Genomic DNA, 72,089 nt, shown 5'->3' with positions numbered 1-72,089 from the left:
ATTGCATCGGTGATGCTATCTTGCCATCTCAGCCATATTCAAGTCCATATTCATTGCATCGGTGATGCTATCTAGCCATCTCATCCATATTCAAGTCCATATTCATTGCATCGGTGATGCTATCTTGCCATCTCATCCATATTCAAGTCCATATTCATTGCATCGGTGATGCTATCTAGCCGTCTCAGCCATATTCAAGTCCATATTCATTGCATCAGTGATGCTATCTAGCCATCTCATCCATATTCAAGTCCATATTCATTGGATCGGTGATGCTATCTTGCCATCTCATCCATATTCTAGTCCATACTCATTGCATCGGTGATGCTATCTAGCCATCTCATCCATATTCAAGTCCATATTCATTGCATCGGTGATGCTATCTTGCCATCTCATCCATATTCAAGTCCATATTCATTGCATCGGTGATGCTATCTAGCCGTCTCAGCCATATTCAAGTCCATATTCATTGCATCGGTGATGCTATCTAGCCATCTCATCCACATTCAAGTCCATATTCATTGCATCGGTGATGCTATCTTGCCATCTCAGCCAAATTCAAGTCCATATTCATTGCATCGGTGATGCTATCTAGCCATCTCATCGATATTCAAGTCCATATTCATTGCATCGGTGATGCTATCTTGCCATCTCATCCATATTCAAGTCCATATTCATTGCATCGGTGATGCTATCTAGCCGTCTCAGCCATATTCAAGTCCATATTCATTGCATCAGTGATGCTATCTAGCCATCTCAGCTATATTCAAGGCCATATTCATTGCATCGGTGATGCTATCTAGCCATCTCATCCATATTCAAGTCCATATTCATTGCATCGGTGATGCTATCTTGCCATCTCAGCCATATTCAAGTCCATATTCATTGCATCGGTGATGCCATCTAGCCATCTCAGCCATATTCAAGTCCATATTCATTGCATCGGTGATGCCATCTAGCCATCTCATCCATATTCAAGTCCAGATTCATTGCATCGGTGATGCTATCTAGCCGTCTCAGCCATATTCAAGTCCATATTCATTGCATCGGTGATGCTATCTTGCCATCTCATCCATATTCAAGTCCATATTCATTGCATCGGTGATGCTATCTAGCCGTCGCAGCCATATTCAAGTCCATATTCATTGCATCAGTGATGCTATCTAGCCATCTCATCCACATTCAAGTCCATATTCATTGCATCGGTGATGCTATCTAGCCGTCTCAGCCATATTCAAGTCCATATTCATTGCATCAGTGATGCTATCTAGCCATCTCAGCCATATTCAAGTCCATATTTATTGCATCGGTGATGCTATCTAGGAATCACATCCAGATTCCATATTCATTGCATCGGTGATGCTATCTAGCCATCTCAGCCATATTCAAGTCCATATTCATTGCATCGGTGATGCCATCTAGCCATCTCAGCCATATTCAAGTCCATATTCATTGCATCGGTGATGCCATCTAGCCATCTCAGCCATATTCAAGTCCATGTTCATTGCATCAGTGATGCTATCTAGCAATCTCAGCCATATTCAAGTCCATATTCATTGCAACGGTGATGCTATCTAGCCATCTCATCCACATTCAAGTCCATATTCATTGCATCGGTGATGCTATCTGGCCGTCTCAGCCATATTCAAGTCCATATTCATTGCATCAGTGATGCTATCTAGCCATCTCAGCCATATTCAAGTCCATATTCATTGCATCGGTGATGCTATCTAGCCGTCTCAGCCATATTCAAGTCCATATTCATTGCATCAGTGATGCTATCTTGCCATCTCATCCATATTCAAGTCCATATTCATTGCATCGGTGATGCTATCTAGCCGTCTCAGCCATATTCAAGTCCATATTCATTGCATCAGTGATGCTATCTAGCCATCTCAGCCATATTCAAGGCCATATTCATTGCATCGGTGATGCTATCTAGCCATCTCATCCACATTCAAGTCCATATTCATTGCATCGGTGATGCTATCTAGCCGTCTCAGCCATATTCAAGTCCATATTCATTGCATCAGTGATGCTATCTAGCCATCTCAGCCATATTCAAGTCCATATTTATTGCATCGGTGATGCTATCTAGCCATCTCATCCACATTCCATATTCATTGCATCGGTGATGCTATCTAGCCATCTCAGCCATATTCAAGTCCATATTCATTGCATCGGTGATGCCATCTAGCCATCTCAGCCATATTCAAGTCCATATTCATTGCATCGGTGATGCCATCTAGCCATCTCAGCCATATTCAAGTCCATGTTCATTGCATCAGTGATGCTATCTAGCAATCTCAGCCATATTCAAGTCCATATTCATTGCAACGGTGATGCTATCTAGCCATCTCATCCACATTCAAGTCCATATTCATTGCATCGGTGATGCTATCTGGCCGTCTCAGCCATATTCAAGTCCATATTCATTGCATCAGTGATGCTATCTAGCCATCTCAGCCATATTCAAGTCCATATTCATTGCATCGGTGATGCTATCTAGCCATCTCATCCATATTCAAGACCATATTCATTGCATCGGTGATGCTATCTTGCCATCTCATCCATATTCAAGTCCATATTCATTGCATCGGTGATGCTATCTAGCTATCTCAGCCATATTCAAGTCCATATTCATTGCATCAGTGATGCTATCTTGCCATACCATCAATATTCTAGTCCATATTCATTGAATCGGTGATGCTATCTAGCCATCTCATCCATATTCAAGTCCATATTCATTGCATCGGTGATGCTATCTTGCCATCTCAGCCATATTCAAGTCCATATTCATTGCATCGGTGATGCTATCTAGCCATCTCATCCATATTCAAGTCCATATTCATTGCATCGGTGATGCTATCTTGCCATCTCATCCATATTCAAGTCCATATTCATTGCATCGGTGATGCTATCTAGCCGTCTCAGCCATATTCAAGTCCATATTCATTGCATCAGTGATGCTATCTAGCCATCTCAGCCATATTCAAGGCCATATTCATTGCATCGGTGATGCTATCTAGCCATCTCAGCCATATTCAAGTCCATATTCATTGCATCGGTGATGCCATCTAGCCATCTCAGCCATATTCAAGTCCATATTCATTGCATCGGTGATGCTATCTAGCCATCTCAGCCATATTCAAGGCCATATTCATTGCATCGGTGATGCTATCTAGCCATCTCATCCATATTCAAGTCCATATTCATTGAAACGGTGATGCCATCTAGCCATCTAAGCCATATTCAAGTCCATATTCATTGCATCGGTGATGCTATCTTGCCATCTCAGCCATATTCAAGTCCATATTCATTGCATCGGTGATGCTATCTAGCCGTCTCAGCCATATTCAAGTCCATATTCATTGCATCAATGATGCTATCTAGCTATCTCAGCCATATTCAAGTCCATATTCATTGCATCAGTGATGCTATCTTGCCATCCCATCCATATTCTAGTCCATATTCATTGCATCGGTGATGCTATCTAGCCATCTCATCCATATTCAAGTCCATATTCATTGCATCGGTGATGCTATCTTGCCATCTCAGCCATATTCAAGTCCATATTCATTGCATCGGTGATGCTATCTAGCCATCTCATCCATATTCAAGTCCATATTCATTGCATCGGTGATGCTATCTTGCCATCTCATCCATATTCAAGTCCATATTCATTGCATCGGTGATGCTATCTAGCCGTCTCAGCCATATTCAAGTCAATATTCATTGCATCAGTGATGCTATCTAGCCATCTCAGCCATATTCAAGTCCATATTCATTGCATCGGTGATGCTATCTTGCCATCTCATCCATATTCTAGTACATACTCATTGCATCGCTGATGCTATCTAGCCATCTCATTCATATTCAAGTCCATATTCATTGCATCGGTGATGCTATCTTGCCATCTCATCCATATTCAATTCCATATTCATTGCATCGGTGATGCTATCTAGCCGTCTCAGCCATATTCAAGTCCATATTCATTGCATCAGTGATGCTATCTAGCCATCTCAGCCATATTCAAGGCCATATTCATTGCATCGGTGATGCTATCTAGCCATCTCAGCCATATTCAAGTCCATATTCACTGCATCGGTGATGCCATCTAGCCATCTCAGCCATATTCAAGTCCATATTCATTGCATCGGTGATGCTATCTAGCCATCTCAGCCATATTCAAGGCCATATTCATTGCATCGGTGATGCTATCTAGCCATCTCATCCATATTCAAGTCCATATTCATTGCAACGGTGATGCCATCTAGCCATCTCAGCCATATTCAAGTCCATATTCATTGCATCGGTGATGCCATCTAGCCATCTCAGCCATATTCAAGTCCATATACATTGCATCGGTGATGCTATCTAGCCGTCTCAGCCATATTCAAGTCCATATTCATTGCATCAATGATGCTATCTAGCTATCTCAGCCATATTCAAGTCCATATTCATTGCATCAGTGATGCTATCTTGCCATCCCATCCATATTCTAGTCCATATTCATTGCATCGGTGATGCTATCTAGCCATCTCATCCATATTCAAGTCCATATTCATTGCATCGGTGATGCTATCTTGCCATCTCAGCCATATTCAAGTCCATATTCATTGCATCGGTGATGCTATCTAGCCATCTCATCCATATTCAAGTCCATATTCATTGCATCGGTGATGCTATCTTGCCATCTCATCCATATTCAAGTCCATATTCATTGCATCGGTGATGCTATCTAGCCGTCTCAGCCATATTCAAGTCCATATTCATTGCATCAGTGATGCTATCTAGCCATCTCATCCATATTCAAGTCCATATTCATTGGATCGGTGATGCTATCTTGCCATCTCATCCATATTCTAGTCCATACTCATTGCATCGGTGATGCTATCTAGCCATCTCATCCATATTCAAGTCCATATTCATTGCATCGGTGATGCTATCTTGCCATCTCATCCATATTCAAGTCCATATTCATTGCATCGGTGATGCTATCTAGCCGTCTCAGCCATATTCAAGTCCATATTCATTGCATCGGTGATGCTATCTAGCCATCTCATCCACATTCAAGTCCATATTCATTGCATCGGTGATGCTATCTTGCCATCTCAGCCAAATTCAAGTCCATATTCATTGCATCGGTGATGCTATCTAGCCATCTCATCGATATTCAAGTCCATATTCATTGCATCGGTGATGCTATCTTGCCATCTCATCCATATTCAAGTCCATATTCATTGCATCGGTGATGCTATCTAGCCGTCTCAGCCATATTCAAGTCCATATTCATTGCATCAGTGATGCTATCTAGCCATCTCAGCTATATTCAAGGCCATATTCATTGCATCGGTGATGCTATCTAGCCATCTCATCCATATTCAAGTCCATATTCATTGCATCGGTGATGCTATCTTGCCATCTCAGCCATATTCAAGTCCATATTCATTGCATCGGTGATGCCATCTAGCCATCTCAGCCAAATTCAAGTCCATATTCATTGCATCGGTGATGCCATCTAGCCATCTCATCCATATTCAAGTCCAGATTCATTGCATCGGTGATGCTATCTAGCCGTCTCAGCCATATTCAAGTCCATATTCATTGCATCGGTGATGCTATCTTGCCATCTCATCCATATTCAAGTCCATATTCATTGCATCGGTGATGCTATCTAGCCGTCTCAGCCATATTCAAGTCCATATTCATTGCATCAGTGATGCTATCTAGCCATCTCAGCCATATTCAAGGCCATATTCATTGCATCGGTGATGCTATCTAGCCATCTCATCCACATTCAAGTCCATATTCATTGCATCGGTGATGCTATCTAGCCGTCTCAGCCATATTCAAGTCCATATTCATTGCATCAGTGATGCTATCTAGCCATCTCAGCCATATTCAAGTCCATATTTATTGCATCGGTGATGCTATCTAGGAATCACATCCAGATTCCATATTCATTGCATCGGTGATGCTATCTAGCCATCTCAGCCATATTCAAGTCCATATTCATTGCATCGGTGATGCCATCTAGCCATCTCAGCCATATTCAAGTCCATATTCATTGCATCGGTGATGCCATCTAGCCATCTCAGCCATATTCAAGTCCATGTTCATTGCATCAGTGATGCTATCTAGCAATCTCAGCCATATTCAAGTCCATATTCATTGCAACGGTGATGCTATCTAGCCATCTCATCCACATTCAAGTCCATATTCATTGCATCGGTGATGCTATCTGGCCGTCTCAGCCATATTCAAGTCCATATTCATTGCATCAGTGATGCTATCTAGCCATCTCAGCCATATTCAAGTCCATATTCATTGCATCGGTGATGCTATCTAGCCATCTCATCGATATTCAAGTCCATATTCATTGCATCGGTGATGCTATCTTGCCATCTCATCCATATTCAAGTCCATATTCATTGCCTCGGTGATGCTATCTAGCCGTCTCAGCCATATTCAAGTCCATATTCATTGCATCAGTGATGCTATCTAGCCATCTCAGCCATATTCAAGTCCATATTCATTGCATCGGTGATGCCATCTAGCCATCTCAGCCATATTCAAGTCCATGTTCATTGCATCGGTGATGCTATCTAGCCATCTCAGCCATATTCAAGTCCATATTCATTGCATCAGTGATGCTGTCTAGCCATCTCAGCCATATTCAAGTCCATATTCATTGCATCGGTGATGCTATCTAGCCATCTCATCCATATTCAAGACCATATTCATTGCATCGGTGATGCTATCTTGCCATCTCATCCATATTCAAGTCCATATTCATTGCATCGGTGATGCTATCTAGCTATCTCAGCCATATTCAAGTCCATATTCATTGCATCAGTGATGCTATCTTGCCATACCATCAATATTCTAGTCCATATTCATTGAATCGGTGATGCTATCTAGCCATCTCATCCATATTCAAGTCCATATTCATTGCATCGGTGATGCTATCTTGCCATCTCAGCCATATTCAAGTCCATATTCATTGCATCGGTGATGCTATCTAGCCATCTCATCCATATTCAAGTCCATATTCATTGCATCGGTGATGCTATCTTGCCATCTCATCCATATTCAAGTCCATATTCATTGCATCGGTGATGCTATCTAGCCGTCTCAGCCATATTCAAGTCCATATTCATTGCATCAGTGATGCTATCTACCCATCTCAGCCATATTCAAGGCCATATTCATTGCATCGGTGATGCTATCTAGCCATCTCAGCCATATTCAAGTCCATATTCATTGCATCGGTGATGCCATCTAGCCATCTCAGCCATATTCAAGTCCATATTCATTGCATCGGTGATGCTATCTAGCCATCTCAGCCATATTCAAGGCCATATTCATTGCATCGGTGATGCTATCTAGCCATCTCATCCATATTCAAGTCCATATTCATTGAAACGGTGATGCCATCTAGCCATCTCAGCCATATTCAAGTCCATATTCATTGCATCGGTGATGCTATCTTGCCATGTCAGCCATATTCAAGTCCATATTCATTGCATCGGTGATGCTATCTAGCCGTCTCAGCCCTATTCAAGTCCATATTCATTGCATCAATGATGCTATCTAGCTATCTCAGCCATATTCAAGTCCATATTCATTGCATCAGTGATGCTATCTTGCCATCCCATCCATATTCTAGTCCATATTCATTGCATCGGTGATGCTATCTAGCCATCTCATCCATATTCAAGTCCATATTCATTGCATCGGTGATGCTATCTTGCCATCTCAGCCATATTCAAGTCCATATTCATTGCATCGGTGATGCTATCTAGCCATCTCATCCATATTCAAGTCCATATTCATTGCATCGGTGATGCTATCTTGCCATCTCATCCATATTCAAGTCCATATTCATTGCATCAGTGATGCTACCTAGCCATCTCAGCCATATTCAAGTCCATATTCATTGCATCGGTGATGCTATCTAGCCGTCTCAGCCCTATTCAAGTCCATATTCATTGCATCAATGATGCTATCTAGCTATCTCAGCCATATTCAAGTCCATATTCATTGCATCAGTGATGCTATCTTGCCATCCCATCCATATTCTAGTCCATATTCATTGCATCGGTGATGCTATCTAGCCATCTCATCCATATTCAAGTCCATATTCATTGCATCGGTGATGCTATCTAGCCATCTCATCGATATTCAAGTCCATATTCATTGCATCGGTGATGCTATCTTGCCATCTCATCCATATTCAAGTCCATATTCATTGCATCGGTGATGCTATCTAGCCGTCTCATCCATATTCAAGTCCATATTCATTGCATCAGTGATGCTACCTAGCCATCTCAGCCATATTCAAGTCCATATTCATTGCATCGGTGATGCCATCTAGCCATCTCAGCCATATTCAAGTCCATATTCATTGCATCGGTGATGCCATCTAGCCATCTCATCCATATTCAAGTCCAGATTCATTGCATCGGTGATGCTATCTAGCCGTCTCAGCCATATTCAAGTCCATATTCATTGCATCGGTGATGCTATCTTGCCATCTCATCCATATTCAAGTCCATATTCATTGCATCGGTGATGCTACCTAGCCGTCTCAGCCATATTCAAGTCCATATTCATTGCATCAGTGATGCTATCTAGCCATCTCAGCCATATTCAAGGCCATATTCATTGCATCGGTGATGCTATCTAGCCATCTCATCCACATTCAAGTCCATATTCATTGCATCGGTGATGCTATCTAGCCGTCTCAGCCATATTCAAGTCCATATTCATTGCATCAGAGATGCTATCTAGCCATCTCAGCCATATTCAAGTCCATATTTATTGCATCGGTGATGCTATCTAGCCATCTCATCCACATTCCATATTCATTGCATCGGTGATGCTATCTAGCCATCTCAGCCATATTCAAGTCCATATTCATTGCATCGGTGATGCCATCTAGCCATCTCAGCCATATTCAAGTCCATATTCATTGCATCGGTGATGCCATCTAGCCATCTCAGCCATATTCAAGTCCATGTTCATTGCATCGGTGATGCTATCTAGCAATCTCAGCCATATTCAAGTCCATATTCATTGCAACGGTGATGCTATCTAGCCATCTCATCCACATTCAAGTCCATATTCATTGCATCGGTGATGCTATCTGGCCGTCTCAGCCATATTCAAGTCCATATTCATTGCATCAGTGATGCTATCTAGCCATCTCAGCCATATTCAAGTCCATATTCATTGCATCGGTGATGCTATCTAGCCATCTCATCGATATTCAAGTCCATATTCATTGCATCGGTGATGCTATCTTGCCATCTCATCCATATTCAAGTCCATATTCATTGCATCGGTGATGCTATCTAGCTATCTCAGCCATATTCAAGTCCATATTCATTGCATCAGTGATGCTATCTAGCCATCTCAGCCATATTCAAGTCCATATTCATTGCATCGGTGATGCCATCTAGCCATCTCAGCCATATTCAAGTCCATGTTCATTGCATCGGTGATGCTATCTAGCCATCTCAGGCATATTCAAGTCCATATTCATTGCATCAGTGATGCTGTCTAGCCATCTCAGCCATATTCAAGTCCATATTCATTGCATCGGTGATGCTATGTAGCCATCTCATCCATATTCAAGACCATATTCATTGCATCGGTGATGCTATCTTGCCATCTCATCCATATTCAAGTCCATATTCATTGCATCGGTGATGCTATCTAGCTATCTCAGCCATATTCAAGTCCATATTCATTGCATCAGTGATGCTATCTTGCCATACCATCAATATTCTAGTCCATATTCATTGAATCGGTGATGCTATCTAGCCATCTCATCCATATTCAAGTCCATATTCATTGCATCGGTGATGCTATCTTGCCATCTCAGCCATATTCAAGTCCATATTCATTGCATCGGTGATGCTATCTAGCCATCTCATCCATATTCAAGTCCATATTCATTGCATCGGTGATGCTATCTTGCCATCTCATCCATATTCAAGTCCATATTCATTGCATCGGTGATGCTATCTAGCCGTCTCAGCCATATTCAAGTCCATATTCATTGCATCAGTGATGCTATCTAGCCATCTCAGCCATATTCAAGGCCATATTCATTGCATCGGTGATGCTATCTAGCCATCTCAGCCATATTCAAGTCCATATTCATTGCATCGGTGATGCCATCTAGCCATCTCAGCCATATTCAAGTCCACATTCATTGCATCGGTGATGCTATCTAGCCATCTCAGCCATATTCAAGGCCATATTCATTGCATCGGTGATGCTATCTAGCCATCTCATCCATATTCAAGTCCATATTCATTGAAACGGTGATGCCATCTAGCCATCTCAGCCATATTCAAGTCCATATTCATTGCATCAGTGATGCTATCTTGCCATCTCAGCCATATTCAAGTCCATATTCATTGCATCAGTGATGCTATCTAGCCGTCTCAGCCATATTCAAGTCCATATTCATTGCATCAATGATGCTATCTAGCTATCTCAGCCATATTCAAGTCCATATTCATTGCATCAGTGATGCTATCTTGCCATCCCATCCATATTCTAGTCCATATTCATTGCATCGGTGATGCTATCTAGCCATCTCATCCATATTCAAGTCCATATTCATTGCATCGGTGATGCTATCTTGCCATCTCAGCCATATTCAAGTCCATATTCATTGCATCGGTGATGCTATCTAGCCATCTCATCCATATTCAAGTCCATATTCATTGCATCGGTGATGCTATCTTGCCATCTCATCCATATTCAAGTCCATATTCATTGCATCGGTGATGCTATCTAGCCGTCTCAGCCATATTCAAGTCCATATTCATTGCATCAGTGATGCTATCTAGCCATCTCAGCCATATTCAAGTCCATATTCATTGCATCGGTGATGCTATCTTGCCATCTCATCCATATTCTAGTACATACTCATTGCATCGGTGATGCTATCTTGCCATCCCATCCATATTAAAGTCCATATTCATTGCATCGGTGATGCTATCTAGCCGTCTCATCCATATTCAAGTCCATATTCATTGCATCAGTGATGCTACCTAGCCATCTCAGCCATATTCAAGGCCATATTCATTGCATCGGTGATGCTATCTAGCCATCTCAGCCATATTCAAGTCCATATTCATTGCATCGGTGATGCTATCTTGCCATCTCAGCCATATTCAAGTCCATATTCATTGCATCGGTGATGCCATCTAGCCATCTCAGCCATATTCAAGTCCATATTCATTGCATCGGTGATGCCATCTAGCCATCTCATCCATATTCAAGTCCAGATTCATTGCATCGGTGATGCTATCTAGCCATCTCAGCCATATTCAAGTCCATATTCATTGCATCGGTGATGCTATCTTGCCCTCTGATCCATATTCAAGTCCATATTCATTGCATCGGTGATGCTATCTAGCCGTCTCAGCCATATTCAAGTCCATATTCATTGCATCAGTGATGCTATCTAGCCATCTCATCCATATTCAAGTCCATATTCATTGCATCGGTGATGCTATCTTGCCATCTCAGCCATATTCAAGTCCATATTCATTGCATCGGTGATGCTATCTAGCCATCTCATCCATATTCAAGTCCATATTCATTGCATCGGTGATGCTATCTTGCCATCTCATCCATATTCAAGTCCATATTCATTGCATCGGTGATGCTATCTAGCCGTCTCAGCCATATTCAAGTCCATATTCATTGCATCAGTGATGCTATCTAGCCATCTCATCCATATTCAAGTCCATATTCATTGCATCGGTGATGCTATCTTGCCATCTCATCCATATTCTAGTACATACTCATTGCATCGGTGATGCTATCTTGCCATCCCATCCATATTAAAGTCCATATTCATTGCATCGGTGATGCTATCTAGCCGTCTCATCCATATTCAAGTCCATATTCATTGCATCAGTGATGCTACCTAGCCATCTCAGCCATATTCAAGGCCATATTCATTGCATCGGTGATGCTATCTAGCCATCTCAGCCATATTCAAGTCCATATTCATTGCATCAATGATGCTATCTAGCTATCTCAGCCATATTCAAGTCCATATTCATTGCATCAGTGATGCTATCTTGCCATCCCATCCATATTCTAGTCCATATTCATTGCATCGGTGATGCTATCTAGCCATCTCATCCATATTCAAGTCCATATTCATTGCATCGGTGATGCTATCTTGCCATCTCAGCCATATTCAAGTCCATATTCATTGCATCGGTGATGCTATCTAGCCATCTCATCCATATTCAAGTCCATATTCATTGCATCGGTGATGCTATCTTGCCATCTCATCCATATTCAAGTCCATATTCATTGCATCGGTGATGCTATCTAGCCGTCTCAGCCATATTCAAGTCCATATTCATTGCATCAGTGATGCTATCTAGCCATCTCAGCCATATTCAAGTCCATATTCATTGCATCGGTGATGCTATCTTGCCATCTCATCCATATTCTAGTACATACTCATTGCATCGGTGATGCTATCTTGCCATCCCATCCATATTAAAGTCCATATTCATTGCATCGGTGATGCTATCTAGCCGTCTCATCCATATTCAAGTCCATATTCATTGCATCAGTGATGCTACCTAGCCATCTCAGCCATATTCAAGGCCATATTCATTGCATCGGTGATGCTATCTAGCCATCTCAGCCATATTCAAGTCCATATTCATTGCATCGGTGATGCTATCTTGCCATCTCAGCCATATTCAAGTCCATATTCATTGCATCGGTGATGCCATCTAGCCATCTCAGCCATATTCAAGTCCATATTCATTGCATCGGTGATGCCATCTAGCCATCTCATCCATATTCAAGTCCAGATTCATTGCATCGGTGATGCTATCTAGCCATCTCAGCCATATTCAAGTCCATATTCATTGCATCGGTGATGCTATCTTGCCCTCTCATCCATATTCAAGTCCATATTCATTGCATCGGTGATGCTATCTAGCCGTCTCAGCCATATTCAAGTCCATATTCATTGCATCAGTGATGCTATCTAGCCATCTCATCCATATTCAAGTCCATATTCATTGCATCGGTGATGCTATCTTGCCATCTCAGCCATATTCAAGTCCATATTCATTGCATCGGTGATGCTATCTAGCCATCTCATCCATATTCAAGTCCATATTCATTGCATCGGTGATGCTATCTTGCCATCTCATCCATATTCAAGTCCATATTCATTGCATCGGTGATGCTATCTAGCCGTCTCAGCCATATTCAAGTCCATATTCATTGCATCAGTGATGCTATCTAGCCATCTCAGCCATATTCAAGTCCATATTCATTGCATCGGTGATGCTATCTTGCCATCTCATCCATATTCTAGTACATACTCATTGCATCGGTGATGCTATCTTGCCATCCCATCCATATTAAAGTCCATATTCATTGCATCGGTGATGCTATCTAGCCGTCTCATCCATATTCAAGTCCATATTCATTGCATCAGTGATGCTACCTAGCCATCTCAGCCATATTCAAGGCCATATTCATTGCATCGGTGATGCTATCTAGCCATCTCAGCCATATTCAAGTCCATATTCATTGCATCGGTGATGCTATCTTGCCATCTCAGCCATATTCAAGTCCATATTCATTGCATCGGTGATGCCATCTAGCCATCTCAGCCATATTCAAGTCCATATTCATTGCATCGGTGATGCCATCTAGCCATCTCATCCATATTCAAGTCCAGATTCATTGCATCGGTGATGCTATCTAGCCATCTCAGCCATATTCAAGTCCATATTCATTGCATCGGTGATGCTATCTTGCCCTCTCATCCATATTCAAGTCCATATTCATTGCATCGGTGATGCTATCTAGCCGTCTCAGCCATATTCAAGTCCATATTCATTGCATCAGTGATGCTATCTAGCCATCTCAGCCATATTCAAGGCCATATTCATTGCATCGGTGATGCTATCTAGCAATCTCAGCCATATTCAAGTCCATATTCATTGCATCGGTGATGCTATCTAGCCATCTCATCCACATTCAAGTCCATATTCATTGCATCGGTGATGCTATCTAGCAATCTCAGCCATATTCAAGTCCATATTCATTGCATCAGTGATGCTATCTAGCCATCTCAGCCATATTCAAGTCCATATTTATTGCATCGGTGATGCTATCTAGCCATCTCATCCACATTCCATATTCATTGCATCGGTGATGCTATCTAGCCATCTCAGCCATATTCAAGTCCATATTCATTGCATCGGTGATGCCATCTAGCCATCTCAGCCATATTCAAGTCCATATTCATTGCATCGGTGATGCCATCTAGCCATCTCAGCCATATTCAAGTCCATGTTCATTGCATCGTTGATGCCATCTAGCCATCTCATCAATATTCAAGTCCATATTCATTGCATCGGTGATGCTATCTTGCCATCTCAGCCATATTCAAGTCCATATTCATTGCATCACTGATGCTATCTGGCCATCTCAGCCATATTCAAGGCCATATGCATTGCATCGGTGATGCTATCTAGCAATCTCATCCACATTCCATATTCATTGCATCGGTGATGCTATCTAGCCATCTCATCCATATTCAAGTCCATATTCATTGCATCGGTGATGCCATCTAGCCATCTCAGCCATATTCAAGTCCATATTCATTGCATCGGTGATGCCATCTAGCCTTCTCAGCCATATTGAAGTCCATGTTCATTGCATCGTTGATGCCATCTAGCCATCTCATCCATATTCAAGTCCATATTCATTGCATCGGTGATGCTATCTGGCCATCTCAGCCATATTCAAGTCCATATTCATAGCATCGGTGATGCTATCTAGCCATCTCATCCACATTCAAGTCCATATTCATTGCATCGGTGATGCTATCTTGCCATCTCAGCCATATTCAAGTCCATATTCATTGCATCGGTGATGCTATCTTGCCATCTCATCCATATTCAAGTCCATATTCATTGCATCGGTGATGCTATCTAGCCGTCGCACCCATATTCAAGTCCATATTCATTGCATCAGTGATGCTATCTAGCCGTCTTATCCATATTCAAGTCCATATTCATTGCATCAGTGATGCTATCTAGCCGTCTCAGCCATATTCAAGTCCATATTCATGGCATCGGTGATGCTATCTAACCATCTCAGCCATATTCAAGTCCATATTCATTGCATCGGTGATGCTATCTAGCCGTCTCAGCCATATTCAAGTCCATATTCATTGCATCAGTGATGCTATCTAGCCATCTCAGCCATATTCAAGGCCATATTCATTGCATCGGTGATGCTATTTAGCCATCTCAGCCATATTCAAGTCCATATTCATTGCAACGGTGATGCCATCTAGCCATCTCAGCCATATTCAAGTCCATATTCATTGCATCGGTGATGCCATCTAGCCATCTCAGCCATATTCAAGTCCATATTCATTGCATCGGTGATGCTATCTAGCCGTCTCAGCCATATTCAAGTCCATATTCATTGCATCAATGATGCTATCTAGCTATCTCAGCCATATTCAAGTCCATATTCATTGCATCAGTGATGCTATCTTGCCATCCCATCCATATTCTAGTCCATATTCATTGCATCGGTGATGCTATCTAGCCATCTCATCCATATTCAAGTCCATATTCATTGCATCGGTGATGCTATCTAGCCGTCTCAGCCATATTCAAGTCCATATTCATTGCATCGGTGATGCTATCTAGCCATCTCATCCATATTCAAGTCCATATTCATTGCATCGGTGATGCTATCTTGCCATCTCATCCATATTCAAGTCCATATTCATTGCATCGGTGATGCTATCTAGCCGTCTCAGCCATATTCAAGTCAATATTCATTGCATCAGTGATGCTATCTAGCCATCTCAGCCATATTCAAGTCCATATTCATTGCATCGGTGATGCTATCTTGCCATCTCATCCATATTCTAGTACATACTCATTGCATCGCTGATGCTATCTAGCCATCTCATCCATATTCAAGTCCATATTCATTGCATCGGTGATGCTATCTTGCCATCTCATCCATATTCAAGTCCATATTCATTGCATCGGTGATGCTATCTAGCCGTCTCAGCCATATTCAAGTCCATATTCATTGCATCAGTGATGCTATCTAGCCATCTCAGCCATATTCAAGGCCATATTCATTGCATCGGTGATGCTATCTAGCCATCTCAGCCATATTCAAGTCCATATTCACTGCATCGGTGATGCCATCTAGCCATCTCAGCCATATTCAAGTCCATATTCATTGCATCGGTGATGCTATTTAGCCATCTCAGCCATATTCAAGGCCATATTCATTGCATCGGTGATGCTATCTAGCCATCTCATCCATATTCAAGTCCATATTCATTGCATCGGTGATGCTATCTTGCCATCTCATCCATATTCAATTCCATATTCATTGCATCGGTGATGCTATCTAGCCGTCTCAGCCATATTCAAGTCCATATTCATTGCATCAGTGATGCTATCTAGCCATCTCAGCCATATTCAAGGCCATATTCATTGCATCGGTGATGCTATCTAGCCATCTCAGCCATATTCAAGTCCATATTCACTGCATCGGTGATGCCATCTAGCCATCTCAGCCATATTCAAGTCCATATTCATTGCATCGGTGATGCTATCTAGCCATCTCAGCCATATTCAAGGCCATATTCATTGCATCGGTGATGCTATCTAGCCATCTCATCCATATTCAAGTCCATATTCATTGCAACGGTGATGCCATCTAGCCATCTCAGCCATATTCAAGTCCATATTCATTGCATCGGTGATGCCATCTAGCCATCTCAGCCATATTCAAGTCCATATTCATTGCATCGGTGATGCTATCTAGCCGTCTCAGCCATATTCAAGTCCATATTCATTGCATCAATGATGCTATCTAGCTATCTCAGCCATATTCAAGTCCATATTCATTGCATCAGTGATGCTATCTTGCCATCCCATCCATATTCTAGTCCATATTCATTGCATCGGTGATGCTATCTAGCCATCTCATCCATATTCAAGTCCATATTCATTGCATCGGTGATGCTATCTTGCCATCTCAGCCATATTCAAGTCCATATTCATTGCATCGGTGATGCTATCTAGCCATCTCATCCATATTCAAGTCCATATTCATTGCATCGGTGATGCTATCTTGCCATCTCATCCATATTCAAGTCCATATTCATTGCATCGGTGATGCTATCTAGCCGTCTCAGCCATATTCAAGTCCATATTCATTGCATCAGTGATGCTATCTAGCCATCTCATCCATATTCAAGTCCATATTCATTGGATCGGTGATGCTATCTTGCCATCTCATCCATATTCTAGTCCATACTCATTGCATCGGTGATGCTATCTAGCCATCTCATCCATATTCAAGTCCATATTCATTGCATCGGTGATGCTATCTTGCCATCTCATCCATATTCAAGTCCATATTCATTGCATCGGTGATGCTATCTAGCCGTCTCAGCCATATTCAAGTCCATATTCATTGCATCGGTGATGCTATCTAGCCATCTCATCCACATTCAAGTCCATATTCATTGCATCGGTGATGCTATCTTGCCATCTCAGCCAAATTCAAGTCCATATTCATTGCATCGGTGATGCTATCTAGCCATCTCATCGATATTCAAGTCCATATTCATTGCATCGGTGATGCTATCTTGCCATCTCATCCATATTCAAGTCCATATTCATTGCATCGGTGATGCTATCTAGCCGTCTCAGCCATATTCAAGTCCATATTCATTGCATCAGTGATGCTATCTAGCCATCTCAGCTATATTCAAGGCCATATTCATTGCATCGGTGATGCTATCTAGCCATCTCATCCATATTCAAGTCCATATTCATTGCATCGGTGATGCTATCTTGCCATCTCAGCCATATTCAAGTCCATATTCATTGCATCGGTGATGCCATCTAGCCATCTCAGCCATATTCAAGTCCATATTCATTGCATCGGTGATGCCATCTAGCCATCTCATCCATATTCAAGTCCAGATTCATTGCATCGGTGATGCTATCTAGCCGTCTCAGCCATATTCAAGTCCATATTCATTGCATCGGTGATGCTATCTTGCCATCTCATCCATATTCAAGTCCATATTCATTGCATCGGTGATGCTATCTAGCCGTCTCAGCCATATTCAAGTCCATATTCATTGCATCAGTGATGCTATCTAGCCATCTCAGCCATATTCAAGGCCATATTCATTGCATCGGTGATGCTATCTAGCCATCTCATCCACATTCAAGTCCATATTCATTGCATCGGTGATGCTATCTAGCCGTCTCAGCCATATTCAAGTCCATATTCATTGCATCAGTGATGCTATCTAGCCATCTCAGCCATATTCAAGTCCATATTTATTGCATCGGTGATGCTATCTAGGAATCACATCCAGATTCCATATTCATTGCATCGGTGATGCTATCTAGCCATCTCAGCCATATTCAAGTCCATATTCATTGCATCGGTGATGCCATCTAGCCATCTCAGCCATATTCAAGTCCATATTCATTGCATCGGTGATGCCATCTAGCCATCTCAGCCATATTCAAGTCCATGTTCATTGCATCAGTGATGCTATCTAGCAATCTCAGCCATATTCAAGTCCATATTCATTGCAACGGTGATGCTATCTAGCCATCTCATCCACATTCAAGTCCATATTCATTGCATCGGTGATGCTATCTGGCCGTCTCAGCCATATTCAAGTCCATATTCATTGCATCAGTGATGCTATCTAGCCATCTCAGCCATATTCAAGTCCATATTCATTGCATCGGTGATGCTATCTAGCCATCTCATCGATATTCAAGTCCATATTCATTGCATCGGTGATGCTATCTTGCCATCTCATCCATATTCAAGTCCATATTCATTGCCTCGGTGATGCTATCTAGCCGTCTCAGCCATATTCAAGTCCATATTCATTGCATCAGTGATGCTATCTAGCCATCTCAGCCATATTCAAGTCCATATTCATTGCATCGGTGATGCCATCTAGCCATCTCAGCCATATTCAAGTCCATGTTCATTGCATCGGTGATGCTATCTAGCCATCTCAGCCATATTCAAGTCCATATTCATTGCATCAGTGATGCTGTCTAGCCATCTCAGCCATATTCAAGTCCATATTCATTGCATCGGTGATGCTATCTAGCCATCTCATCCATATTCAAGACCATATTCATTGCATCGGTGATGCTATCTTGCCATCTCAGCCATATTCAAGTCCATATTCATTGCATCGGTGATGCTATCTAGCTATCTCAGCCATATTCAAGTCCATATTCATTGCATCAGTGATGCTATCTTGCCATACCATCAATATTCTAGTCCATATTCATTGAATCGGTGATGCTATCTAGCCATCTCATCCATATTCAAGTCCATATTCATTGCATCGGTGATGCTATCTTGCCATCTCAGCCATATTCAAGTCCATATTCATTGCATCGGTGATGCTATCTAGCCATCTCATCCATATTCAAGTCCATATTCATTGCATCGGTGATGCTATCTTGCCATCTCATCCATATTCAAGTCCATATTCATTGCATCGGTGATGCTATCTAGCCGTCTCAGCCATATTCAAGTCCATATTCATTGCATCAGTGATGCTATCTACCCATCTCAGCCATATTCAAGGCCATATTCATTGCATCGGTGATGCTATCTAGCCATCTCAGCCATATTCAAGTCCATATTCATTGCATCGGTGATGCCATCTAGCCATCTCAGCCATATTCAAGTCCATATTCATTGCATCGGTGATGCTATCTAGCCATCTCAGCCATATTCAAGGCCATATTCATTGCATCGGTGATGCTATCTAGCCATCTCATCCATATTCAAGTCCATATTCATTGAAACGGTGATGCCATCTAGCCATCTCAGCCATATTCAAGTCCATATTCATTGCATCGGTGATGCTATCTTGCCATGTCAGCCATATTCAAGTCCATATTCATTGCATCGGTGATGCTATCTAGCCGTCTCAGCCCTATTCAAGTCCATATTCATTGCATCAATGATGCTATCTAGCTATCTCAGCCATATTCAAGTCCATATTCATTGCATCAGTGATGCTATCTTGCCATCCCATCCATATTCTAGTCCATATTCATTGCATCGGTGATGCTATCTAGCCATCTCATCCATATTCAAGTCCATATTCATTGCATCGGTGATGCTATCTTGCCATCTCAGCCATATTCAAGTCCATATTCATTGCATCGGTGATGCTATCTAGCCATCTCATCCATATTCAAGTCCATATTCATTGCATCGGTGATGCTATCTTGCCATCTCATCCATATTCAAGTCCATATTCATTGCATCGGTGATGCTATCTAGCCGTCTCAGCCATATTCAAGTCAATATTCATTGCATCAGTGATGCTATCTAGCCATCTCAGCCATATTCAAGTCCATATTCATTGCATCGGTGATGCTATCTTGCCATCTCATCCATATTCTAGTACATACTCATTGCATCGCTGATGCTATGTAGCCATCTCATCCATATTCAAGTCCATATTCATTGCATCGGTGATGCTATCTTGCCATCTCATCCATATTCAAGTCCATATTCATTGCATCGGTGATGCTATCTAGCCGTCTCAGCCATATTCAAGTCAATATTCATTGCATCAGTGATGCTATCTAGCCATCTCAGCCATATTCAAGTCCATATTCATTGCATCGGTGATGCTATCTTGCCATCTCATCCATATTCTAGTACATACTCATTGCATCGCTGATGCTATCTAGCCATCTCATCCATATTCAAGTCCATATTCATTGCATCGGTGATGCTATCTTGCCATCTCATCCATATTCAATTCCATATTCATTGCATCGGTGATGCTATCTAGCCGTCTCAGCCATATTCAAGTCCATATTCATTGCATCAGTGATGCTATCTAGCCATCTCAGCCATATTCAAGGCCATATTCATTGCATCGGTGATGCTATCTAGCCATCTCAGCCATATTCAAGTCCATATTCACTGCATCGGTGATGCCATCTAGCCATCTCAGCCATATTCAAGTCCATATTCATTGCATCGGTGATGCTATCTAGCCATCTCAGCCATATTCAAGGCCATATTCATTGCATCGGTGATGCTATCTAGCCATCTCATCCATATTCAAGTCCATATTCATTGCAACGGTGATGCCATCTAGCCATCTCAGCCATATTCAAGTCCATATTCATTGCATCGGTGATGCCATCTAGCCATCTCAGCCATATTCAAGTCCATATTCATTGCATCGGTGATGCTATCTAGCCGTCTCAGCCATATTCAAGTCCATATTCATTGCATCAATGATGCTATCTAGCTATCTCAGCCATATTCAAGTCCATATTCATTGCATCAGTGATGCTATCTTGCCATCCCATCCATATTCTAGTCCATATTCATTGCATCGGTGATGCTATCTAGCCATCTCATCCATATTCAAGTCCATATTCATTGCATCGGTGATGCTATCTTGCCATCTCAGCCATATTCAAGTCCATATTCATTGCATCGGTGATGCTATCTAGCCATCTCATCCATATTCAAGTCCATATTCATTGCATCGGTGATGCTATCTTGCCATCTCATCCATATTCAAGTCCATATTCATTGCATCGGTGATGCTATCTAGCCGTCTCAGCCATATTCAAGTCCATATTCATTGCATCAGTGATGCTATCTAGCCATCTCATCCATATTCAAGTCCATATTCATTGGATCGGTGATGCTATCTTGCCATCTCATCCATATTCTAGTCCATACTCATTGCATCGGTGATGCTATCTAGCCATCTCATCCATATTCAAGTCCATATTCATTGCATCGGTGATGCTATCTTGCCATCTCATCCATATTCAAGTCCATATTCATTGCATCGGTGATGCTATCTAGCCGTCTCAGCCATATTCAAGTCCATATTCATTGCATCGGTGATGCTATCTAGCCATCTCATCCACATTCAAGTCCATATTCATTGCATCGGTGATGCTATCTTGCCATCTCAGCCAAATTCAAGTCCATATTCATTGCATCGGTGATGCTATCTAGCCATCTCATCGATATTCAAGTCCATATTCATTGCATCGGTGATGCTATCTTGCCATCTCATCCATATTCAAGTCCATATTCATTGCATCGGTGATGCTATCTAGCCGTCTCAGCCATATTCAAGTCCATATTCATTGCATCAGTGATGCTATCTAGCCATCTCAGCTATATTCAAGGCCATATTCATTGCATCGGTGATGCTATCTAGCCATCTCATCCATATTCAAGTCCATATTCATTGCATCGGTGATGCTATCTTGCCATCTCAGCCATATTCAAGTCCATATTCATTGCATCGGTGATGCCATCTAGCCATCTCAGCCATATTCAAGTCCATATTCATTGCATCGGTGATGCCATCTAGCCATCTCATCCATATTCAAGTCCAGATTCATTGCATCGGTGATGCTATCTAGCCGTCTCAGCCATATTCAAGTCCATATTCATTGCATCGGTGATGCTATCTTGCCATCTCATCCATATTCAAGTCCATATTCATTGCATCGGTGATGCTATCTAGCCGTCTCAGCCATATTCAAGTCCATATTCATTGCATCAGTGATGCTATCTAGCCATCTCAGCCATATTCAAGGCCATATTCATTGCATCGGTGATGCTATCTAGCCATCTCATCCACATTCAAGTCCATATTCATTGCATCGGTGATGCTATCTAGCCGTCTCAGCCATATTCAAGTCCATATTCATTGCATCAGTGATGCTATCTAGCCATCTCAGCCATATTCAAGTCCATATTTATTGCATCGGTGATGCTATCTAGGAATCACATCCAGATTCCATATTCATTGCATCGGTGATGCTATCTAGCCATCTCAGCCATATTCAAGTCCATATTCATTGCATCGGTGATGCCATCTAGCCATCTCAGCCATATTCAAGTCCATATTCATTGCATCGGTGATGCCATCTAGCCATCTCAGCCATATTCAAGTCCATGTTCATTGCATCAGTGATGCTATCTAGCAATCTCAGCCATATTCAAGTCCATATTCATTGCAACGGTGATGCTATCTAGCCATCTCATCCACATTCAAGTCCATATTCATTGCATCGGTGATGCTATCTGGCCGTCTCAGCCATATTCAAGTCCATATTCATTGCATCAGTGATGCTATCTAGCCATCTCAGCCATATTCAAGTCCATATTCATTGCATCGGTGATGCTATCTAGCCATCTCATCGATATTCAAGTCCATATTCATTGCATCGGTGATGCTATCTTGCCATCTCATCCATATTCAAGTCCATATTCATTGCCTCGGTGATGCTATCTAGCCGTCTCAGCCATATTCAAGTCCATATTCATTGCATCAGTGATGCTATCTAGCCATCTCAGCCATATTCAAGTCCATATTCATTGCATCGGTGATGCCATCTAGCCATCTCAGCCATATTCAAGTCCATGTTCATTGCATCGTTGATGCTATCTAGCCATCTCAGCCATATTCAAGTCCATATTCATTGCATCAGTGATGCTGTCTAGCCATCTCAGCCATATTCAAGTCCATATTCATTGCATCGGTGATGCTATCTAGCCATCTCATCCATATTCAAGACCATATTCATTGCATCGGTGATGCTATCTTGCCATCTCAGCCATATTCAAGTCCATATTCATTGCATCGGTGATGCTATCTAGCTATCTCAGCCATATTCAAGTCCATATTCATTGCATCAGTGATGCTATCTTGCCATACCATCAATATTCTAGTCCATATTCATTGAATCGGTGATGCTATCTAGCCATCTCATCCATATTCAAGTCCATATTCATTGCATCGGTGATGCTATCTTGCCATCTCAGCCATATTCAAGTCCATATTCATTGCATCGGTGATGCTATCTAGCCATCTCATCCATATTCAAGTCCATATTCATTGCATCGGTGATGCTATCTTGCCATCTCATCCATATTCAAGTCCATATTCATTGCATCGGTGATGCTATCTAGCCGTCTCAGCCATATTCAAGTCCATATTCATTGCATCAGTGATGCTATCTACCCATCTCAGCCATATTCAAGGCCATATTCATTGCATCGGTGATGCTATCTAGCCATCTCAGCCATATTCAAGTCCATATTCATTGCATCGGTGATGCCATCTAGCCATCTCAGCCATATTCAAGTCCATATTCATTGCATCGGTGATGCTATCTAGCCATCTCAGCCATATTCAAGGCCATATTCATTGCATCGGTGATGCTATCTAGCTATCTCAGCCATATTCAAGTCCATATTCATTGCATCAGTGATGCTATCTTGCCATACCATCAATATTCTAGTCCATATTCATTGAATCGGTGATGCTATCTAGCCATCTCATCCATATTCAAGTCCATATTCATTGCATCGGTGATGCTATCTTGCCATCTCAGCCATATTCAAGTCCATATTCATTGCATCGGTGATGCTATCTAGCCATCTCATCCATATTCAAGTCCAAATTCATTGCATCGGTGATGCTATCTTGCCATCTCATCCATATTCAAGTCCATATTCATTGCATCGGTGATGCTATCTAGCCGTCTCAGCCATATTCAAGTCCATATTCATTGCATCAGTGATGCTATCTACCCATCTCAGCCATATTCAAGGCCATATTCATTGCATCGGTGATGCTATCTAGCCATCTCAGCCATATTCAAGTCCATATTCAATGCATCGGTGATGCCATCTAGCCATCTCAGCCATATTCAAGTCCATATTCATTGCATCGGTGATGCTATCTAGCCATCTCAGCCATATTCAAGGCCATATTCATTGCATCGGTGATGCTATCTAGCCATCTCATCCATATTCAAGTCCATATTCATTGAAACGGTGATGCCATCTAGCCATCTCAGCCATATTCAAGTCCATATTCATTGCATCGGTGATGCTATCTTGCCATGTCAGCCATATTCAAGTCCATATTCATTGCATCGGTGATGCTATCTAGCCGTCTCAGCCCTATTCAAGTCCATATTCATTGCATCAATGATGCTATCTAGCTATCTCAGCCATATTCAAGTCCATATTCATTGCATCAGTGATGCTATCTTGCCATCCCATCCATATTCTAGTCCATATTCATTGCATCGGTGATGCTATCTAGCCATCTCATCCATATTCAAGTCCATATTCATTGCATCGGTGATGCTATCTTGCCATCTCAGCCATATTCAAGTCCATATTCATTGCATCGGTGATGCTATCTAGCCATCTCATCCATATTCAAGTCCATATTCATTGCATCGGTGATGCTATCTTGCCATCTCATCCATATTCAAGTCCATATTCATTGCATCAGTGATGCTACCTAGCCATCTCAGCCATATTCAAGTCCATATTCATTGCATCGGTGATGCTATCTAGCCGTCTCAGCCCTATTCAAGTCCATATTCATTGCATCAATGATGCTATCTAGCTATCTCAGCCATATTCAAGTCCATATTCATTGCATCAGTGATGCTATCTTGCCATCCCATCCATATTCTAGTCCATATTCATTGCATCGGTGATGCTATCTAGCCATCTCATCCATATTCAAGTCCATATTCATTGCATCGGTGATGCTATCTAGCCATCTCATCGATATTCAAGTCCATATTCATTGCATCGGTGATGCTATCTTGCCATCTCATCCATATTCAAGTCCATATTCATTGCATCGGTGATGCTATCTAGCCGTCTCATCCATATTCAAGTCCATATTCATTGCATCAGTGATGCTACCTAGCCATCTCAGCCATATTCAAGTCCATATTCATTGCATCGGTGATGCCATCTAGCCATCTCAGCCATATTCAAGTCCATATTCATTGCATCGGTGATGCCATCTAGCCATCTCATCCATATTCAAGTCCAGATTCATTGCATCGGTGATGCTATCTAGCCGTCTCAGCCATATTCAAGTCCATATTCATTGCATCGGTGATGCTATCTTGCCATGTCATCCATATTCAAGTCCATATTCATTGCATCGGTGATGCTACCTAGCCGTCTCAGCCATATTCAAGTCCATATTCATTGCATCAGTGATGCTATCTAGCCATCTCAGCCATATTCAAGGCCATATTCATTGCATCGGTGATGCTATCTAGCCATCTCATCCACATTCAAGTCCATATTCATTGCATCGGTGATGCTATCTAGCCGTCTCAGCCATATTCAAGTCCATATTCATTGCATCAGAGATGCTATCTAGCCATCTCAGCCATATTCAAGTCCATATTTATTGCATCGGTGATGCTATCTAGCCATCTCATCCACATTCCATATTCATTGCATCGGTGATGCTATCTAGCCATCTCAGCCATATTCAAGTCCATATTCATTGCATCGGTGATGCCATCTAGCCATCTCAGCCATATTCAAGTCCATATTCATTGCATCGGTGATGCCATCTAGCCATCTCAGCCATATTCAAGTCCATGTTCATTGCATCGGTGATGCTATCTAGCAATCTCAGCCATATTCAAGTCCATATTCATTGCAACGGTGATGCTATCTAGCCATCTCATCCACATTCAAGTCCATATTCATTGCATCGGTGATGCTATCTGGCCGTCTCAGCCATATTCAAGTCCATATTCATTGCATCAGTGATGCTATCTAGCCATCTCAGCCATATTCAAGTCCATATTCATTGCATCGGTGATGCTATCTAGCCATCTCATCGATATTCAAGTCCATATTCATTGCATCGGTGATGCTATCTTGCCATCTCATCCATATTCAAGTCCATATTCATTGCATCGGTGATGCTATCTAGCTATCTCAGCCATATTCAAGTCCATATTCATTGCATCAGTGATGCTATCTAGCCATCTCAGCCATATTCAAGTCCATATTCATTGCATCGGTGATGCCATCTAGCCATCTCAGCCATATTCAAGTCCATGTTCATTGCATCGGTGATGCTATCTAGCCATCTCAGGCATATTCAAGTCCATATTCATTGCATCAGTGATGCTGTCTAGCCATCTCAGCCATATTCAAGTCCATATTCATTGCATCGGTGATGCTATGTAGCCATCTCATCCATATTCAAGACCATATTCATTGCATCGGTGATGCTATCTTGCCATCTCAGCCATATTCAAGTCCATATTCATTGCATCGGTGATGCTATCTAGCTATCTCAGCCATATTCAAGTCCATATTCATTGCATCAGTGATGCTATCTTGCCATACCATCAATATTCTAGTCCATATTCATTGAATCGGTGATGCTATCTAGCCATCTCATCCATATTCAAGTCCATATTCATTGCATCGGTGATGCTATCTTGCCATCTCAGCCATATTCAAGTCCATATTCATTGCATCGGTGATGCTATCTAGCCATCTCATCCATATTCAAGTCCATATTCATTGCATCGGTGATGCTATCTTGCCATCTCATCCATATTCAAGTCCATATTCATTGCATCGGTGATGCTATCTAGCCGTCTCAGCCATATTCAAGTCCATATTCATTGCATCAGTGATGCTATCTAGCCATCTCAGCCATATTCAAGGCCATATTCATTGCATCGGTGATGCTATCTAGCCATCTCAGCCATATTCAAGTCCATATTCATTGCATCGGTGATGCCATCTAGCCATCTCAGCCATATTCAAGTCCATATTCATTGCATCGGTGATGCTATCTAGCCATCTCAGCCATATTCAAGGCCATATTCATTGCATCGGTGATGCTATCTAGCCATCTCATCCATATTCAAGTCCATATTCATTGAAACGGTGATGCCATCTAGCCATCTCAGCCATATTCAAGTCCATATTCATTGCATCAGTGATGCTATCTTGCCATCTCAGCCATATTCAAGTCCATATTCATTGCATCAGTGATGCTATCTAGCCGTCTCAGCCATATTCAAGTCCATATTCATTGCATCAATGATGCTATCTAGCTATCTCAGCCATATTCAAGTCCATATTCATTGCATCAGTGATGCTATCTTGCCATCCCATCCATATTCTAGTCCATATTCATTGCATCGGTGATGCTATCTAGCCATCTCATCCATATTCAAGTCCATATTCATTGCATCGGTGATGCTATCTTGCCATCTCAGCCATATTCACGTCCATATTCATTGCATCGGTGATGCTATCTAGCCATCTCATCCATATTCAAGTCCATATTCATTGCATCGGTGATGCTATCTTGCCATCTCATCCATATTCAAGTCCATATTCATTGCATCGGTGATGCTATCTAGCCGTCTCAGCCATATTCAAGTCCATATTCATTGCATCAGTGATGCTATCTAGCCATCTCAGCCATATTCAAGTCCATATTCATTGCATCGGTGATGCTATCTTGCCATCTCATCCATATTCTAGTACATACTCATTGCATCGGTGATGCTATCTTGCCATCCCATCCATATTAAAGTCCATATTCATTGCATTGGTGATGCTATCTAGCCGTCTCATCCATATTCAAGTCCATATTCATTGCATCAGTGATGCTACCTAGCCATCTCAGCCATATTCAAGGCCATATTCATTGCATCGGTGATGCTATCTAGCCATCTCAGCCATATTCAAGTCCATATTCATTGCATCGGTGATGCTATCTTGCCATCTCAGCCATATTCAAGTCCATATTCATTGCATCGGTGATGCCATCTAGCCATCTCAGCCATATTCAAGTCCATATTCATTGCATCGGTGATGCCATCTAGCCATCTCATCCATATTCAAGTCCAGATTCATTGCATCGGTGATGCTATCTAGCCATCTCAGCCATATTCAAGTCCATATTCATTGCATCGGTGATGCTATCTTGCCCTCTCATCCATATTCAAGTCCATATTCATTGCATCGGTGATGCTATCTAGCCGTCTCAGCCATATTCAAGTCCATATTCATTGCATCAGTGATGCTATCTAGCCATCTCATCCATATTCAAGTCCATATTCATTGCATCGGTGATGCTATCTTGCCATCTCAGCCATATTCAAGTCCATATTCATTGCATCGGTGATGCTATCTAGCCATCTCATCCATATTCAAGTCCATATTCATTGCATCGGTGATGCTATCTTGCCATCTCATCCATATTCAAGTCCATATTCATTGCATCGGTGATGCTATCTAGCCGTCTCAGCCATATTCATGTCCATATTCATTGCATCAGTGATGCTATCTAGCCATCTCAGCCATATTCAAGTCCATATTCATTGCATCGGTGATGCTATCTTGCCATCTCATCCATATTCTAGTACATACTCATTGCATCGGTGATGCTATCTTGCCATCCCATCCATATTAAAGTCCATATTCATTGCATCGGTGATGCTATCTAGCCGTCTCATCCATATTCAAGTCCATATTCATTGCATCAGTGATGCTACCTAGCCATCTCAGCCATATTCAAGGCCATATTCATTGCATCGGTGATGCTATCTAGCCATCTCAGCCATATTCAAGTCCATATTCATTGCATCGGTGATGCTATCTTGCCATCTCAGCCATATTCAAGTCCATATTCAGTGCATCGGTGATGCCATCTAGCCATCTCAGCCATATTCAAGTCCATATTCATTGCATCGGTGATGCCATCTAGCCATCTCATCCATATTCAAGTCCAGATTCATTGCATCGGTGATGCTATCTAGCCATCTCAGCCATATTCAAGTCCATATTCATTGCATCGGTGATGCTATCTTGCCCTCTCATCCATATTCAAGTCCATATTCATTGCATCGGTGATGCTATCTAGCCGTCTCAGCCATATTCAAGTCCATATTCATTGCATCAGTGATGCTATCTAGCCATCTCAGCCATATTCAAGGCCATATTCATTGCATCGGTGATGCTATCTAGCAATCTCAGCCATATTCAAGTCCATATTCATTGCATCGGTGATGCTATCTAGCCATCTCATCCACATTCAAGTCCATATTCATTGCATCGGTGATGCTATCTAGCAATCTCAGCCATATTCAAGTCCATATTCATTGCATCAGTGATGCTATCTAGCCATCTCAGCCATATTCAAGTCCATATTTATTGCATCGGTGATGCTATCTAGCCATCTCATCCACATTCCATATTCATTGCATCGGTGATGCTATCTAGCCATCTCAGCCATATTCAAGTCCATATTCATTGCATCGGTGATGCCATCTAGCCATCTCAGCCATATTCAAGTCCATATTCATTGCATCGGTGATGCCATCTAGCCATCTCAGCCATATTCAAGTCCATGTTCATTGCATCGTTGATGCCATCTAGCCATCTCATCCATATTCAAGTCCATATTCATTGCATCGGTGATGCTATCTTGCCATCTCAGCCATATTCAAGTCCATATTCATTGCATCACTGATGCTATCTGGCCATCTCAGCCATATTCAAGGCCATATGCATTGCATCGGTGATGCTATCTAGCAATCTCATCCACATTCCATATTCATTGCATCGGTGATGCTATCTAGCCATCTCATCCATATTCAAGTCCATATTCATTGCATCGGTGATGCCATCTAGCCATCTCAGCCATATTCAAGTCCATATTCATTGCATCGGTGATGCCATCTAGCCATCTCAGCCATATTGAAGTCCATGTTCATTGCATCGTTGATGCCATCTAGCCATCTCATCCATATTCAAGTCCATATTCATTGCATCGGTGATGCTATCTGGCCATCTCAGCCATATTCAAGTCCATATTCATAGCATCGGTGATGCTATCTAGCCATATCATCCACATTCAAGTCCATATTCATTGCATCGGTGATGCTATCTTGCCATCTCAGCCATATTCAAGTCCATATTCATTGCATCGGTGATGCTATCTTGCCATCTCATCCATATTCAAGTCCATATTCATTGCATCGGTGATGCTATCTAGCCGTCTCACCCATATTCAAGTCCATATTCATTGCATCAGTGATGCTATCTAGCCGTCTTATCCATATTCAAGTCCATATTCATTGCATCAGTGATGCTATCTAGCCGTCTCAGCCATATTCAAGTCCATATTCATGGCATCGGTGATGCTATCTAACCATCTCAGCCATATTCAAGTCCATATTCATTGCATCGGTGATGCTATCTAGCCGTCTCAGCCATATTCAAGTCCATATTCATTGCATCAGTGATGCTATCTAGCCATCTCAGCCATATTCAAGGCCATATTCATTGCATCGGTGATGCTATTTAGCCATCTCAGCCATATTCAAGTCCATATTCATTGCAACGGTGATGCCATCTAGCCATCTCAGCCATATTCAAGTCCATATTCATTGCATCGGTGATGCCATCTAGCCATCTCAGCCATATTCAAGTCCATATTCATTGCATCGGTGATGCTATCTAGCCGTCTCAGCCATATTCAAGTCCATATTCATTGCATCAATGATGCTATCTAGCTATCTCAGCCATATTCAAGTCCATATTCATTGCATCAGTGATGCTATCTTGCCATCCCATCCATATTCTAGTCCATATTCATTGCATCGGTGATGCTATCTAGCCATCTCATCCATATTCAAGTCCATATTCATTGCATCGGTGATGCTATCTAGCCGTCTCAGCCATATTCAAGTCCATATTCATTGCATCGGTGATGCTATCTAGCCATCTCATCCATATTCAAGTCCATATTCATTGCATCGGTGATGCTATCTTGCCATCTCATCCATATTCAAGTCCATATTCATTGCATCGGTGATGCTATCTAGCCATCTCAGCCATATTCAAGTCAATATTCATTGCATCAGTGATGCTATCTAGCCATCTCAGCCATATTCAAGTCCATATTCATTGCATCGGTGATGCTATCTTGCCATCTCATCCATATTCTAGTACATACTCATTGCATCGCTGATGCTATCTAGCCATCTCATCCATATTCAAGTCCATATTCATTGCATCGGTGATGCTATCTTGCCATCTCATCCATATTCAAGTCCATATTCATTGCATCGGTGATGCTATCTAGCCGTCTCAGCCATATTCAAGTCCATATTCATTGCATCAGTGATGCTATCTATCCATCTCAGCCATATTCAAGGCCATATTCATTGCATCGGTGATGCTATCTAGCCATCTCAGCCATATTCAAGTCCATATTCACTGCATCGGTGATGCCATCTAGCCATCTCAGCCATATTCAAGTCCATATTCATTGCATCGGTGATGCTATTTAGCCATCTCAGCCATATTCAAGGCCATATTCATTGCATCGGTGATGCTATCTAGCCATCTCATCCATATTCAAGTCCATATTCATTGCATCGGTGATGCTATCTTGCCATCTCATCCATATTCAATTCCATATTCATTGCATCGGTGATGCTATCTAGCCGTCTCAGCCATATTCAAGTCCATATTCATTGCATCAGTGATGCTATCTAGCCATCTCAGCCATATTCAAGGCCATATTCATTGCATCGGTGATGCTATCTAGCCATCTCAGCCATATTCAAGTCCATATTCACTGCATCGGTGATGCCATCTAGCCATCTCAGCCATATTCAAGTCCATATTCATTGCATCGGTGATGCTATCTAGCCATCTCAGCCATATTCAAGGCCATATTCATTGCATCGGTGATGCTATCTAGCCATCTCATCCATATTCAAGTCCATATTCATTGCAACGGTGATGCCATCTAGCCATCTCAGCCATATTCAAGTCCATATTCATTGCATCGGTGATGCTATCTAGCCATCTCAGCCATATTCAAGTCCATATTCATTGCATCAGTGATGCTATCTAGCCGTCTCAGCCATATTCAAGTCCATATTCATGGCATCGGTGATGCTATCTAACCATCTCAGCCATATTCAAGTCCATATTCATTGCATCGGTGATGCTATCTAGCCGTCTCAGCCATATTCAAGTCCATATTCATTGCATCAGTGATGCTATCTAGCCATCTCAGCCATATTCAAGGCCATATTCATTGCATCGGTGATGCTATTTAGCCATCTCAGCCATATTCAAGTCCATATTCATTGCAACGGTGATGCCATCTAGCCATCTCAGCCATATTCAAGTCCATATTCATTGCATCGGTGATGCCATCTAGCCATCTCAGCCATATTCAAGTCCATATTCATTGCATCGGTGATGCTATCTAGCCGTCTCAGCCATATTCAAGTCCATATTCATTGCATCAATGATGCTATCTAGCTATCTCAGCCATATTCAAGTCCATATTCATTGCATCAGTGATGCTATCTTGCCATCCCATCCATATTCTAGTCCATATTCATTGCATCGGTGATGCTATCTAGCCATCTCATCCATATTCAAGTCCATATTCATTGCATCGGTGATGCTATCTAGCCGTCTCAGCCATATTCAAGTCCATATTCATTGCATCGGTGATGCTATCTAGCCATCTCATCCATATTCAAGTCCATATTCATTGCATCGGTGATGCTATCTTGCCATCTCATCCATATTCAAGTCCATATTCATTGCATCGGTGATGCTATCTAGCCGTCTCAGCCATATTCAAGTCAATATTCATTGCATCAGTGATGCTATCTAGCCATCTCAGCCATATTCAAGTCCATATTCATTGCATCGGTGATGCTATCTTGCCATCTCATCCATATTCTAGTACATACTCATTGCATCGCTGATGCTATCTAGCCATCTCATCCATATTCAAGTCCATATTCATTGCATCGGTGATGCTATCTTGCCATCTCATCCATATTCAAGTCCATATTCATTGCATCGGTGATGCTATCTAGCCGTCTCAGCCATATTCAAGTCCATATTCATTGCATCAGTGATGCTATCTAGCCATCTCAGCCATATTCAAGGCCATATTCATTGCATCGGTGATGCTATCTAGCCATCTCAGCCATATTCAAGTCCATATTCACTGCATCGGTGATGCCATCTAGCCATCTCAGCCATATTCAAGTCCATATTCATTGCATCGGTGATGCTATTTAGCCATCTCAGCCATATTCAAGGCCATATTCATTGCATCGGTGATGCTATCTAGCCATCTCATCCATATTCAAGTCCATATTCATTGCATCGGTGATGCTATCTTGCCATCTCATCCATATTCAATTCCATATTCATTGCATCGGTGATGCTATCTAGCCGTCTCAGCCATATTCAAGTCCATATTCATTGCATCAGTGATGCTATCTAGCCATCTCAGCCATATTCAAGGCCATATTCATTGCATCGGTGATGCTATCTAGCCATCTCAGCCATATTCAAGTCCATATTCACTGCATCGGTGATGCCATCTAGCCATCTCAGCCATATTCAAGTCCATATTCATTGCATCGGTGATGCTATCTAGCCATCTCAGCCATATTCAAGGCCATATTCATTGCATCGGTGATGCTATCTAGCCATCTCATCCATATTCAAGTCCATATTCATTGCAACGGTGATGCCATCTAGCCATCTCAGCCATATTCAAGTCCATATTCATTGCATCGGTGATGCCATCTAGCCATCTCAGCCATATTCAAGTCCATATTCATTGCATCGGTGATGCTATCTAGCCGTCTCAGCCATATTCAAGTCCATATTCATTGCATCAATGATGCTATCTAGCTATCTCAGCCATATTCAAGTCCATATTCATTGCATCAGTGATGCTATCTTGCCATCCCATCCATATTCTAGTCCATATTCATTGCATCGGTGATGCTATCTAGCCATCTCATCCATATTCAAGTCCATATTCATTGCATCGGTGATGCTATCTTGCCATCTCAGCCATATTCAAGTCCATATTCATTGCATCGGTGATGCTATCTAGCCATCTCATCCATATTCAAGTCCATATTCATTGCATCGGTGATGCTATCTTGCCATCTCATCCATATTCAAGTCCATATTCATTGCATCGGTGATGCTATCTAGCCGTCTCAGCCATATTCAAGTCCATATTCATTGCATCAGTGATGCTATCTAGCCATCTCATCCATATTCAAGTCCATATTCATTGGATCGGTGATGCTATCTTGCCATCTCATCCATATTCTAGTCCATACTCATTGCATCGGTGATGCTATCTAGCCATCTCATCCATATTCAAGTCCATATTCATTGCATTGGTGATGCTATCTTGCCATCTCATCCATATTCAAGTCCATATTCATTGCATCGGTGATGCTATCTAGCCGTCTCAGCCATATTCAAGTCCATATTCATTGCATCGGTGATGCTATCTAGCCATCTCATCCACATTCAAGTCCATATTCATTGCATCGGTGATGCTATCTTGCCATCTCAGCCAAATTCAAGTCCATATTCATTGCATCGGTGATGCTATCTAGCCATCTCATCGATATTCAAGTCCATATTCATTGCATCGGTGATGCTATCTTGCCATCTCATCCATATTCAAGTCCATATTCATTGCATCGGTGATGCTATCTAGCCGTCTCAGCCATATTCAAGTCCATATTCATTGCATCAGTGATGCTATCTAGCCATCTCAGCTATATTCAAGGCCATATTCATTGCATCGGTGATGCTATCTAGCCATCTCATCCATATTCAAGTCCATATTCATTGCATCGGTGATGCTATCTTGCCATCTCAGCCATATTCAAGTCCATATTCATTGCATCGGTGATGCCATCTAGCCATCTCAGCCATATTCAAGTCCATATTCATTGCATCGGTGATGCCATCTAGCCATCTCATCCATATTCAAGTCCAGATTCATTGCATCGGTGATGCTATCTAGCCGTCTCAGCCATATTCAAGTCCATATTCATTGCATCGGTGATGCTATCTTGCCATCTCATCCATATTCAAGTCCATATTCATTGCATCGGTGATGCTATCTAGCCGTCTCAGCCATATTCAAGTCCATATTCATTGCATCAGTGATGCTATCTAGCCATCTCAGCCATATTCAAGGCCATATTCATTGCATCGGTGATGCTATCTAGCCATCTCATCCACATTCAAGTCCATATTCATTGCATCGGTGATGCTATCTAGCCGTCTCAGCCATATTCAAGTCCATATTCATTGCATCAGTGATGCTATCTAGCCATCTCAGCCATATTCAAGTCCATATTTATTGCATCGGTGATGCTATCTAGGAATCAAATCCAGATTCCATATTCATTGCATCGGTGATGCTATCTAGCCATCTCAGCCATATTCAAGTCCATATTCATTGCATCGGTGATGCCATCTAGCCATCTCAGCCATATTCAAGTCCATATTCATTGCATCGGTGATGCCATCTAGCCATCTCAGCCATATTCAAGTCCATGTTCATTGCATCAGTGATGCTATCTAGCAATCTCAGCCATATTCAAGTCCATATTCATTGCAACGGTGATGCTATCTAGCCATCTCATCCACATTCAAGTCGATATTCATTGCATCGGTGATGCTATCTGGCCGTCTCAGCCATATTCAAGTCCATATTCATTGCATCAGTGATGCTATCTAGCCATCTCAGCCATATTCAAGTCCATATTCATTGCATCGGTGATGCTATCTAGCCATCTCATCGATATTCAAGTCCATATTCATTGCATCGGTGATGCTATCTTGCCATCTCATCCATATTCAAGTCCATATTCATTGCCTCGGTGATGCTATCTAGCCGTCTCAGCCATATTCAAGTCCATATTCATTGCATCAGTGATGCTATCTAGCCATCTCAGCCATATTCAAGTCCATATTCATTGCATCGGTGATGCCATCTAGCCATCTCAGCCATATTCAAGTCCATGTTCATTGCATCGGTGATGCTATCTAGCCATCTCAGCCATATTCAAGTCCATATTCATTGCATCAGTGATGCTGTCTAGCCATCTCAGCCATATTCAAGTCCATATTCATTGCATCGGTGATGCTATCTAGCCATCTCATCCATATTCAAGACCATATTCATTGCATCGGTGATGCTATCTTGCCATCTCAGCCATATTCAAGTCCATATTCATTGCATCGGTGATGCTATCTAGCTATCTCAGCCATATTCAAGTCCATATTCATTGCATCAGTGATGCTATCTTGCCATACCATCAATATTCTAGTCCATATTCATTGAATCGGTGATGCTATCTAGCCATCTCATCCATATTCAAGTCCATATTCATTGCATCGGTGATGCTATCTTGCCATCTCAGCCATATTCAAGTCCATATTCATTGCATCGGTGATGCTATCTAGCCATCTCATCCATATTCAAGTCCATATTCATTGCATCGGTGATGCTATCTTGCCATCTCATCCATATTCAAGTCCATATTCATTGCATCGGTGATGCTATCTAGCCGTCTCAGCCATATTCAAGTCCATATTCATTGCATCAGTGATGCTATCTACCCATCTCAGCCATATTCAAGGCCATATTCATTGCATCGGTGATGCTATCTAGCCATCTCAGCCATATTCAAGTCCATATTCATTGCATCGGTGATGCCATCTAGCCATCTCAGCCATATTCAAGTCCATATTCATTGCATCGGTGATGCTATCTAGCCATCTCAGCCATATTCAAGGCCATATTCATTGCATCGGTGATGCTATCTAGCCATCTCATCCATATTCAAGTCCATATTCATTGAAACGGTGATGCCATCTAGCCATCTCAGCCATATTCAAGTCCATATTCATTGCATCGGTGATGCTATCTTGCCATGTCAGCCATATTCAAGTCCATATTCATTGCATCGGTGATGCTATCTAGCCGTCTCAGCCCTATTCAAGTCCATATTCATTGCATCAATGATGCTATCTAGCTATCTCAGCCATATTCAAGTCCATATTCATTGCATCAGTGATGCTATCTTGCCATCCCATCCATATTCTAGTCCATATTCATTGCATCGGTGATGCTATCTAGCCATCTCATCCATATTCAAGTCCATATTCATTGCATCGGTGATGCTATCTTGCCATCTCAGCCATATTCAAGTCCATATTCATTGCATCGGTGATGCTATCTAGCCATCTCATCCATATTCAAGTCCATATTCATTGCATCGGTGATGCTATCTTGCCATCTCATCCATATTCAAGTCCATATTCATTGCATCGGTGATGCTATCTAGCCGTCTCAGCCATATTCAAGTCAATATTCATTGCATCAGTGATGCTATCTAGCCATCTCAGCCATATTCAAGTCCATATTCATTGCATCGGTGATGCTATCTTGCCATCTCATCCATATTCTAGTACATACTCATTGCATCGCTGATGCTATGTAGCCATCTCATCCATATTCAAGTCCATATTCATTGCATCGGTGATGCTATCTTGCCATCTCATCCATATTCAAGTCCATATTCATTGCATCGGTGATGCTATCTAGCCGTCTCAGCCATATTCAAGTCCATATTCATTGCATCGGTGATGCTATCTAGCCATCTCATCCACATTCAAGTCCATATTCATTGCATCGGTGATGCTATCTTGCCATCTCAGCCATATTCAAGTCCATATTCATTGCATCGGTGATGCTATCTAGCCATCTCATCGATATTCAAGTCCATATTCATTGCATCGGTGATGCTATCTTGCCATCTCATCCATATTCAAGTCCATATTCATTGCATCGGTGATGCTATCTAGCCGTCTCATCCATATTCAAGTCCATATTCATTGCATCAGTGATGCTACCTAGCCATCTCAGCCATATTCAAGTCCATATTCATTGCATCGGTGATGCCATCTAGCCATCTCAGCCATATTCAAGTCCATATTCATTGCATCGGTGATGCCATCTAGCCATCTCATCCATATTCAAGTCCAGATTCATTGCATCGGTGATGCTATCTAGCCGTCTCAGCCATATTCAAGTCCATATTCATTGCATCGGTGATGCTATCTTGCCATCTCATCCATATTCAAGTCCATATTCATTGCATCGGTGATGCTACCTAGCCGTCTCAGCCATATTCAAGTCCATATTCATTGCATCAGTGATGCTATCTAGCCATCTCAGCCATATTCAAGGCCATATTCATTGCATCGGTGATGCTATCTAGCCATCTCATCCACATTCAAGTCCATATTCATTGCATCGGTGATGCTATCTAGCCGTCTCAGCCATATTCAAGTCCATATTCATTGCATCAGAGATGCTATCTAGCCATCTCAGCCATATTCAAGTCCATATTTATTGCATCGGTGATGCTATCTAGCCATCTCATCCACATTCCATATTCATTGCATCGGTGATGCTATCTAGCCATCTCAGCCATATTCAAGTCCATATTCATTGCATCGGTGATGCCATCTAGCCATCTCAGCCATATTCAAGTCCATATTCATTGCATCGGTGATGCCATCTAGCCATCTCAGCCATATTCAAGTCCATGTTCATTGCATCGGTGATGCTATCTAGCAATCTCAGCCATATTCAAGTCCATATTCATTGCAACGGTGATGCTATCTAGCCATCTCATCCACATTCAAGTCCATATTCATTGCATCGGTGATGCTATCTGGCCGTCTCAGCCATATTCAAGTCCATATTCATTGCATCAGTGATGCTATCTAGCCATCTCAGCCATATTCAAGTCCATATTCATTGCATCGGTGATGCTATCTAGCCATCTCATCGATATTCAAGTCCATATTCATTGCATCGGTGATGCTATCTTGCCATCTCATCCATATTCAAGTCCATATTCATTGCATCGGTGATGCTATCTAGCTATCTCAGCCATATTCAAGTCCATATTCATTGCATCAGTGATGCTATCTAGCCATCTCAGCCATATTCAAGTCCATATTCATTGCATCGGTGATGCCATCTAGCCATCTCAGCCATATTCAAGTCCATGTTCATTGCATCGGTGATGCTATCTAGCCATCTCAGGCATATTCAATTCCATATTCATTGCATCAGTGATGCTGTCTAGCCATCTCAGCCATATTCAAGTCCATATTCATTGCATCGGTGATGCTATGTAGCCATCTCATCCATATTCAAGACCATATTCATTGCATCGGTGATGCTATCTTGCCATCTCATCCATATTCAAGTCCATATTCATTGCATCGGTGATGCTATCTAGCTATCTCAGCCATATTCAAGTCCATATTCATTGCATCAGTGATGCTATCTTGCCATACCATCAATATTCTAGTCCATATTCATTGAATCGGTGATGCTATCTAGCCATCTCATCCATATTCAAGTCCATATTCATTGCATCGGTGATGCTATCTTGCCATCTCAGCCATATTCAAGTCCATATTCATTGCATCGGTGATGCTATCTAGCCATCTCATCCATATTCAAGTCCATATTCATTGCATCGGTGATGCTATCTTGCCATCTCATCCATATTCAAGTCCATATTCATTGCATCGGTGATGCTATCTAGCCGTCTCAGCCATATTCAAGTCCATATTCATTGCATCAGTGATGCTATCTAGCCATCTCAGCCATATTCAAGGCCATATTCATTGCATCGGTGACGCTATCTAGCCATCTCAGCCATATTCAAGTCCATATTCATTGCATCGGTGATGCCATCTAGCCATCTCAGCCATATTCAAGTCCATATTCATTGCATCGGTGATGCTATCTAGCCATCTCAGCCATATTCAAGGCCATATTCATTGCATCGGTGATGCTATCTAGCCATCTCATCCATATTCAAGTCCATATTCATTGAAACGGTGATGCCATCTAGCCATCTCAGCCATATTCAAGTCCATATTCATTGCATCAGTGATGCTATCTTGCCATCTCAGCCATATTCAAGTCCATATTCATTGCATCAGTGATGCTATCTAGCCGTCTCAGCCATATTCAAGTCCATATTCATTGCATCAATGATGCTATCTAGCTATCTCAGCCATATTCAAGTCCATATTCATTGCATCAGTGATGCTATCTTGCCATCCCATCCATATTCTAGTCCATATTCATTGCATCGGTGATGCTATCTAGCCATCTCATCCATATTCAAGTCCATATTCATTGCATCGGTGATGCTATCTTGCCATCTCAGCCATATTCAAGTCCATATTCATTGCATCGGTGATGCTATCTAGCCATCTCATCCATATTCAAGTCCATATTCATTGCATCGGTGATGCTATCTTGCCATCTCATCCATATTCAAGTCCATATTCATTGCATCGGTGATGCTATCTAGCCGTCTCAGCCATATTCAAGTCCATATTCATTGCATCAGTGATGCTATCTAGCCATCTCAGCCATATTCAAGTCCATATTCATTGCATCGGTGATGCTATCTTGCCATCTCATCCATATTCTAGTACATACTCATTGCATCGGTGATGCTATCTTGCCATCCCATCCATATTAAAGTCCATATTCATTGCATCGGTGATGCTATCTAGCCGTCTCATCCATATTCAAGTCCATATTCATTGCATCAGTGATGCTACCTAGCCATCTCAGCCATATTCAAGGCCATATTCATTGCATCGGTGATGCTATCTAGCCATCTCAGCCATATTCAAGTCCATATTCATTGCATCGGTGATGCTATCTTGCCATCTCAGCCATATTCAAGTCCATATTCATTGCATCGGTGATGCCATCTAGCCATCTCAGCCATATTCAAGTCCATATTCATTGCATCGGTGATGCCATCTAGCCATCTCATCCATATTCAAGTCCAGATTCATTGCATCGGTGATGCTATCTAGCCATCTCAGCCATATTCAAGTCCATATTCATTGCATCGGTGATGCTATCTTGCCCTCTCATCCATATTCAAGTCCATATTCATTGCATCGGTGATGCTATCTAGCCGTCTCAGCCATATTCAAGTCCATATTCATTGCATCAGTGATGCTATCTAGCCATCTCATCCATATTCAAGTCCATATTCATTGCATCGGTGATGCTATCTTGCCATCTCAGCCATATTCAAGTCCATATTCATTGCATCGGTGATGCTATCTAGCCATCTCATCCATATTCAAGTCCATATTCATTGCATCGGTGATGCTATCTTGCCATCTCATCCATATTCAAGTCCATATTCATTGCATCGGTGATGCTATCTAGCCGTCTCAGCCATATTCAAGTCCATATTCATTGCATCAGTGATGCTATCTAGCCATCTCAGCCATATTCAAGTCCATATTCATTGCATCGGTGATGCTATCTTGCCATCTCATCCATATTCTAGTACATACTCATTGCATCGGTGATGCTATCTTGCCATCCCATCCATATTAAAGTCCATATTCATTGCATCGGTGATGCTATCTAGCCGTCTCATCCATATTCAAGTCCATATTCATTGCATCAGTGATGCTACCTAGCCATCTCAGCCATATTCAAGGCCATATTCATTGCATCGGTGATGCTATCTAGCCATCTCAGCCATATTCAAGTCCATATTCATTGCATCGGTGATGCTATCTTGCCATCTCAGCCATATTCAAGTCCATATTCATTGCATCGGTGATGCCATCTAGCCATCTCAGCCATATTCAAGTCCATATTCATTGCATCGGTGATGCCATCTAGCCATCTCATCCATATTCAAGTCCAGATTCATTGCATCGGTGATGCTATCTAGCCATCTCAGCCATATTCAAGTCCATATTCATTGCATCGGTGATGCTATCTTGCCCTGTCATCCATATTCAAGTCCATATTCATTGCATCGGTGATGCTATCTAGCCGTCTCAGCCATATTCAAGTCCATATTCATTGCATCAGTGATGCTATCTAGCCATCTCAGCCATATTCAAGGCCATATTCATTGCATCGGTGATGCTATCTAGCAATCTCAGCCATATTCAAGTCCATATTCATTGCATCGGTGATGCTATCTAGCCATCTCATCCACATTCAAGTCCATATTCATTGCATCGGTGATGCTATCTAGCAATCTCAGCCATATTCAAGTCCATATTCATTGCATCAGTGATGCTATCTAGCCATCTCAGCCATATTCAAGTCCATATTTATTGCATCGGTGATGCTATCTAGCCATCTCATCCACATTCCATATTCATTGCATCGGTGATGCTATCTAGCCATCTCAGCCATATTCAAGTCCATATTCATTGCATCGGTGATGCCATCTAGCCATCTCAGCCATATTCAAGTCCATATTCATTGCATCGGTGATGCCATCTAGCCATCTCAGCCATATTCAAGTCCATGTTCATTGCATCGTTGATGCCATCTAGCCATCTCATCCATATTCAAGTCCATATTCATTGCATCGGTGATGCTATCTTGCCATCTCAGCCATATTCAAGTCCATATTCATTGCATCACTGATGCTATCTGGCCATCTCAGCCATATTCAAGGCCATATACATTGCATCGGTGATGCTATCTAGCAATCTCATCCACATTCCATATTCATTGCATCGGTGATGCTATCTAGCCATCTCATCCATATTCAAGTCCATATTCATTGCATCGGTGATGCCATCTAGCCATCTCAGCCATATTCAAGTCCATATTCATTGCATCGGTGATGCCATCTAGCCATCTCAGCCATATTGAAGTCCATGTTCATTGCATCGTTGATGCCATCTAGCCATCTCATCCATATTCAAGTCCATATTCATTGCATCGGTGATGCTATCTGGCCATCTCAGCCATATTCAAGTCCATATTCATAGCATCGGTGATGCTATCTAGCCATCTCATCCACATTCAAGTCCATATTCATTGCATCGGTGATGCTATCTTGCCATCTCAGCCATATTCAAGTCCATATTCATTGCATCGGTGATGCTATCTTGCCATCTCATCCATATTCAAGTCCATATTCATTGCATCGGTGATGCCATCTAGCCATCTCAGCCATATTGAAGTCCATGTTCATTGCATCGTTGATGCCATCTAGCCATCTCATCCATATTCAAGTCCATATTCATTGCATCGGTGATGCTATCTGGCCATCTCAGCCATATTCAAGTCCATATTCATAGCATCGGTGATGCTATCTAGCCATCTCATCCACATTCAAGTCCATATTCATTGCATCGGTGATGCTATCTTGCCATCTCAGCCATATTCAAGTCCATATTCATTTCATCGGTGATGCTATCTTGCCATCTCATCCATATTCAAGTCCATATTCATTGCATCGGTGATGCTATCTAGCCGTCTCACCCATATTAAAGTCCATATTCATTGCATCGGTGATGCTATCTAGCCGTCTCATCCATATTCAAGTCCATATTCATTGCATCAGTGATGCTACCTAGCCATCTCAGCCATATTCAAGGCCATATTCATTGCATCGGTGATGCTATCTAGCCATCTCAGCCATATTCAAGTCCATATTCATTGCATCGGTGATGCTATCTTGCCATCTCAGCCATATTCAAGTCCATATTCATTGCATCGGTGATGCCATCTAGCCATCTCAGCCATATTCAAGTCCATATTCATTGCATCGGTGATGCCATCTAGCCATCTCATCCATATTCAAGTCCAGATTCATTGCATCGGTGATGCTATCTAGCCATCTCAGCCATATTCAAGTCCATATTCATTGCATCGGTGATGCTATCTTGCCCTGTCATCCATATTCAAGTCCATATTCATTGCATCGGTGATGCTATCTAGCCGTCTCAGCCATATTCAAGTCCATATTCATTGCATCAGTGATGCTATCTAGCCATCTCAGCCATATTCAAGGCCATATTCATTGCATCGGTGATGCTATCTAGCAATCTCAGCCATATTCAAGTCCATATTCATTGCATCGGTGATGCTATCTAGCCATCTCATCCACATTCAAGTCCATATTCATTGCATCGGTGATGCTATCTAGCAATCTCAGCCATATTCAAGTCCATATTCATTGCATCAGTGATGCTATCTAGCCATCTCAGCCATATTCAAGTCCATATTTATTGCATCGGTGATGCTATCTAGCCATCTCATCCACATTCCATATTCATTGCATCGGTGATGCTATCTAGCCATCTCAGCCATATTCAAGTCCATATTCATTGCATCGGTGATGCCATCTAGCCATCTCAGCCATATTCAAGTCCATATTCATTGCATCGGTGATGCCATCTAGCCATCTCAGCCATATTCAAGTCCATGTTCATTGCATCGTTGATGCCATCTAGCCATCTCATCCATATTCAAGTCCATATTCATTGCATCGGTGATGCTATCTTGCCATCTCAGCCATATTCAAGTCCATATTCATTGCATCACTGATGCTATCTGGCCATCTCAGCCATATTCAAGGCCATATACATTGCATCGGTGATGCTATCTAGCAATCTCATCCACATTCCATATTCATTGCATCGGTGATGCTATCTAGCCATCTCATCCATATTCAAGTCCATATTCATTGCATCGGTGATGCCATCTAGCCATCTCAGCCATATTCAAGTCCATATTCATTGCATCGGTGATGCCATCTAGCCATCTCAGCCATATTGAAGTCCATGTTCATTGCATCGTTGATGCCATCTAGCCATCTCATCCATATTCAAGTCCATATTCATTGCATCGGTGATGCTATCTGGCCATCTCAGCCATATTCAAGTCCATATTCATAGCATCGGTGATGCTATCTAGCCATCTCATCCACATTCAAGTCCATATTCATTGCATCGGTGATGCTATCTTGCCATCTCAGCCATATTCAAGTCCATATTCATTGCATCGGTGATGCTATCTTGCCATCTCATCCATATTCAAGTCCATATTCATTGCATCGGTGATGCTATCTAGCCGTCTCACCCATATTCAAGTCCATATTCATTGCATCAGTGATGCTATCTAGCCGTCTTATCCATATTCAAGTCCATATTCATTGCATCAGTGATGCTATCTAGCCGTCTCAGCCATATTCAAGTCCATATTCATGGCATCGGTGATGCTATCTAACCATCTCAGCCATATTCAAGTCCATATTCATTGCATCGGTGATGCTATCTAGCCGTCTCAGCCATATTCAAGTCCATATTCATTGCATCAGTGATGCTATCTAGCCATCTCAGCCATATTCAAGGCCATATTCATTGCATCGGTGATGCTATTTAGCCATCTCAGCCATATTCAAGTCCATATTCATTGCAACGGTGATGCCATCTAGCCATCTCAGCCATATTCAAGTCCATATTCATTGCATCGGTGATGCCATCTAGCCATCTCAGCCATATTCAAGTCCATATTCATTGCATCGGTGATGCTATCTAGCTATCTCAGCCATATTCAAGTCCATATTCATTGCATCAGTGATGCTATCTTGCCATACCATCAATATTCTAGTCCATATTCATTGAATCGGTGATGCTATCTAGCCATCTCATCCATATTCAAGTCCATATTCATTGCATCGGTGATGCTATCTTGCCATCTCAGCCATATTCAAGTCCATATTCATTGCATCGGTGATGCTATCTAGCCATCTCATCCATATTCAAGTCCATATTCATTGCATCGGTGATGCTATCTTGCCATCTCATCCATATTCAAGTCCATATTCATTGCATCGGTGATGCTATCTAGCCGTCTCAGCCATATTCAAGTCCATATTCATTGCATCAGTGATGCTATCTAGCCATCTCAGCCATATTCAAGGCCATATTCATTGCATCGGTGATGCTATCTAGCCATCTCAGCCATATTCAAGTCCATATTCATTGCATCGGTGATGCCATCTAGCCATCTCAGCCATATTCAAGTCCATATTCATTGCATCGGTGATGCTATCTAGCCATCTCAGCCATATTCAAGGCCATATTCATTGCATCGGTGATGCTATCTAGCCATCTCATCCATATTCAAGTCCATATTCATTGAAACGGTGATGCCATCTAGCCATCTCAGCCATATTCAAGTCCATATTCATTGCATCAGTGATGCTATCTTGCCATCTCAGCCATATTCAAGTCCATATTCATTGCATCAGTGATGCTATCTAGCCGTCTCAGCCATATTCAAGTCCATATTCATTGCATCAATGATGCTATCTAGCTATCTCAGCCATATTCAAGTCCATATTCATTGCATCAGTGATGCTATCTTGCCATCCCATCCATATTCTAGTCCATATTCATTGCATCGGTGATGCTATCTAGCCATCTCATCCATATTCAAGTCCATATTCATTGCATCGGTGATGCTATCTTGCCATCTCAGCCATATTCAAGTCCATATTCATTGCATCGGTGATGCTATCTAGCCATCTCATCCATATTCAAGTCCATATTCATTGCATCGGTGATGCTATCTTGCCATCTCATCCATATTCAAGTCCATATTCATTGCATCGGTGATGCTATCTAGCCGTCTCAGCCATATTCAAGTCCATATTCATTGCATCAGTGATGCTATCTAGCCATCTCAGCCATATTCAAGTCCATATTCATTGCATCGGTGATGCTATCTTGCCATCTCATCCATATTCTAGTACATACTCATTGCATCGGTGATGCTATCTTGCCATCCCATCCATATTAAAGTCCATATTCATTGCATCGGTGATGCTATCTAGCCGTCTCATCCATATTCAAGTCCATATTCATTGCATCAGTGATGCTACCTAGCCATCTCAGCCATATTCAAGGCCATATTCATTGCATCGGTGATGCTATCTAGCCATCTCAGCCATATTCAAGTCCATATTCATTGCATCGGTGATGCTATCTTGCCATCTCAGCCATATTCAAGTCCATATTCATTGCATCGGTGATGCCATCTAGCCATCTCAGCCATATTCAAGTCCATATTCATTGCATCGGTGATGCCATCTAGCCATCTCATCCATATTCAAGTCCAGATTCATTGCATCGGTGATGCTATCTAGCCATCTCAGCCATATTCAAGTCCATATTCATTGCATCGGTGATGCTATCTTGCCCTCTCATCCATATTCAAGTCCATATTCATTGCATCGGTGATGCTATCTAGCCGTCTCAGCCATATTCAAGTCCATATTCATTGCATCAGTGATGCTATCTAGCCATCTCATCCATATTCAAGTCCATATTCATTGCATCGGTGATGCTATCTTGCCATCTCAGCCATATTCAAGTCCATATTCATTGCATCGGTGATGCTATCTAGCCATCTCATCCATATTCAAGTCCATATTCATTGCATCGGTGATGCTATCTTGCCATCTCATCCATATTCAAGTCCATATTCATTGCATCGGTGATGCTATCTAGCCGTCTCAGCCATATTCAAGTCCATATTCATTGCATCAGTGATGCTATCTAGCCATCTCAGCCATATTCAAGTCCATATTCATTGCATCGGTGATGCTATCTTGCCATCTCATCCATATTCTAGTACATACTCATTGCATCGGTGATGCTATCTTGCCATCCCATCCATATTAAAGTCCATATTCATTGCATCGGTGATGCTATCTAGCCGTCTCATCCATATTCAAGTCCATATTCATTGCATCAGTGATGCTACCTAGCCATCTCAGCCATATTCAAGGCCATATTCATTGCATCGGTGATGCTATCTAGCCATCTCAGCCATATTCAAGTCCATATTCATTGCATCGGTGATGCTATCTTGCCATCTCAGCCATATTCAAGTCCATATTCATTGCATCGGTGATGCCATCTAGCCATCTCAGCCATATTCAAGTCCATATTCATTGCATCGGTGATGCCATCTAGCCATCTCATCCATATTCAAGTCCAGATTCATTGCATCGGTGATGCTATCTAGCCATCTCAGCCATATTCAAGTCCATATTCATTGCATCGGTGATGCTATCTTGCCCTGTCATCCATATTCAAGTCCATATTCATTGCATCGGTGATGCTATCTAGCCGTCTCAGCCATATTCAAGTCCATATTCATTGCATCAGTGATGCTATCTAGCCATCTCAGCCATATTCAAGGCCATATTCATTGCATCGGTGATGCTATCTAGCAATCTCAGCCATATTCAAGTCCATATTCATTGCATCGGTGATGCTATCTAGCCATCTCATCCACATTCAAGTCCATATTCATTGCATCGGTGATGCTATCTAGCAATCTCAGCCATATTCAAGTCCATATTCATTGCATCAGTGATGCTATCTAGCCATCTCAGCCATATTCAAGTCCATATTTATTGCATCGGTGATGCTATCTAGCCATCTCATCCACATTCCATATTCATTGCATCGGTGATGCTATCTAGCCATCTCAGCCATATTCAAGTCCATATTCATTGCATCGGTGATGCCATCTAGCCATCTCAGCCATATTCAAGTCCATATTCATTGCATCGGTGATGCCATCTAGCCATCTCAGCCATATTCAAGTCCATGTTCATTGCATCGTTGATGCCATCTAGCCATCTCATCCATATTCAAGTCCATATTCATTGCATCGGTGATGCTATCTTGCCATCTCAGCCATATTCAAGTCCATATTCATTGCATCACTGATGCTATCTGGCCATCTCAGCCATATTCAAGGCCATATACATTGCATCGGTGATGCTATCTAGCAATCTCATCCACATTCCATATTCATTGCATCGGTGATGCTATCTAGCCATCTCATCCATATTCAAGTCCATATTCATTGCATCGGTGATGCCATCTAGCCATCTCAGCCATATTCAAGTCCATATTCATTGCATCGGTGATGCCATCTAGCCATCTCAGCCATATTGAAGTCCATGTTCATTGCATCGTTGATGCCATCTAGCCATCTCATCCATATTCAAGTCCATATTCATTGCATCGGTGATGCTATCTGGCCATCTCAGCCATATTCAAGTCCATATTCATAGCATCGGTGATGCTATCTAGCCATCTCATCCACATTCAAGTCCATATTCATTGCATCGGTGATGCTATCTTGCCATCTCAGCCATATTCAAGTCCATATTCATTTCATCGGTGATGCTATCTTGCCATCTCATCCATATTCAAGTCCATATTCATTGCATCGGTGATGCTATCTAGCCGTCTCACCCATATTCAAGTCCATATTCATTGCATCAGTGATGCTATCTAGCCGTCTTATCCATATTCAAGTCCATATTCATTGCATCAGTGATGCTATCTAGCCGTCTCAGCCATATTCAAGTCCATATTCATGGCATCGGTGATGCTATCTAACCATCTCAGCCATATTCAAGTCCATATTCATTGCATCGGTGATGCTATCTAGCCGTCTCAGCCATATTCAAGTCCATATTCATTGCATCAGTGATGCTATCTAGCCATCTCAGCCATATTCAAGGCCATATTCATTGCATCGGTGATGCTATTTAGCCATCTCAGCCATATTCAAGTCCATATTCATTGCAACGGTGATGCCATCTAGCCATATCAGCCATATTCAAGTCCATATTCATTGCATCGGTGATGCCATCTAGCCATCTCAGCCATATTCAAGTCCATATTCATTGCATCGGTGATGCTATCTAGCCGTCTCAGCCATATTCAAGTCCATATTCATTGCATCAATGATGCTATCTAGCTATCTCAGCCATATTCAAGTCCATATTCATTGCATCGGTGATGCTATCTTGCCATCCCATCCATATTCTAGTCCATATTCATTGCATCGGTGATGCTATCTAGCCATCTCATCCATATTCAATTCCATATTCATTGCATCGGTGATGCTATCTAGCCGTCTCAGCCATATTCAAGTCCATATTCATTGCATCGGTGATGCTATCTAGCCATCTCATCCATATTCAAGTCCATATTCATTGCATCGGTGATGCTATCTTGCCATCTCATCCATATTCAAGTCCATATTCATTGCATCGGTGATGCTATCTAGCCGTCTCAGCCATATTCAAGTCAATATTCATTGCATCAGTGATGCTATCTAGCCATCTCAGCCATATTCAAGTCCATATTCATTGCATCGGTGATGCTATCTTGCCATCTCATCCATATTCTAGTACATATTCATTGCATCGCTGATGCTATCTAGCCATCTCATCCATATTCAAGTCCATATTCATTGCATCGGTGATGCTATCTTGCCATCTCATCCATATTCAAGTCCATATTCATTGCATCGGTGATGCTATCTAGCCGTCTCAGCCATATTCAAGTCCATATTCATTGCATCAGTGATGCTATCTAGCCATCTCAGCCATATTCAAGGCCATATTCATTGCATCGGTGATGCTATCTAGCCATCTCAGCCATATTCAAGTCCATATTCACTGCATCGGTGATGCCATCTAGCCATCTCAGCCATATTCAAGTCCATATTCATTGCATCGGTGATGCTATTTAGCCATCTCAGCCATATTCAAGGCCATATTCATTGCATCGGTGATGCTATCTAGCCATCTCATCCATATTCAAGTCCATATTCATTGCAACGGTGATGCCATCTAGCCATCTCAGCCATATTCAAGTCCATATTCATTGCATCGGTGATGCCATCTAGCCATCTCAGCCATATTCAAGTCCATATTCATTGCATCGGTGATGCTATCTAGCCATCTCATCCATATTCAAGTCCATATTCATTGGATCGGTGATGCTATCTTGCCATCTCATCCATATTCTAGTCCATACTCATTGCATCGGTGATGCTATCTAGCCATCTCATCCATATTCAAGTCCATATTCATTGTATCGGTGATGCTATCTTGCCATCTCATCCATATTCAAGTCCATATTCATTGCATCGGTGATGCTATCTAGCCGTCTCAGCCATATTCAAGTCCATATTCATTGCATCGGTGATGCTATCTAGCCATCTCATCCACATTCAAGTTCATATTCATTGCATCGGTGATGCTATCTAGCCATCTCAGCCATATTCAAGTCCATATTCATTGCATCGGTGATGCCATCTAGCCATCTCAGCCATATTGAAGTCCATGTTCATTGCATCGTTGATGCCATCTAGCCATCTCATCCATATTCAAGTCCATATTCATTGCATCGGTGATGCTATCTGGCCATCTCAGCCATATTCAAGTCCATATTCATAGCATCGGTGATGCTATCTAGCCATCTCATCCACATTCAAGTCCATATTCATTGCATCGGTGATGCTATCTTGCCATCTCAGCCATATTCAAGTCCATATTCATTGCATCGGTGATGCTATCTTGCCATCTCATCCATATTCAAGTCCATATTCATTGCATCGGTGATGCTATCTAGCCGTCTCACCCATATTCAAGTCCATATTCATTGCATCAGTGATGCTATCTAGCCGTCTTATCCATATTCAAGTCCATATTCATTGCATCAGTGATGCTATCTAGCCGTCTCAGCCATATTCAAGTCCATATTCATGGCATCGGTGATGCTATCTAACCATCTCAGCCATATTCAAGTCCATATTCATTGCATCGGTGATGCTATCTAGCCGTCTCAGCCATATTCAAGTCCATATTCATTGCATCAGTGATGCTATCTAGCCATCTCAGCCATATTCAAGGCCATATTCATTGCATCGGTGATGCTATTTAGCCATCTCAGCCATATTCAAGTCCATATTCATTGCAACGGTGATGCCATCTAGCCATCTCAGCCATATTCAAGTCCATATTCATTGCATCGGTGATGCCATCTAGCCATCTCAGCCATATTCAAGTCCATATTCATTGCATCGGTGATGCTATCTAGCCGTCTCAGCCATATTCAAGTCCATATTCATTGCATCAATGATGCTATCTAGCTATCTCAGCCATATTCAAGTCCATATTCATTGCATCAGTGATGCTATCTTGCCATCCCATCCATATTCTAGTCCATATTCATTGCATCGGTGATGCTATCTAGCCATCTCATCCATATTCAAGTCCATATTCATTGCATCAATGATGCTATCTAGCCGTCTCAGCCATATTCAAGTCCATATTCATTGCATCGGTGATGCTATCTTGCCCTGTCATCCATATTCAAGTCCATATTCATTGCATCGGTGATGCTATCTAGCCGTCTCAGCCATATTCAAGTCCATATTCATTGCATCAGTGATGCTATCTAGCCATCTCAGCCATATTCAAGGCCATATTCATTGCATCGGTGATGCTATCTAGCAATCTCAGCCATATTCAAGTCCATATTCATTGCATCGGTGATGCTATCTAGCCATCTCATCCACATTCAAGTCCATATTCATTGCATCGGTGATGCTATCTAGCAATCTCAGCCATATTCAAGTCCATATTCATTGCATCAGTGATGCTATCTAGCCATCTCAGCCATATTCAAGTCCATATTTATTGCATCGGTGATGCTATCTAGCCATCTCATCCACATTCCATATTCATTGCATCGGTGATGCTATCTAGCCATCTCAGCCATATTCAAGTCCATATTCATTGCATCGGTGATGCCATCTAGCCATCTCAGCCATATTCAAGTCCATATTCATTGCATCGGTGATGCCATCTAGCCATCTCAGCCATATTCAAGTCCATGTTCATTGCATCGTTGATGCCATCTAGCCATCTCATCCATATTCAAGTCCATATTCATTGCATCGGTGATGCTATCTTGCCATCTCAGCCATATTCAAGTCCATATTCATTGCATCACTGATGCTATCTGGCCATCTCAGCCATATTCAAGGCCATATACATTGCATCGGTGATGCTATCTAGCAATCTCATCCACATTCCATATTCATTGCATCGGTGATGCTATCTAGCCATCTCATCCATATTCAAGTCCATATTCATTGCATCGGTGATGCCATCTAGCCATCTCAGCCATATTCAAGTCCATATTCATTGCATCGGTGATGCCATCTAGCCATCTCAGCCATATTGAAGTCCATGTTCATTGCATCGTTGATGCCATCTAGCCATCTCATCCATATTCAAGTCCATATTCATTGCATCGGTGATGCTATCTGGCCATCTCAGCCATATTCAAGTCCATATTCATAGCATCGGTGATGCTATCTAGCCATCTCATCCACATTCAAGTCCATATTCATTGCATCGGTGATGCTATCTTGCCATCTCAGCCATATTCAAGTCCATATTCATTGCATCGGTGATGCTATCTTGCCATCTCATCCATATTCAAGTCCATATTCATTGCATCGGTGATGCCATCTAGCCATCTCAGCCATATTGAAGTCCATGTTCATTGCATCGTTGATGCCATCTAGCCATCTCATCCATATTCAAGTCCATATTCATTGCATCGGTGATGCTATCTGGCCATCTCAGCCATATTCAAGTCCATATTCATAGCATCGGTGATGCTATCTAGCCATCTCATCCACATTCAAGTCCATATTCATTGCATCGGTGATGCTATCTTGCCATCTCAGCCATATTCAAGTCCATATTCATTTCATCGGTGATGCTATCTTGCCATCTCATCCATATTCAAGTCCATATTCATTGCATCGGTGATGCTATCTAGCCGTCTCACCCATATTAAAGTCCATATTCATTGCATCGGTGATGCTATCTAGCCGTCTCATCCATATTCAAGTCCATATTCATTGCATCAGTGATGCTACCTAGCCATCTCAGCCATATTCAAGGCCATATTCATTGCATCGGTGATGCTATCTAGCCATCTCAGCCATATTCAAGTCCATATTCATTGCATCGGTGATGCTATCTTGCCATCTCAGCCATATTCAAGTCCATATTCATTGCATCGGTGATGCCATCTAGCCATCTCAGCCATATTCAAGTCCATATTCATTGCATCGGTGATGCCATCTAGCCATCTCATCCATATTCAAGTCCAGATTCATTGCATCGGTGATGCTATCTAGCCATCTCAGCCATATTCAAGTCCATATTCATTGCATCGGTGATGCTATCTTGCCCTGTCATCCATATTCAAGTCCATATTCATTGCATCGGTGATGCTATCTAGCCGTCTCAGCCATATTCAAGTCCATATTCATTGCATCAGTGATGCTATCTAGCCATCTCAGCCATATTCAAGGCCATATTCATTGCATCGGTGATGCTATCTAGCAATCTCAGCCATATTCAAGTCCATATTCATTGCATCGGTGATGCTATCTAGCCATCTCATCCACATTCAAGTCCATATTCATTGCATCGGTGATGCTATCTAGCAATCTCAGCCATATTCAAGTCCATATTCATTGCATCAGTGATGCTATCTAGCCATCTCAGCCATATTCAAGTCCATATTTATTGCATCGGTGATGCTATCTAGCCATCTCATCCACATTCCATATTCATTGCATCGGTGATGCTATCTAGCCATCTCAGCCATATTCAAGTCCATATTCATTGCATCGGTGATGCCATCTAGCCATCTCAGCCATATTCAAGTCCATATTCATTGCATCGGTGATGCCATCTAGCCATCTCAGCCATATTCAAGTCCATGTTCATTGCATCGTTGATGCCATCTAGCCATCTCATCCATATTCAAGTCCATATTCATTGCATCGGTGATGCTATCTTGCCATCTCAGCCATATTCAAGTCCATATTCATTGCATCACTGATGCTATCTGGCCATCTCAGCCATATTCAAGGCCATATACATTGCATCGGTGATGCTATCTAGCAATCTCATCCACATTCCATATTCATTGCATCGGTGATGCTATCTAGCCATCTCATCCATATTCAAGTCCATATTCATTGCATCGGTGATGCCATCTAGCCATCTCAGCCATATTCAAGTCCATATTCATTGCATCGGTGATGCCATCTAGCCATCTCAGCCATATTGAAGTCCATGTTCATTGCATCGTTGATGCCATCTAGCCATCTCATCCATATTCAAGTCCATATTCATTGCATCGGTGATGCTATCTGGCCATCTCAGCCATATTCAAGTCCATATTCATAGCATCGGTGATGCTATCTAGCCATCTCATCCACATTCAAGTCCATATTCATTGCATCGGTGATGCTATCTTGCCATCTCAGCCATATTCAAGTCCATATTCATTGCATCGGTGATGCTATCTTGCCATCTCATCCATATTCAAGTCCATATTCATTGCATCGGTGATGCTATCTAGCCGTCTCACCCATATTCAAGTCCATATTCATTGCATCAGTGATGCTATCTAGCCGTCTTATCCATATTCAAGTCCATATTCATTGCATCAGTGATGCTATCTAGCCGTCTCAGCCATATTCAAGTCCATATTCATGGCATCGGTGATGCTATCTAACCATCTCAGCCATATTCAAGTCCATATTCATTGCATCGGTGATGCTATCTAGCCGTCTCAGCCATATTCAAGTCCATATTCATTGCATCAGTGATGCTATCTAGCCATCTCAGCCATATTCAAGGCCATATTCATTGCATCGGTGATGCTATTTAGCCATCTCAGCCATATTCAAGTCCATATTCATTGCAACGGTGATGCCATCTAGCCATCTCAGCCATATTCAAGTCCATATTCATTGCATCGGTGATGCCATCTAGCCATCTCAGCCATATTCAAGTCCATATTCATTGCATCGGTGATGCTATCTAGCTATCTCAGCCATATTCAAGTCCATATTCATTGCATCAGTGATGCTATCTTGCCATACCATCAATATTCTAGTCCATATTCATTGAATCGGTGATGCTATCTAGCCATCTCATCCATATTCAAGTCCATATTCATTGCATCGGTGATGCTATCTTGCCATCTCAGCCATATTCAAGTCCATATTCATTGCATCGGTGATGCTATCTAGCCATCTCATCCATATTCAAGTCCATATTCATTGCATCGGTGATGCTATCTTGCCATCTCATCCATATTCAAGTCCATATTCATTGCATCGGTGATGCTATCTAGCCGTCTCAGCCATATTCAAGTCCATATTCATTGCATCGGTGATGCTATCTAGCCATCTCAGCCATATTCAAGTCCATATTCATTGCATCGGTGATGCTATCTTGCCCTGTCATCCATATTCAAGTCCATATTCATTGCATCGGTGATGCTATCTAGCCGTCTCAGCCATATTCAAGTCCATATTCATTGCATCAGTGATGCTATCTAGCCATCTCAGCCATATTCAAGGCCATATTCATTGCATCGGTGATGCTATCTAGCAATCTCAGCCATATTCAAGTCCATATTCATTGCATCGGTGATGCTATCTAGCCATCTCATCCACATTCAAGTCCATATTCATTGCATCGGTGATGCTATCTAGCAATCTCAGCCATATTCAAGTCCATATTCATTGCATCAGTGATGCTATCTAGCCATCTCAGCCATATTCAAGTCCATATTTATTGCATCGGTGATGCTATCTAGCCATCTCATCCACATTCCATATTCATTGCATCGGTGATGCTATCTAGCCATCTCAGCCATATTCAAGTCCATATTCATTGCATCGGTGATGCCATCTAGCCATCTCAGCCATATTCAAGTCCATATTCATTGCATCGGTGATGCCATCTAGCCATCTCAGCCATATTCAAGTCCATGTTCATTGCATCGTTGATGCCATCTAGCCATCTCATCCATATTCAAGTCCATATTCATTGCATCGGTGATGCTATCTTGCCATCTCAGCCATATTCAAGTCCATATTCATTGCATCACTGATGCTATCTGGCCATCTCAGCCATATTCAAGGCCATATACATTGCATCGGTGATGCTATCTAGCAATCTCATCCACATTCCATATTCATTGCATCGGTGATGCTATCTAGCCATCTCATCCATATTCAAGTCCATATTCATTGCATCGGTGATGCCATCTAGCCATCTCAGCCATATTCAAGTCCATATTCATTGCATCGGTGATGCCATCTAGCCATCTCAGCCATATTGAAGTCCATGTTCATTGCATCGTTGATGCCATCTAGCCATCTCATCCATATTCAAGTCCATATTCATTGCATCGGTGATGCTATCTGGCCATCTCAGCCATATTCAAGTCCATATTCATAGCATCGGTGATGCTATCTAGCCATCTCATCCACATTCAAGTCCATATTCATTGCATCGGTGATGCTATCTTGCCATCTCAGCCATATTCAAGTCCATATTCATTGCATCGGTGATGCTATCTTGCCATCTCATCCATATTCAAGTCCATATTCATTGCATCGGTGATGCTATCTAGCCGTCTCACCCATATTCAAGTCCATATTCATTGCATCAGTGATGCTATCTAGCCGTCTTATCCATATTCAAGTCCATATTCATTGCATCAGTGATGCTATCTAGCCGTCTCAGCCATATTCAAGTCCATATTCATGGCATCGGTGATGCTATCTAACCATCTCAGCCATATTCAAGTCCATATTCATTGCATCGGTGATGCTATCTAGCCGTCTCAGCCATATTCAAGTCCATATTCATTGCATCAGTGATGCTATCTAGCCATCTCAGCCATATTCAAGGCCATATTCATTGCATCGGTGATGCTATTTAGCCATCTCAGCCATATTCAAGTCCATATTCATTGCAACGGTGATGCCATCTAGCCATCTCAGCCATATTCAAGTCCATATTCATTGCATCGGTGATGCCATCTAGCCATCTCAGCCATATTCAAGTCCATATTCATTGCATCGGTGATGCTATCTAGCTATCTCAGCCATATTCAAGTCCATATTCATTGCATCAGTGATGCTATCTTGCCATACCATCAATATTCTAGTCCATATTCATTGAATCGGTGATGCTATCTAGCCATCTCATCCATATTCAAGTCCATATTCATTGCATCGGTGATGCTATCTTGCCATCTCAGCCATATTCAAGTCCATATTCATTGCATCGGTGATGCTATCTAGCCATCTCATCCATATTCAAGTCCATATTCATTGCATCGGTGATGCTATCTTGCCATCTCATCCATATTCAAGTCCATATTCATTGCATCGGTGATGCTATCTAGCCGTCTCAGCCATATTCAAGTCCATATTCATTGCATCAGTGATGCTATCTAGCCATCTCAGCCATATTCAAGGCCATATTCATTGCATCGGTGATGCTATCTAGCCATCTCAGCCATATTCAAGTCCATATTCATTGCATCGGTGATGCCATCTAGCCATCTCAGCCATATTCAAGTCCATATTCATTGCATCGGTGATGCTATCTAGCCATCTCAGCCATATTCAAGGCCATATTCATTGCATCGGTGATGCTATCTAGCCATCTCATCCATATTCAAGTCCATATTCATTGAAACGGTGATGCCATCTAGCCATCTCAGCCATATTCAAGTCCATATTCATTGCATCAGTGATGCTATCTTGCCATCTCAGCCATATTCAAGTCCATATTCATTGCATCAGTGATGCTATCTAGCCGTCTCAGCCATATTCAAGTCCATATTCATTGCATCAATGATGCTATCTAGCTATCTCAGCCATATTCAAGTCCATATTCATTGCATCAGTGATGCTATCTTGCCATCCCATCCATATTCTAGTCCATATTCATTGCATCGGTGATGCTATCTAGCCATCTCATCCATATTCAAGTCCATATTCATTGCATCGGTGATGCTATCTTGCCATCTCAGCCATATTCAAGTCCATATTCATTGCATCGGTGATGCTATCTAGCCATCTCATCCATATTCAAGTCCATATTCATTGCATCGGTGATGCTATCTTGCCATCTCATCCATATTCAAGTCCATATTCATTGCATCGGTGATGCTATCTAGCCGTCTCAGCCATATTCAAGTCCATATTCATTGCATCAGTGATGCTATCTAGCCATCTCAGCCATATTCAAGTCCATATTCATTGCATCGGTGATGCTATCTTGCCATCTCATCCATATTCTAGTACATACTCATTGCATCGGTGATGCTATCTTGCCATCCCATCCATATTAAAGTCCATATTCATTGCATCGGTGATGCTATCTAGCCGTCTCATCCATATTCAAGTCCATATTCATTGCATCAGTGATGCTACCTAGCCATCTCAGCCATATTCAAGGCCATATTCATTGCATCGGTGATGCTATCTAGCCATCTCAGCCATATTCAAGTCCATATTCATTGCATCGGTGATGCTATCTTGCCATCTCAGCCATATTCAAGTCCATATTCATTGCATCGGTGATGCCATCTAGCCATCTCAGCCATATTCAAGTCCATATTCATTGCATCGGTGATGCCATCTAGCCATCTCATCCATATTCAAGTCCAGATTCATTGCATCGGTGATGCTATCTAGCCATCTCAGCCATATTCAAGTCCATATTCATTGCATCGGTGATGCTATCTTGCCCTCTCATCCATATTCAAGTCCATATTCATTGCATCGGTGATGCTATCTAGCCGTCTCAGCCATATTCAAGTCCATATTCATTGCATCAGTGATGCTATCTAGCCATCTCATCCATATTCAAGTCCATATTCATTGCATCGGTGATGCTATCTTGCCATCTCAGCCATATTCAAGTCCATATTCATTGCATCGGTGATGCTATCTAGCCATCTCATCCATATTCAAGTCCATATTCATTGCATCGGTGATGCTATCTTGCCATCTCATCCATATTCAAGTCCATATTCATTGCATCGGTGATGCTATCTAGCCGTCTCAGCCATATTCAAGTCCATATTCATTGCATCAGTGATGCTATCTAGCCATCTCAGCCATATTCAAGTCCATATTCATTGCATCGGTGATGCTATCTTGCCATCTCATCCATATTCTAGTACATACTCATTGCATCGGTGATGCTATCTTGCCATCCCATCCATATTAAAGTCCATATTCATTGCATCGGTGATGCTATCTAGCCGTCTCATCCATATTCAAGTCCATATTCATTGCATCAGTGATGCTACCTAGCCATCTCAGCCATATTCAAGGCCATATTCATTGCATCGGTGATGCTATCTAGCCATCTCAGCCATATTCAAGTCCATATTCATTGCATCGGTGATGCTATCTTGCCATCTCAGCCATATTCAAGTCCATATTCATTGCATCGGTGATGCCATCTAGCCATCTCAGCCATATTCAAGTCCATATTCATTGCATCGGTGATGCCATCTAGCCATCTCATCCATATTCAAGTCCAGATTCATTGCATCGGTGATGCTATCTAGCCATCTCAGCCATATTCAAGTCCATATTCATTGCATCGGTGATGCTATCTTGCCCTGTCATCCATATTCAAGTCCATATTCATTGCATCGGTGATGCTATCTAGCCGTCTCAGCCATATTCAAGTCCATATTCATTGCATCAGTGATGCTATCTAGCCATCTCAGCCATATTCAAGGCCATATTCATTGCATCGGTGATGCTATCTAGCAATCTCAGCCATATTCAAGTCCATATTCATTGCATCGGTGATGCTATCTAGCCATCTCATCCACATTCAAGTCCATATTCATTGCATCGGTGATGCTATCTAGCAATCTCAGCCATATTCAAGTCCATATTCATTGCATCAGTGATGCTATCTAGCCATCTCAGCCATATTCAAGTCCATATTTATTGCATCGGTGATGCTATCTAGCCATCTCATCCACATTCCATATTCATTGCATCGGTGATGCTATCTAGCCATCTCAGCCATATTCAAGTCCATATTCATTGCATCGGTGATGCCATCTAGCCATCTCAGCCATATTCAAGTCCATATTCATTGCATCGGTGATGCCATCTAGCCATCTCAGCCATATTCAAGTCCATGTTCATTGCATCGTTGATGCCATCTAGCCATCTCATCCATATTCAAGTCCATATTCATTGCATCGGTGATGCTATCTTGCCATCTCAGCCATATTCAAGTCCATATTCATTGCATCACTGATGCTATCTGGCCATCTCAGCCATATTCAAGGCCATATACATTGCATCGGTGATGCTATCTAGCAATCTCATCCACATTCCATATTCATTGCATCGGTGATGCTATCTAGCCATCTCATCCATATTCAAGTCCATATTCATTGCATCGGTGATGCCATCTAGCCATCTCAGCCATATTCAAGTCCATATTCATTGCATCGGTGATGCCATCTAGCCATCTCAGCCATATTGAAGTCCATGTTCATTGCATCGTTGATGCCATCTAGCCATCTCATCCATATTCAAGTCCATATTCATTGCATCGGTGATGCTATCTGGCCATCTCAGCCATATTCAAGTCCATATTCATAGCATCGGTGATGCTATCTAGCCATCTCATCCACATTCAAGTCCATATTCATTGCATCGGTGATGCTATCTTGCCATCTCAGCCATATTCAAGTCCATATTCATTTCATCGGTGATGCTATCTTGCCATCTCATCCATATTCAAGTCCATATTCATTGCATCGGTGATGCTATCTAGCCGTCTCACCCATATTCAAGTCCATATTCATTGCATCAGTGATGCTATCTAGCCGTCTTATCCATATTCAAGTCCATATTCATTGCATCAGTGATGCTATCTAGCCGTCTCAGCCATATTCAAGTCCATATTCATGGCATCGGTGATGCTATCTAACCATCTCAGCCATATTCAAGTCCATATTCATTGCATCGGTGATGCTATCTAGCCGTCTCAGCCATATTCAAGTCCATATTCATTGCATCAGTGATGCTATCTAGCCATCTCAGCCATATTCAAGGCCATATTCATTGCATCGGTGATGCTATTTAGCCATCTCAGCCATATTCAAGTCCATATTCATTGCAACGGTGATGCCATCTAGCCATATCAGCCATATTCAAGTCCATATTCATTGCATCGGTGATGCCATCTAGCCATCTCAGCCATATTCAAGTCCATATTCATTGCATCGGTGATGCTATCTAGCCGTCTCAGCCATATTCAAGTCCATATTCATTGCATCAATGATGCTATCTAGCTATCTCAGCCATATTCAAGTCCATATTCATTGCATCGGTGATGCTATCTTGCCATCCCATCCATATTCTAGTCCATATTCATTGCATCGGTGATGCTATCTAGCCATCTCATCCATATTCAATTCCATATTCATTGCATCGGTGATGCTATCTAGCCGTCTCAGCCATATTCAAGTCCATATTCATTGCATCGGTGATGCTATCTAGCCATCTCATCCATATTCAAGTCCATATTCATTGCATCGGTGATGCTATCTTGCCATCTCATCCATATTCAAGTCCATATTCATTGCATCGGTGATGCTATCTAGCCGTCTCAGCCATATTCAAGTCAATATTCATTGCATCAGTGATGCTATCTAGCCATCTCAGCCATATTCAAGTCCATATTCATTGCATCGGTGATGCTATCTTGCCATCTCATCCATATTCTAGTACATACTCATTGCATCGCTGATGCTATCTAGCCATCTCATCCATATTCAAGTCCATATTCATTGCATCGGTGATGCTATCTTGCCATCTCATCCATATTCAAGTCCATATTCATTGCATCGGTGATGCTATCTAGCCGTCTCAGCCATATTCAAGTCCATATTCATTGCATCAGTGATGCTATCTAGCCATCTCAGCCATATTCAAGGCCATATTCATTGCATCGGTGATGCTATCTAGCCATCTCAGCCATATTCAAGTCCATATTCACTGCATCGGTGATGCCATCTAGCCATCTCAGCCATATTCAAGTCCATATTCATTGCATCGGTGATGCTATTTAGCCATCTCAGCCATATTCAAGGCCATATTCATTGCATCGGTGATGCTATCTAGCCATCTCATCCATATTCAAGTCCATATTCATTGCAACGGTGATGCCATCTAGCCATCTCAGCCATATTCAAGTCCATATTCATTGCATCGGTGATGCCATCTAGCCATCTCAGCCATATTCAAGTCCATATTCATTGCATCGGTGATGCTATCTAGCCATCTCATCCATATTCAAGTCCATATTCATTGGATCGGTGATGCTATCTTGCCATCTCATCCATATTCTAGTCCATACTCATTGCATCGGTGATGCTATCTAGCCATCTCATCCATATTCAAGTCCATATTCATTGTATCGGTGATGCTATCTTGCCATCTCATCCATATTCAAGTCCATATTCATTGCATCGGTGATGCTATCTAGCCGTCTCAGCCATATTCAAGTCCATATTCATTGCATCGGTGATGCTATCTAGCCATCTCATCCACATTCAAGTTCATATTCATTGCATCGGTGATGCTATCTAGCCATCTCAGCCATATTCAAGTCCATATTCATTGCATCGGTGATGCCATCTAGCCATCTCAGCCATATTGAAGTCCATGTTCATTGCATCGTTGATGCCATCTAGCCATCTCATCCATATTCAAGTCCATATTCATTGCATCGGTGATGCTATCTGGCCATCTCAGCCATATTCAAGTCCATATTCATAGCATCGGTGATGCTATCTAGCCATCTCATCCACATTCAAGTCCATATTCATTGCATCGGTGATGCTATCTAGCCGTCTCAGCCATATTCAAGTCCATATTCATTGCATCAGTGATGCTATCTAGCCATCTCATCCATATTCAAGTCCATATTCATTGCATCGGTGATGCTATCTTGCCATCTCAGCCATATTCAAGTCCATATTCATTGCATCGGTGATGCTATCTAGCCATCTCATCCATATTCAAGTCCATATTCATTGCATCGGTGATGCTATCTTGCCATCTCATCCATATTCAAGTCCATATTCATTGCATCGGTGATGCTATCTAGCCGTCTCAGCCATATTCAAGTCCATATTCATTGCATCAGTGATGCTATCTAGCCATCTCAGCCATATTCAAGTCCATATTCATTGCATCGGTGATGCTATCTTGCCATCTCATCCATATTCTAGTACATACTCATTGCATCGGTGATGCTATCTTGCCATCCCATCCATATTAAAGTCCATATTCATTGCATCGGTGATGCTATCTAGCCGTCTCATCCATATTCAAGTCCATATTCATTGCATCAGTGATGCTACCTAGCCATCTCAGCCATATTCAAGGCCATATTCATTGCATCGGTGATGCTATCTAGCCATCTCAGCCATATTCAAGTCCATATTCATTGCATCGGTGATGCTATCTTGCCATCTCAGCCATATTCAAGTCCATATTCATTGCATCGGTGATGCCATCTAGCCATCTCAGCCATATTCAAGTCCATATTCATTGCATCGGTGATGCCATCTAGCCATCTCATCCATATTCAAGTCCAGATTCATTGCATCGGTGATGCTATCTAGCCATCTCAGCCATATTCAAGTCCATATTCATTGCATCGGTGATGCTATCTTGCCCTGTCATCCATATTCAAGTCCATATTCATTGCATCGGTGATGCTATCTAGCCGTCTCAGCCATATTCAAGTCCATATTCATTGCATCAGTGATGCTATCTAGCCATCTCAGCCATATTCAAGGCCATATTCATTGCATCGGTGATGCTATCTAGCAATCTCAGCCATATTCAAGTCCATATTCATTGCATCGGTGATGCTATCTAGCCATCTCATCCACATTCAAGTCCATATTCATTGCATCGGTGATGCTATCTAGCAATCTCAGCCATATTCAAGTCCATATTCATTGCATCAGTGATGCTATCTAGCCATCTCAGCCATATTCAAGTCCATATTTATTGCATCGGTGATGCTATCTAGCCATCTCATCCACATTCCATATTCATTGCATCGGTGATGCTATCTAGCCATCTCAGCCATATTCAAGTCCATATTCATTGCATCGGTGATGCCATCTAGCCATCTCAGCCATATTCAAGTCCATATTCATTGCATCGGTGATGCCATCTAGCCATCTCAGCCATATTCAAGTCCATGTTCATTGCATCGTTGATGCCATCTAGCCATCTCATCCATATTCAAGTCCATATTCATTGCATCGGTGATGCTATCTTGCCATCTCAGCCATATTCAAGTCCATATTCATTGCATCACTGATGCTATCTGGCCATCTCAGCCATATTCAAGGCCATATACATTGCATCGGTGATGCTATCTAGCAATCTCATCCACATTCCATATTCATTGCATCGGTGATGCTATCTAGCCATCTCATCCATATTCAAGTCCATATTCATTGCATCGGTGATGCCATCTAGCCATCTCAGCCATATTCAAGTCCATATTCATTGCATCGGTGATGCCATCTAGCCATCTCAGCCATATTGAAGTCCATGTTCATTGCATCGTTGATGCCATCTAGCCATCTCATCCATATTCAAGTCCATATTCATTGCATCGGTGATGCTATCTGGCCATCTCAGCCATATTCAAGTCCATATTCATAGCATCGGTGATGCTATCTAGCCATCTCATCCACATTCAAGTCCATATTCATTGCATCGGTGATGCTATCTTGCCATCTCAGCCATATTCAAGTCCATATTCATTTCATCGGTGATGCTATCTTGCCATCTCATCCATATTCAAGTCCATATTCATTGCATCGGTGATGCTATCTAGCCGTCTCACCCATATTCAAGTCCATATTCATTGCATCAGTGATGCTATCTAGCCGTCTTATCCATATTCAAGTCCATATTCATTGCATCAGTGATGCTATCTAGCCGTCTCAGCCATATTCAAGTCCATATTCATGGCATCGGTGATGCTATCTAACCATCTCAGCCATATTCAAGTCCATATTCATTGCATCGGTGATGCTATCTAGCCGTCTCAGCCATATTCAAGTCCATATTCATTGCATCAGTGATGCTATCTAGCCATCTCAGCCATATTCAAGGCCATATTCATTGCATCGGTGATGCTATTTAGCCATCTCAGCCATATTCAAGTCCATATTCATTGCAACGGTGATGCCATCTAGCCATATCAGCCATATTCAAGTCCATATTCATTGCATCGGTGATGCCATCTAGCCATCTCAGCCATATTCAAGTCCATATTCATTGCATCGGTGATGCTATCTAGCCGTCTCAGCCATATTCAAGTCCATATTCATTGCATCAATGATGCTATCTAGCTATCTCAGCCATATTCAAGTCCATATTCATTGCATCGGTGATGCTATCTTGCCATCCCATCCATATTCTAGTCCATATTCATTGCATCGGTGATGCTATCTAGCCATCTCATCCATATTCAATTCCATATTCATTGCATCGGTGATGCTATCTAGCCGTCTCAGCCATATTCAAGTCCATATTCATTGCATCGGTGATGCTATCTAGCCATCTCATCCATATTCAAGTCCATATTCATTGCATCGGTGATGCTATCTTGCCATCTCATCCATATTCAAGTCCATATTCATTGCATCGGTGATGCTATCTAGCCGTCTCAGCCATATTCAAGTCAATATTCATTGCATCAGTGATGCTATCTAGCCATCTCAGCCATATTCAAGTCCATATTCATTGCATCGGTGATGCTATCTTGCCATCTCATCCATATTCTAGTACATACTCATTGCATCGCTGATGCTATCTAGCCATCTCATCCATATTCAAGTCCATATTCATTGCATCGGTGATGCTATCTTGCCATCTCATCCATATTCAAGTCCATATTCATTGCATCGGTGATGCTATCTAGCCGTCTCAGCCATATTCAAGTCCATATTCATTGCATCAGTGATGCTATCTAGCCATCTCAGCCATATTCAAGGCCATATTCATTGCATCGGTGATGCTATCTAGCCATCTCAGCCATATTCAAGTCCATATTCACTGCATCGGTGATGCCATCTAGCCATCTCAGCCATATTCAAGTCCATATTCATTGCATCGGTGATGCTATTTAGCCATCTCAGCCATATTCAAGGCCATATTCATTGCATCGGTGATGCTATCTAGCCATCTCATCCATATTCAAGTCCATATTCATTGCAACGGTGATGCCATCTAGCCATCTCAGCCATATTCAAGTCCATATTCATTGCATCGGTGATGCCATCTAGCCATCTCAGCCATATTCAAGTCCATATTCATTGCATCGGTGATGCTATCTAGCCATCTCATCCATATTCAAGTCCATATTCATTGGATCGGTGATGCTATCTTGCCATCTCATCCATATTCTAGTCCATACTCATTGCATCGGTGATGCTATCTAGCCATCTCATCCATATTCAAGTCCATATTCATTGTATCGGTGATGCTATCTTGCCATCTCATCCATATTCAAGTCCATATTCATTGCATCGGTGATGCTATCTAGCCGTCTCAGCCATATTCAAGTCCATATTCATTGCATCGGTGATGCTATCTAGCCATCTCATCCACATTCAAGTTCATATTCATTGCATCGGTGATGCTATCTAGCCATCTCAGCCATATTCAAGTCCATATTCATTGCATCGGTGATGCCATCTAGCCATCTCAGCCATATTGAAGTCCATGTTCATTGCATCGTTGATGCCATCTAGCCATCTCATCCATATTCAAGTCCATATTCATTGCATCGGTGATGCTATCTGGCCATCTCAGCCATATTCAAGTCCATATTCATAGCATCGGTGATGCTATCTAGCCATCTCATCCACATTCAAGTCCATATTCATTGCATCGGTGATGCTATCTTGCCATCTCAGCCATATTCAAGTCCATATTCATTGCATCGGTGATGCTATCTTGCCATCTCATCCATATTCAAGTCCATATTCATTGCATCGGTGATGCTATCTAGCCGTCTCACCCATATTCAAGTCCATATTCATTGCATCAGTGATGCTATCTAGCCGTCTTATCCATATTCAAGTCCATATTCATTGCATCAGTGATGCTATCTAGCCGTCTCAGCCATATTCAAGTCCATATTCATGGCATCGGTGATGCTATCTAACCATCTCAGCCATATTCAAGTCCATATTCATTGCATCGGTGATGCTATCTAGCCGTCTCAGCCATATTCAAGTCCATATTCATTGCATCAGTGATGCTATCTAGCCATCTCAGCCATATTCAAGGCCATATTCATTGCATCGGTGATGCTATTTAGCCATCTCAGCCATATTCAAGTCCATATTCATTGCAACGGTGATGCCATCTAGCCATCTCAGCCATATTCAAGTCCATATTCATTGCATCGGTGATGCCATCTAGCCATCTCAGCCATATTCAAGTCCATATTCATTGCATCGGTGATGCTATCTAGCCGTCTCAGCCATATTCAAGTCCATATTCATTGCATCAATGATGCTATCTAGCTATCTCAGCCATATTCAAGTCCATATTCATTGCATCAGTGATGCTATCTTGCCATCCCATCCATATTCTAGTCCATATTCATTGCATCGGTGATGCTATCTAGCCATCTCATCCATATTCAAGTCCATATTCATTGCATCGGTGATGCTATCTAGCCGTCTCAGCCATATTCAAGTCCATATTCATTGCATCGGTGATGCTATCTAGCCATCTCATCCATATTCAAGTCCATATTCATTGCATCGGTGATGCTATCTTGCCATCTCATCCATATTCAAGTCCATATTCATTGCATCGGTGATGCTATCTAGCCGTCTCAGCCATATTCAAGTCAATATTCATTGCATCAGTGATGCTATCTAGCCATCTCAGCCATATTCAAGTCCATATTCATTGCATCGGTGATGCTATCTTGCCATCTCATCCATATTCTAGTACATACTCATTGCATCGCTGATGCTATCTAGCCATCTCATCCATATTCAAGTCCATATTCATTGCATCGGTGATGCTATCTTGCCATCTCATCCATATTCAAGTCCATATTCATTGCATCGGTGATGCTATCTAGCCGTCTCAGCCATATTCAAGTCCATATTCATTGCATCAGTGATGCTATCTAGCCATCTCAGCCATATTCAAGGCCATATTCATTGCATCGGTGATGCTATCTAGCCATCTCAGCCATATTCAAGTCCATATTCACTGCATCGGTGATGCCATCTAGCCATCTCAGCCATATTCAAGTCCATATTCATTGCATCGGTGATGCTATTTAGCCATCTCAGCCATATTCAAGGCCATATTCATTGCATCGGTGATGCTATCTAGCCATCTCATCCATATTCAAGTCCATATTCATTGCATCGGTGATGCTATCTTGCCATCTCATCCATATTCAATTCCATATTCATTGCATCGGTGATGCTATCTAGCCGTCTCAGCCATATTCAAGTCCATATTCATTGCATCAGTGATGCTATCTAGCCATCTCAGCCATATTCAAGGCCATATTCATTGCATCGGTGATGCTATCTAGCCATCTCAGCCATATTCAAGTCCATATTCACTGCATCGGTGATGCCATCTAGCCATCTCAGCCATATTCAAGTCCATATTCATTGCATCGGTGATGCTATCTAGCCATCTCAGCCATATTCAAGGCCATATTCATTGCATCGGTGATGCTATCTAGCCATCTCATCCATATTCAAGTCCATATTCATTGCAACGGTGATGCCATCTAGCCATCTCAGCCATATTCAAGTCCATATTCATTGCATCGGTGATGCCATCTAGCCATCTCAGCCATATTCAAGTCCATATTCATTGCATCGGTGATGCTATCTAGCCGTCTCAGCCATATTCAAGTCCATATTCATTGCATCAATGATGCTATCTAGCTATCTCAGCCATATTCAAGTCCATATTCATTGCATCAGTGATGCTATCTTGCCATCCCATCCATATTCTAGTCCATATTCATTGCATCGGTGATGCTATCTAGCCATCTCATCCATATTCAAGTCCATATTCATTGCATCGGTGATGCTATCTTGCCATCTCAGCCATATTCAAGTCCATATTCATTGCATCGGTGATGCTATCTAGCCATCTCATCCATATTCAAGTCCATATTCATTGCATCGGTGATGCTATCTTGCCATCTCATCCATATTCAAGTCCATATTCATTGCATCGGTGATGCTATCTAGCCGTCTCAGCCATATTCAAGTCCATATTCATTGCATCGGTGATGCTATCTAGCCATCTCATCCATATTCAAGTCCATATTCATTGGATCGGTGATGCTATCTTGCCATCTCATCCATATTCTAGTCCATACTCATTGCATCGGTGATGCTATCTAGCCATCTCATCCATATTCAAGTCCATATTCATTGCATCGGTGATGCTATCTTGCCATCTCATCCATATTCAAGTCCATATTCATTGTATCGGTGATGCTATCTAGCCGTCTCAGCCATATTCAAGTCCATATTCATTGCATCGGTGATGCTATCTAGCCATCTCATCCACATTCAAGTCCATATTCATTGCATCGGTGATGCTATCTTGCCATCTCAGCCAAATTCAAGTCCATATTCATTGCATCGGTGATGCTATCTAGCCATCTCATCGATATTCAAGTCCATATTCATTGCATCGGTGATGCTATCTTGCCATCTCATCCATATTCAAGTCCATATTCATTGCATCGGTGATGCTATCTAGCCGTCTCAGCCATATTCAAGTCCATATTCATTGCATCAGTGATGCTATCTAGCCATCTCAGCTATATTCAAGGCCATATTCATTGCATCGGTGATGCTATCTAGCCATCTCATCCATATTCAAGTCCATATTCATTGCATCGGTGATGCTATCTTGCCATCTCAGCCATATTCAAGTCCATATTCATTGCATCGGTGATGCCATCTAGCCATCTCAGCCATATTCAAGTCCATATTCATTGCATCGGTGATGCCATCTAGCCATCTCATCCATATTCAAGTCCAGATTCATTGCATCGGTGATGCTATCTAGCCGTCTCAGCCATATTCAAGTCCATATTCATTGCATCGGTGATGCTATCTTGCCATCTCATCCATATTCAAGTCCATATTCATTGCATCGGTGATGCTATCTAGCCGTCTCAGCCATATTCAAGTCCATATTCATTGCATCAGTGATGCTATCTAGCCATCTCAGCCATATTCAAGGCCATATTCATTGCATCGGTGATGCTATCTAGCCATCTCATCCACATTCAAGTCCATATTCATTGCATCGGTGATGCTATCTAGCCGTCTCAGCCATATTCAAGTCCATATTCATTGCATCAGTGATGCTATCTAGCCATCTCAGCCATATTCAAGTCCATATTTATTGCATCGGTGATGCTATCTAGGAATCACATCCAGATTCCATATTCATTGCATCGGTGATGCTATCTAGCCATCTCAGCCATATTCAAGTCCATATTCATTGCATCGGT

Source organism: Heloderma suspectum, chromosome W (genome assembly GCF_057233095.1).
Source record: "Heloderma suspectum isolate Gila_16-S chromosome W, 16-S_ref, whole genome shotgun sequence".
In the NCBI taxonomy this organism is placed as follows: domain Eukaryota; kingdom Metazoa; phylum Chordata; class Lepidosauria; order Squamata; family Helodermatidae; genus Heloderma; species Heloderma suspectum.
The sequence above is the reverse complement of the archived record's forward strand: the minus strand, read 5'-3'. Positions refer to the sequence as shown.